The sequence below is a fragment of the Salmo salar genome, chromosome 22 (assembly GCF_965601325.2).
Source record: "Salmo salar chromosome 22, fSalSal1, whole genome shotgun sequence".
In the NCBI taxonomy this organism is placed as follows: domain Eukaryota; kingdom Metazoa; phylum Chordata; class Actinopteri; order Salmoniformes; family Salmonidae; genus Salmo; species Salmo salar.
The window spans coordinates 57929996-58001631 of record NC_138312.1 but is presented as its reverse complement, the minus strand read 5'-3'; the positions used below and the strand labels follow the sequence as shown (position 1 = coordinate 58001631).

General features: G+C 42.1%; 4 protein-coding genes and 1 long non-coding RNA gene across 5 annotated transcripts; 4 read left to right on the top strand and 1 right to left on the bottom strand.

Annotated features, from left to right (window-relative positions):
• Positions 1 to 10153: 10153 nt before the first annotated feature.
• Positions 10154 to 13186, top strand: LOC123729678 (L-rhamnose-binding lectin CSL3-like). Its single transcript, XM_082967713.1, has 9 exons — positions 10154 to 10219; positions 10518 to 10553; positions 10634 to 10678; positions 10819 to 10954; positions 11097 to 11215; positions 12472 to 12516; positions 12627 to 12762; positions 12840 to 12947; positions 13019 to 13186. The coding sequence occupies exons 1-8, from the start codon at positions 10189 to 10191 to the stop codon at positions 12943 to 12945; spliced, it is 654 nt and encodes a 217-aa protein (XP_082823839.1). The 5' UTR covers positions 10154 to 10188; the 3' UTR covers positions 12946 to 12947; positions 13019 to 13186.
• An 11022-nt stretch (positions 13187 to 24208) lies between these two features.
• On the top strand, positions 24209 to 27265 carry LOC106598903 (L-rhamnose-binding lectin CSL3-like). Its single transcript, XM_082967710.1, has 9 exons — positions 24209 to 24276; positions 24588 to 24623; positions 24707 to 24751; positions 24870 to 25005; positions 25133 to 25251; positions 26549 to 26593; positions 26704 to 26839; positions 26917 to 27024; positions 27096 to 27265. The coding sequence occupies exons 1-8, from the start codon at positions 24246 to 24248 to the stop codon at positions 27020 to 27022; spliced, it is 654 nt and encodes a 217-aa protein (XP_082823836.1). The 5' UTR covers positions 24209 to 24245; the 3' UTR covers positions 27023 to 27024; positions 27096 to 27265.
• Positions 27266 to 32978: 5713 nt separating this feature from the next.
• Positions 32979 to 43685, bottom strand: LOC145862655 (uncharacterized). The gene is made up of 3 exons (XR_014382224.1): positions 43604 to 43685; positions 43425 to 43493; positions 32979 to 33060 (listed from the first exon to the last, which is right to left on the bottom strand). It is a non-coding gene; the product is annotated as an uncharacterized LOC145862655 (long non-coding RNA).
• A 587-nt stretch (positions 43686 to 44272) lies between these two features.
• On the top strand, positions 44273 to 47329 carry LOC145862653 (L-rhamnose-binding lectin CSL3-like). Its single transcript, XM_082967711.1, has 9 exons — positions 44273 to 44340; positions 44652 to 44687; positions 44771 to 44815; positions 44934 to 45069; positions 45197 to 45315; positions 46613 to 46657; positions 46768 to 46903; positions 46981 to 47088; positions 47160 to 47329. Exons 1-8 carry the CDS (start codon positions 44310 to 44312, stop codon positions 47084 to 47086), a joined length of 654 nt encoding a protein of 217 aa, XP_082823837.1. The 5' UTR covers positions 44273 to 44309; the 3' UTR covers positions 47087 to 47088; positions 47160 to 47329.
• A 15408-nt stretch (positions 47330 to 62737) lies between these two features.
• LOC106583763 (L-rhamnose-binding lectin CSL3-like) lies at positions 62738 to 65750 on the top strand. The gene is made up of 9 exons (XM_082967716.1): positions 62738 to 62803; positions 63102 to 63137; positions 63218 to 63262; positions 63403 to 63538; positions 63681 to 63799; positions 65056 to 65100; positions 65211 to 65346; positions 65424 to 65531; positions 65603 to 65750. The coding sequence occupies exons 1-8, from the start codon at positions 62773 to 62775 to the stop codon at positions 65527 to 65529; spliced, it is 654 nt and encodes a 217-aa protein (XP_082823842.1). The 5' UTR covers positions 62738 to 62772; the 3' UTR covers positions 65530 to 65531; positions 65603 to 65750.
• The last annotated feature ends 5886 nt before the right edge of the window (positions 65751 to 71636 follow it).

Sequence of the window (71636 nt, the reverse complement as noted above, 5' to 3'; positions counted from 1 at the left end):
TGGATTATTTTGGACCAAACCAACATTTGTTATTGAAGTAGCAGTCCTGGGAGTGCATTCTGACGAAGACAACAAAGGTAATCAAACTTTTGTAATAGTAAATCGGAGTTTGGTCAGGGCTAAACTTGGTCGGTGTCTAAATGGCTAGCCGTGATGGCTGGGCTATCTACTGAGAATATTGCAAAATGTGCTTTCACCGAAAAGCTATTTTAAAATCGGACATATCGAGTGCATAGAGGAGTTCTGTATCTATAATTCTTAAAATAATTGTTATGTTTTTTGTGAACGTTTATCGTGAGTAATTTAGTAAATTCACCGGATGTTTGCGGGGGGTATGCTAGTTCTGAACGTCACATGCTAATGTAAAAAAGCTGGTTTTTGATATAAATATGAACTTGATTGAACAAAACATGCATGCATTGTATATCATAATGTCCTAGGGTTGTCATCTGATGAAGATCATCAAATGTTAGTGCTGCATTTAGCTGTGGTTTTGTTTTTTGTGACATTATATGCTAGCTTGAAAAATGGGTGTCTGATTATTTCTGGCTGGGTACTCTGCTGACATAATCTAATGTTTTGCTTTCGCAGTTTGTATTTCGCGCCACGCCCATCATTGGATATTGGAGCAGGTGTTCCGCTAGCGGAACGTCTAGATGTAAGAGGTTAAATCGGGTACGTTTTTCATCCGGCCGTGAAAATACTGCTCCCTAGCACAGACAGGTTAATGGAATTTATATGATTAAGGTTTTGACTAAATGATTCCACTCCGAAAATGTATAACTAAATGATTAGAAGACTAATTCTATAAACGTGTGTGCGTAGGACAAGCGAAGACTTTACTATTTGGCAATGGAAGTAAGACATTCAAGGAAAAGGGGAAATGTTAACTTCTCGGGGCTGCGTGGGACACTACCGTCCCACCCACAGTTCACACTATTCAACAGCCAGTGAAATATCAGGGCGCCAAATTCAAAACAACTATTTTAAACCATTTGAAAGATAAACCTCTCCTTAATCCAACCACATTGTCCGATTTCAAAAAGGCTTTACGGAGAAAGCACATTGTACTCAGAATATTGAACAGAGCTCGGCCATCAATGCAAGCTATACAGTTAGCCGTCAAGCCACAGCGTCGTCAAAACTCTAAAATACTGTTATATATATTTTCTTACCTTTGCTGATCTTCGCCGGAATGCACCCGGAAGGACTCCCACTTCCACAAGAAATTTTCATTTGTTCGATAAAGTCCATCATTTATGTCCAAATAAATCAATTTTGTTCGTGCGTCCAGATCACTATTCCAAAAGGCATGATGCGCGTACATCCATCATAGTCGAAAAGTTATAAAGTTCCCTTAGCGTTTGTAGAAACATGTCAAACCATGTTTCTACAAACCAAGCCTGGCCTGTTGAGGAGTGACGGACTCCATCCTAGCTGGAGGGGTGCTCTCATCTTATCTACGAACATAGACAGGGCTCTAACTCCTCTAGCTCCACAATGAAATAGGGTGCAGGCCAGGCAGCAGGCTGTTAGCCAGCCTGCCAGCTTAGTGGAGTCTGCCACTAGCACAGTCAGCGTAGTCAGCTCAGCTTTCCCCATTGAGACCGTGTCTGTGCCTCGATCTAGGTTGGGCAAAATTAAAAATGGCGGTGTTCGCTTTAGTAATCTCACTAGTATAAAGACCTCCTCCATTCCTGCCATTATTGAAAGAGATTGTGATACCTCACATCTCAAAATTGGGTTACTTAATGTTAGATCCCTCACTTCCAAGGCAGTTATAGTCAATGAACTAATCACTGATAATAATCTTGATGTGATTGGCCTGACTGAAACATGGCTTAAGCCTGATGAATTTACTGTGTTAAATGAGGCCTCACCCCCAGGTTACATTAGTGACCATACCCCCCGTGCATCCGGCAAAGGCGGAGGTGTTGCTAACATTTACGATAGCAAATTTCAATTTACAAAAAAAAAAACAACAATGACGTTTTCGTCTTTTGAGCTTCTAGTCATGAAATCTATGCAGCCTACTCACTCACTTTTTATAGCTACTGTTTATAGGCCTCCTGGGCCATATGCAGTGTTCCTCACTGAGTTCCCTGAATTCCTATCGGATCTTGTAGTCATAGCAGATAATATTCTAATTTTTGTTGACTTTAACATTCACATGGAAAAGTCCACAGACCCACTCCAAAAGGCTTTCGGAGCCATCATCGACTCAGTGGGTTTTGTCCAACATGTCTCTGGACCTACTCACTGCCACAGTCATACTCTGGACCTAGTTTTGTCCCATGGAATAAATGTTGTGGATCTAAATGTTTTTCCTCATAATCCTGGACTATCGGACCACCATTTTATTACGTTTGCAATTGCAACAAATAATCTGCTCAGACCCCAACCAAGGAGCATTAAAAGTCGTGCTATAAATTCTCAGACAACCCAAAGATTCCTTGATGCCCTTCCAGACTGCCTCTGCCTACCCAAGGACGTCAGAGGACAAAAATCAGTTAGCCACCTAACCGAGGAACTCAATTTAACCTTGCGCAATACCCTAGATGCAGTTGCACCCCTAAAAACTAAAAACATCTGTCATAAGAAACTAGCTCCCTGGTATACAGAAAATACACGAGCTCTGAAGCAAGCTTCCAGAAAATTGGAACGGAAATGGCGCCACACCAAACTGGAAGTCTTCCGACTAGCTTGGAAAGACAGTACCGTGCAGTATCGAAGAGCCCTTACTGCTGCTCGATCATCCTATTTTTCCAACTTAATTGAGGAAAATAAGAACAATCCGAAATTTCTTTTTGATACTGTCGCAAAGCTAACTAAAAAGCAGCCTTCGCAAATGGAGGATGGCTTTCACTTCAGCAGTAATAAATTTATGAACTTCTTTGAGGAAAAGATCATGATCATTAGAAAGCAAATTACAGACTCCTCTTTAAATCTGGGTATTCCTCCAAAGCTCCATTGTCCTGAGTCTGCACAACTCTGCCAGGACCTAGGATCAAGGGAGATACTAAAGTGTTTTAGTACTATATCTCTTGACGCAATGATGAAAATAATCATGGCCTCCAAACCCTCAAGCTGCATACTGGACCCTATTCCAACTAAACTACTGAAAGAGCTGCTTCCTGTGCTTGGCCCTCCTATGTTGAACATAATAAACGGCTCTCTATCCACCGGATGTGTACCAAGCTCACTAAAAGTGGCAGTAATAAAGCCTCTCTTGAAAAAGCCGAATCTTGATCCAGAAATTATAAAAAACTATCGGCCTATATCGAATCTTCCATTCCTCTCCAAAATTTTAGAAAAAGCTGTTGCACAGCAACTGACTGCCTTCCTGAAGACAAACAATGTATACGAAACGCTTCAGTCTGGTTTTAGACCCCATCATAGCACTGAGACTGCACTTGTGAAGGTGGTAAATGACCTTTTAATGACGTCAGACCGAGGCTCTGCATCTGTCCTCGTGCTCCTAGATCTTAGTGCCGCTTTTGATACCATCGATCACCACATTCTTTTGGAGAGATTGGAAACCCAAATTGGTCTACATGGACAAGTTCTGGCCTGGTTTAGATCTTATCTGTCGGAAAGATATCAGTTTGTCTCTGTGAATGGTTTGTCCTCTGACAAATCAATTGTAAATTTCGGTGTTCCTCAAGGTTCCGTTTTAGGACCACTATTGTTTTCACTATATATTTTACCTCTTGGGGATGTCATTCGAAAACATAATGTTAAATTTCACTGCTATGCGGACGACACACAGCTGTACATTTCAATGAAACATGGTGAAGCCCCAAAATTGCCCTCGCTAGAAGCCTGTGTTTCAGACATAAAGAAGTGGATGGCTGCAAACTTTCTACTTTTAAACTCGGACAAAACAGAGATGCTTGTTCTAGGTCCCAAGAAACAAAGAGATCTTCTGTTGAATCTGACAATTACTGTGAGTATAACAGAACTCATATGGCAGGCAAAAACCTGAGAAGAATCTTTACAGGAAGTGCCCTCTCTGACAAGATCTTGTTCTTCTTGTCTCTGTTTATTGAAGACTGAGGATCTTTTCTGTAACGTGACACTTCCTACGGCTCCCATAGGCTCTCAGAGCCCGGGAAAAAGCTGAATGATATCGAGGCAGCCCCAGGCTGAAACACATTTGCGCTTTTGGCAAGTGGCCGATCAGAGGACAATGGGCTTAGGCGCGTGCACGAGTCGACCCCGTGCTTTATTTTCATTCGTCTTTTTAGCTAAATGCAGATTCCCGGTCGGAATATTATCGCTTTTTTACGATAAAAATGGCATAAAAATTGATTGTAAACAGTGGTTGACATGCTTCGAAGTACGGTAATGGAATATTTAGAATTTTCTGGTCACGAAATGCGTCGTGCTCGTCACCCTTCTTTTCGGATAGTGTCTTGAACGCACGAACAAAACGCCACTGTTTGGATATAACTATGGATTATTTGGGACCAAACCAACATTTGTTATTGAAGTAGAAGTCCTGGGAGTGCATTCTGACGAAGAACACCAAAAGTAATCAAACTTTTCTAATAGTAAATCGGAGGTTGGTGAAGGCTAAACTTGCAGGGTGTCTAAATAGCTAGCCCTGTGATGCCGGGCTATCTACTTAGAATATTGCAAAATGTGCTTTCACCGAAAAGCTATTTTAAAATCGGACATATCGAGTGCATAGAGGAGTTCTGTATCTATAATTCTTAAAATAATTGTTATGCATTTTGTCAACGTTTATGATTAGTAATTTAGTAAATTCATCAGAAGTTTTCGGTGGGTATGCTAGTTCGGAGCATACACAGCGATTCCACTGGCTGTTGAATAGAGTGGGACGCTAAAGTAATTTAGTAAATTGTTTGTAAATTCACCGGAAGTTTGCGGGGGTATGCTTGTTCTGAACGTCACATGCTAATGTAAAAAGCTGGTTTTTGATATAAATATGAACTTGATTGAACAAAACATGCATGTATTGTATAACATAATGTACTAGGGTTGTCATCTGATGAAGGTCATCAAAGGTTAGTGCTGCATTTAGCTGTCTTCTGGGTTTTTGTGACATTATATGCTAGCTTGAAAAATGGGTGTCTGATTATTTCTGGCTGGGTACTCTGCTGACATAATCTAATGTTTTGCTTTCGTTGTAAAGCCTTTTTGAAATCGGACAGTGTGGTTAGATTAACGAGAGTCTTGTCTTTAAAATGCTAGCATATAATGTCACAAAAACCTAGAAGACAGCTAAATGCAACACTAACTTTTGATGATCTTCATCAGATGACAACCCTAGGACATTATGTTATACAATACATGCATGTTTTGTTCAATCAAGTTCATATTTATATCAAAAACCAGCTTTTTACATTAGCATGTGACATTCAGAACTAGCATACCCCCCGCAAACTTCCGGGGAATTCGCTAACATTTTACTAAATTACTCACGATAAACGTTCACAAAAAGCATAACAATTATTTTAAGAATTATAGATACAGACCTCCTCTATGCACTCGATATGTCCGATTTTAAAATAGCTTTTTGGTGAAAGCACATTTTGCAATATTCTAAGTACATAGCCCAGGCATCACGGGCTAGCTATTTAGACACCCGGCAAGTTTAGCACTCACCAATATCAGCTTTACTATTATAAAAGTTTCATTACCTTTTGTTGTCTTCGTCAGAATGCACTCCCAGGACTGCTACTTCAATAACAAATGTTGGTTTGGTCCAAAATAATCCATCGTTATATCCGAATAGCGGCGTTTTATTCGTGCGTCCCAGACACTATCTGAAATGGTAAATCAGGGTCGTGCACGTGGCGCAATTCGTGACAAAAAAAATAGAAATATTCCATTACCGTACTTCGAAGCATGTCAACCGCTGTTTAAAATCCATTTTTATGCCATAATAATGCGATAATATTCCGACCGGGAATCTCCTTTTAGCTAAACAGAGGAAAGAAAACAAAGCATTCGGTCGACGCGGGCACGCGCCTGAGTCTCACAGTACTGTAACCAGCCACTACCCAAACACGCTACTTTGTTTCAGCCAGAGCCTGCAAAGCCACGATTCAGCTTTTTACCGCCTTCTGAGACCCTATGGCAGCCGTAGGAAGTGTCACGGGACAGCTAAGATCCTCACTCTTCAATAAACAGAGACAAGAAGAACGACACCTTGTCAGACAGCCCACTTCCTGCCTGAAACCTTGTCAGGTTTTTGCCTGCCAAATGAGTTCTGTTATACTCACAGACACCATTCAAACAGTTTTAGAAACTTTAGGGTGTTTTCTATCCATATGTAATACGTATATGCATATTCTAGTTACTGGGTAGGAGTGGTAACCAGATTAAATCGGGCACGTTTTTTATCCAGCCGTGAAAATACTGCCCCCTAGCCATAACAGGTTAAGCATATCCCAGTATAGGTCACCTAACAGCACGAGCTCTGAAGATAGATGGGGGGCAATCAGTTCACATATGGTGTCCAGGGCACAGAAGGTGGTCTATAGCAAGTGGCAATGGCGAGAGATTTGTTTCTGGAAAGGTTGACTTTTAAAAGTACAAGGTCAAATTCTTTGACCTGGATAGTAAGACAGACCTCTGCAGGCTAATGCTGCAGTTGATTGCAACTCCGCCTCCTTTGGCAGTTCTATCTTGTCGGAAAATGTTATAGTTAGATGAATGAAATAAGGCAATAATTACTAACCAAAACAGCAATGGACGAGGCACATTGACATTATGGAGAGGCATGCGTAGCCGAGTGATCATCATTGGGTCCAGTGAGTAGCCTGGCGAGCTGGAGACACGACGATTCAGACAGCTAGCGGGCCGGGGCTAGCAGGCTAGCAGATGTGCATTCGAGGGATGTCGCAACGGAAGAAGTCAGTTGTAGCCCCTTCGTGCTGTTACGTCGGCAGATCAGTCGTGATGGATTATTTGGGCTCCGTGTAGTAAAAGGGTCCAGGCCAATTTGCAAAATAGGTATAGTAGCCCCAAAAGAATTGGCTGATGGACTTCTTCAGCCAACAGTCCGGTGTGCTCTAGACAGCTAGCGGGCTGAATCTAGAAGGCTAGTAGATGGGCATTCGAGGGATGTCGTTACGGGGGAGCCATTGAAAAGCCCCTCGGGCGGATTACATCGGTAGTCCAGTCGGGAAGGATCGTCGGGGCTCCATATCGGCAATAAAAGGGGTCTAGGCCAATTGGCAAAATAGGTATTGAAGCCTAAGGAGTGGCTGATGGACTTCTTTAGCTAGCTGGGAGATGGGCCTAGCATGAAATAGCTCCAGGCTAATAGGTGCTTGCTTCGGGACAGAGATGTTAGCCAGGAGAAGCCAATCGGATAGCAGCTAGCTGCGATGATCCAGTTGAAAGGGTTTAGAGCTTGAAGTGGGAATTAGGAGATATGGAGAAAAATAAGTCAGATTTGCTCTGGTTTGATTCGTGCTGTGCAAACTGGCAAGAGTATTCTGGGCTAAAGGTAGCTGGTGACCGCTAGCAGTGGCTAGCTGACTGCTAGCTAGTAGCTAGTTAGCTGGCTAGCTTCTGTTGGGGTTTCTGGTTCAAAAACGAAAGAAAATAGCAATCATACCACATCACTAAGCTTAGGCCCTTGGTCTCAACCCCGCCCTGTGCAGCTGGGCCGACGGGCCGACCTCAGGTGTGAAGGTAGGCAACAACACCTCCGCCAGGCTGATCCTCAAGACTGGGGCCCCACAAAGGTGTGTGCTCAGCCTCCTCCTGTACTCCCTGTTCACCCATGACTGTGTGGCAACTCAATCATCAAGTTTGCTGACAACAGTGGTAGGCTTGATTACCAACAATGTCGAGACGGCCTACAGTGAGGAGTTGAGGGCCCTGACGGAATGATGCCAGGAAAATAACCTCTCCCTCAATGTCAACAAAACAAATGAGATGATCGTGGACAACAGTAGACAGCAGAGAGCTAGTCCCCATCCACGTCTACGGGGCCGCACTGGAGAGGATGAAAAGCTTTAAGTTACTCGGAGCCATGGCCTGTTCACCCCGCTACCATCTAGAAGGAGGTGAAAGTACAGGTGCATCAAAGCTGTGACCAAGAGACTGAGAAACTGGAGATAGAAGTTTTCTATCTCCAAAATATCGATGTTTTGTTCGCCGAGCCACTTAGTTATCACTTTTGCCTTATGGTAAGGTGCTCCATCATGCTGGAAAAGGCATTGTTCTTCACCAAACTGTTCCTGGATGGTTGGGAGAAGTTGCTCTCGGAAGATGTGTTGGTTCCATTCTTTATTCATGGCTGTGTTCTTAGGCAAAATTGTGTGTGAGCCCACTCCTTTGGCTGAGAAGCAACCCCACACATGGATGGTCTCAGGATGCTTTACTGTTGGCATGGCACAGGACTGATGGTGGCGCTCACCTTGTCTTCTCTGGACAAGCTTTTTTCCATATGCCCCAAACAATCGGAAACGGGATTCATCAGAGAAAATGACTTTACCCCAGATGCACTCACACCTGCCTGCTGCCATTCCTGAGCAAGCTTTGTACTGATGGTGCCCCGATCCAGCAGCTGAATCAACTTTAGGAGACGGTCCTGGTGCTTGCTGAACTTTCTTGGGCGCCCGGAAGCCTTCTTCACAACATTTGAACCGCTCTCCTTGAAGTTCTTGATGATCCGATAAATGGTTGATTTAGGTGCAATCTTACTGGCAGCAATATCCTTGCCTGTGAAGCCCTTTTTGTGCAAAGCACTGATGACGGCACATGTTTCCTTGCAGGTAAGCATGGTTGACAGAGGAAGAACAATGATTCCAAGCACCACCCTCCTTTTGAAGCTTCCAGTCTGTTATGCGAACTCAATCAGCATGAAAGAGTGATCTCCAGCCTTATCCTCGTCAACACTCACACGTGTGTTAACGAGATAATCACTGACATGATATCAGCTGGTCCTTTTGTGGCAGGGCTGAAATGCAGTGAAAATGTTTTGGGGGGATTCAGTTCATTTGCATGGCAAAGAGGGACTTTGCAATTAATTGCAATTCATCTGATCTGGAGTATATGCAAATTGCAATCATACAAAACTTTTGGCCACGACTGTACATAGTCATTCAACACGGTTCACTTTAATAATGTTCACAGTAGAGTACCTGTACTGTGGGTTCTGTGGTCACCAAACTGCCTTCAAGCTCAGTGGTCTCCCTTCACAGGAGTGGCAACTGGGAACATATAAATGCACAAAATCACTGGGACCAGCATTTCCGGACCGCGGCGGTGAAGCCTGATAAGTTTAACACCCAAAGGGCTCGCACGTTGAAGGGCAAGGCACCTGTCCAGCAGCCCTGAGAATCGAAAGTTGAGAGGAGGAGGACACATAGCCACTAGAACAACACATCATGGAGAAATTGACCATAGAGAATGATGGACACAGGATATCATCTTTATTTGTGTCATATTATGGCGTTCGTGAGCGCTCGGACATCAATCAAATAACAAATGTAATTACATTTGAGACAATAGAGGCAATATTCATTTTATTAAAGTAGTCAATTTTCTTCTATAATTTCTATGAGTTGGCAAACAATCTAAAAAAAGGCTGCACACCACCACAGAGTGTGTTGTTTGAAAAGGTACTATTTGAAGGCAAAGCTGGCAATTTACTGCCACCTACAGTTATGCAATGTTTGCTCAAGAGTATAATTAATTGGCTGATCCCTCCTGATGACCCGGATTGAATAATAGGGTGCGTTCAGCAGGATGCAACGTTTTGGAAGGTTCAGATAAAAATATGCTATGTTGAACAAATATGTCTCCGACATTTAGAATAAGGAAATACGTTGTCTCTATTCATGACATGGAAATCTGCAATGCTCGAAGGTTTTGCGACTGAACGTGGCCCGTGTGATTCTTCCTTAACGAAGAAGCTCCACCTAGATGGCTACTTTAAAATGTTCCGCCCTCAATGGCAATGTTAATGCCAAAATGTCTTTTTATCCATCCAGAGTCCTCTATCTAACTCCATGAGACTGAACAAATAGCCAGGTATAGACCAGCAAACACCGGCCCCTAATTGCAATGAGGTGCACCTGGAGACAAATAGATACACCTGGGTTAATTAAGACATGTGCCATAACATAAATACCAGGTGTATTGTGTCTAATTAGCATCAGTTGCATTTTCTCTGTTACTACCACTCCTGTACCTGGCATCATGCAAATGGTCAGACTGACAGTGGTTGCATGTGAGTATACAAAATCTGTATCTGATGCAGATTAGAATTTAAATATAAATGACCAAATGTTTGTATTTGAGAGTAATGGAAGTACGTGTCATATATGACCTGAGGGACATTCAATTTCTATTGTTATAAACAAATTTGTCTAACAAATTGTGACATTGCATGCATGGTATAAGAGACTAAATTCTGAACTTGATGACTACAGTACAATAAGTATAACTCAAATGCTGGAGTATACCTTCATGGCCCAAGTGCATATGATGTGGAATGTTGCTGAACTAGCTGTGTGATGTTGTTTCAGTGCTGGCTGCAGCTTGCTGTACAATAACAGATGGAGGTACTGTATGTAATAATGATGATACTACTCAACCAAGCTACTGTGAGTGGTGTGTAATTCCTGTTTATTTGTCCTGGCAGCAATCAGCATCACGTGTGAAGGCCATGATGCTTTCTTGCAATGTGGTAAGCTACTCAACACTACTGTATAGTCACCTATGATATTTTCTACTGTAGATTAGCGTCACTGGCCCACACCAGTCTTAGCTCTCCTTCATCCCTCACCTTTCTCCTTTTCTTTGTCTCTCTTCCCCCATCTCCCTCAGATGGAGGTAAGATTCAAATCAAGCGTGCCAACTATGGTCGTCGTAAACACGATGTGTGTTCCATTGGGCGCCCCGATAACCAACTCACCGACACCAACTGCCTCAGCCAATCCTCCACCAGCAAGATGGCAGAAAGGTACTAGAACCAGTGGTGTTTACCTGTAGGAACTCCTTGGCCGTAGTGGTAACAACCACCAGCAAGATGGTAAAAAGATACTAGAACCTGAAGTGTTTACCTGTGGGAACTCATGACCTCTACCTGTCTCTGAAACACCCAGGTGCGATGGAAAGAGCCAGTGTGTTGTCCCGGCATCCAATTTGGTTTTTGGGGACCCCTGTGTTGGGACTTACAAGTACCTGGACACCAAATACTCCTGTGTCCAACAGCACAAAACAAGTAAGTCTCTGAATGTGTGCTAGTAATAGTTAGTGGTGGGCACCAATAGCCATAATTTAATTCAACGTACTATCAGTATGACTCCTACCCATTTTACTCTTTTGTAAAAGCGTGCACTCTGCTGATGAATAGAATGGGTTGGTTCCCCTATGGTACCAGCTTTGTTATTAAATTCTGTTTTATGGCCACAACGTGTTAAATGCATGCATTTATTTCTCCATGTTTAAGCCACCCTCACCTGCTAACTAACCCTAGCACACAAGCTGTGGTTATGGAACAATGTAGCCGGCAACAACTTTAGTTAGCGTAGCCTATAGGGAGGTCGGAGACCTGGCAGTGTGGTGCCAAGACGACAAAGGAACTGATTGTGGACTACAGGAAACGGAGGGCCGAGCCCCTCCCTGCCAGGAGGCTAAAAGGATTTGCTATCAGCCTTCCGCTGCTCAATTCTACAGCTGCACCATTGAGAGCTTTTTGACTGGCTGCATTACCACTAGGTATGTAGCACGTTGCGGTCATATGCCAGAGGGTAGTGCGTACGGCCCAGTAAATCACTGAGGCCGCGCTCCCTGCCATCAGCATCTCGACACCACACATGTCGGAAAGCCCTACATTGTCAATGACACTGGCCACTGACAAATGGTACGGATGCACCAAGTCTGGAACCTGAACAGCTTCTACTTCCCCCAAGCCATAAAACTCCTGAATGACTACCCCCGACTATCTGCATTGACCCTTTTTGACTTGTCTCATATGCTGTTCCTTTTTAGATGTACATATCAAGCTCAATTAGCCAGCAAGAACACGGACGGGAAGTGGCTTAAGCTTATTTGATGCTTGTGCGCACTTAATCTGGTTTAAGACTGACTATGTTTCAGTGAACGGTAACTAGCTAGCGCTACTCCCACAGATTTGTAGGGTATACAGCTAATCTGACACATAGCATGGCATAGAAATGCAGATTTGGTGTAGCAGTTTGACTTTATTTTTCACCAGTTTCAGTCTAGCCAGCCCGTTTGCTTAACATATTAGCCTTTTGAGACCTGCTCATAAGGAAGTGGAACTACAAGGTAACGGTGAAAGATGACGCGCATAGCCCTTTATACTTTAGTACATGCCGACAAGTTTAAAATGACTTAAAAAATGCACCTGAAATCAACATTCCCTGTTAGTGCCCATCCCTAACACTTCACCAGGCTAATGTATGTCTTAATTTGTCTGGCCAGTGTGGTGTAACTCCTGTGTTGTCCTTGCAGTAAGCAGCATCGTATGTGAAGGCTCTGATTCCCAACTACTATGTGGTAAGCTGGTTAGCACTATCGTACGGTATAATCATGTGGTGACGTATATTAGTCACTAGCCCACACAAACACCCAGATTTGGCCATCCTTTTCTTCTTTCTCTTCCTCAGATCGGGGTGAGATCCATATTCAGCGTGCCAACTATGGTCGTCGTCAACACGATGTGTGTTCCATTGGGCGCCCACAGGAACAACTCAAAAACACCAACTGCCTCAGCCAATCCAGCACCAGCACAATGGCAGAAAGGTAGTGAAACCTTCAGTGTGCATTTACCTGTAGGCACTCATTGGCTGTGGTGTTAACCTGTACCTGTTGACACGCAGGTGTGACGGAGAGCGCCAGTGTATTGTCGAGGTATCCAACTCCGTGTTCGGCGACCCCTGTGTTGGAACTTATAAGTACTTGGATGTGGCTTACACCTGTGACTGAATGTGAGTTTTACATATGTGCATGCACACATGACTGGGAACTAGAATGCTGGTGCTGACAGTATGCCTTGCAGGATATCTTCCTGTGGAACATGAAGATGTACAAGGCTTCTGGGATATCTTCATCAGGTCGTGCTGTTTTCCTCCAACTTCAATGACCATTGTAAACCTGTGTATTTTGTGTTGAAGCATTTCTGAACTGTGGTTGGTCTGAATTAAATGAAGTGTCAGAAAGACAAGAATGGTTGCCTCTTGTATGTTACTAAATGTCACACGAATATTTCTGAACGTGTGTCCTTTATTCTCGCCTTTCACCGGACTAATTTGTACCTGGCGCTAACGTGCCTTTGTCTGTATTCTGTGCCCACCTTTAGGCAGTTGTAAAATACTCATTGTGCTCTGGATGGTCAAACAATTTAAATCAATTGTACCTGCCCCTCAAATCACTGACGGGTAGTACTTATGACATCAGCAGGCTTACTTGTCCAAGTCACCAGGTAATCTGTTCTCAAAGCAGACCTGGACGGTTAAGACATTACATACGATGTGTAGACCCTACAAACCCTGATCATTAAGTGATTGGCTCTTATTGATCAGATCATAAGCCAAATGTTACCGTGATGTGGAAATTAAGCTAGAGGCTATTTCTTAAACATATACATGCAGTGATGCTGCCCAACTACACCACAGTCATCTAACAGCCTCTTATCCAGAGGCAAACGGGGTCAACGCCCTGCTGAAGGGCACGTAGACAGATCTCCCACCGATGCTGCCCCTCAACCATCAGATTCCACCCTGAGAAAGAAAATCAATCCATGCCCTGCCACATGAACCACCAATGAATGAAAACCATCATGGACAATATAACAGCAAGGCCAACAATGTTTGAGTGCATGTATGGCACCATGTCCATCTTGGTGCATTTGTACAAACACCTGCATGGCATCAACCTCAACTGTATCAACACAGCCCGTCAATGTATTTACCTTTTATATGGAATTTATTTTACATCTGTCATTCTATCCTTTGCCCAGCAACTCCGCTCCCACTTGTCTCCAATTCCACATCCCAACCCTTAGCCCATCCCACCTGTCTCTGCTGGCCACCCTTTTGGGATTTCTACGCAGCATACGATGTTGTGATTAACATACAATTTCTGTCAAATAGAATCTACATACTGAGTTGCAATACATTGACTGACCCGGTCTCTCCAGCTCTCCAACAGTACTATTTCTAGGGTCAGTTTTAGATCGATACCAAAATAAATGGACAATTGATTCTGGATCCTCAAATCTGCAGAGCTTCAATGGTTGTATGCCCCATAGTCAGCATTAGCTAAATGAAAACCCATGAACTAATAGTAAAGGTAAATAGCAATAAAAACAATACTACAGAGATACAAAACAAGAACTTGAGGAACTTATTCAAGAACGATCTAATGTAATATATTATGAATATGAATTGGGTGGGTTGAGATTATTAAATATAAAGCACTAAACCTCTCAAATCTTCACTTATTCATTTCACATTTACATTTTAGTCATTTAGCAGAAGCTTAAATCCAGAGCGACTTACAGTAGTGAAAGCATACATTTCATGCATTTTTTTTTTTTCATACAGGCCCCCCCGTGGGAATCGAACCCACCATGCTGGCGTTGCAAACACCATGCTCTACCAACTGAGCCACAGGGAAGACTAATTCAAGAGTTTTACTTGAACCCTAAATGTTTCAAGTAGATTACTAAGAAAAGCTCATCCATTGTTTAAAAATGGCCTTTTTGCCTTTGTGCAGAGATGCCATGTCTCATTTTCGATGAATTGCAAATGATACTTTCAAAGTATCTCTCTTTCAAACAAGCATTGCAGAGCTGGATACAATTTAATCCACCTGAAAAGATAAAACAAATATTACAAAAAATACTATGGCTGAACTCTAATGTGCTGGTTGATAAAAGACCAGTATTTGTGCACAAGATTTTTGATAAGGGTATTTTGTTCTTAAATGATATTGTCAATTGGAATGGTAGAGTTATGTCCTTCATGGTGTTATCAGAATTATATGGAAAGGTCTGCTCAATCCAAGAGTACAACCAATTGATTACAGCATTGCCCCAAAAACGTAGGAGGCGAGTGGCAGCGGGAGGAGGTAGGGAACTGGTCTGTCTGCCCAATATAAAGGATCAAAACTGGCAGAGGAATAAAAATAGCATAAATGGGAAAGTTTACCAGTTTCATTTGAGGACCAGGATGTTGACAACTCTGCCATACAGATGGCAAAATAGTTGGGAAGAGATTTTTGATGTACCGATTCCATTGTACAGGGTGTATGAGTTGATATATAAAACAACGCAAAATTCAAGACTTCGTGCTTTTCAGTTAAGATTAAAATATAGAATTCTTGCCACCAACAAAATACTGAATATTTGGGGCATAAAATCATCGAACCTCTGCAGATTTTGTTGTGAGGACACAGAATGAATAGACCATCTATTTTGGTATTGCCCTCCGGTAGCCTCTTTCTGGTCTCAGGTTCAGGAATGGCTGAAAATGCATAGCATTGATCTAATATTGACCCCAGGAGATCTGGAGACCCTTAGGAGATCTGGAGAGACCGGGTCAGTCAATTACTAATATACTAATACTCTTAGTAAAAGTATTTATCTTCAACTCGCAATCTGTGGATTCTATTCGATTAGATTGAAATTGTTCGTTAAACATCACAGCGTAGTTGAAAGATATGTGTTAAAGTAGAAACCCGAAGTGGCCTGCAGAGATAGATGGGATGGGCTGAGGGAAGCTGAGGGTTGGTATGTGGAATTGGAGACAAGTGGGAGTGGAGATGCTGTATGAGAGACCCTGGATGCTTCTGTGTGTAACAGAACTCATATGGCAGGCAAAAACCTGAGAGAAAGTCAACCAGGAAGTGAAGGATCTGAGAAATGTAGTTCTTCTTTCTAGTCCCTTTCGAATCTACAGTATCTGTGGGGTTACGTTGCACTTTCTAAGGCTTCCATTGGCTCTCTAAAGCCTTCAGAAAGTGGATTGAGCCTTCTCCTGTCACTTGGCAGAGTATAGGAGCTCAGTTACTGAGTGGCCTGCCTGGGGACAAAGAGATTGGATATGTGCAGTCACGCGAGAACGCTGTTCCTTCTTTTTCTTCTTGAATGAATACGCTATTGTCCAGTTGGAATATTATTGCATTTATACAAGAAAAATACCATAAAGATTGATTTTAAACAGTGCTTGACATGCTTCTAAGTGCGGTAATGGAACATTTTGACTTTTTGTGTCTCGAACTGCGCCCGCGCGTTAGCCTTTGGATAGTGACCTGAACGCACGAACAAAACGGAGGTATTTGGACATAAAAATGTATTATTTCGAACAAAAACAACATTTCTTGTGGAAGTAGCAGTCCTGGGAGTGCATTCTGACGAAGATCAGCAAAGGTAATACAATATTTCTAATACTAATTTTGAGTTTAGGTGGCCCCGAACTTGGCGGGTGTCTGAATAGCTGGCTGTGATGGCTGAGCTATGTACTCAGAATATTGAAAAATGTGCTTTCTCCGTAAAGCTATTTTAGGAGTAGTCTATCTATAATTCTTAAAATACTTGTTATGTATTTTGTCAACGTTTATGATGAGTATTTTTGTAAATTCACCGGAGGTTTTGGTTGGAAATACATTTTCTGAACATCAAACGCCAATGTAAAAAGGGGTTTTTGGATATAAATATGAACTTTATCGAACAAAACATACATGTATTGTGTAACATAATGTCCTAGGAGTGTCATCTGATGAAGATCGTCAAAGGTTAGTGCATAATTTAGCTGTGTTTTCGGTTTCTGTGACATAGTTCCCTGCTTGGAAAATGGCTGTGTGACTATTTGTGTCTATATACTCTCCTAACATAATCTAATGTTTTTTTGAAAATTCAGACAATGTGGTTACATCAAGGAGAAGTGTATCTTTAAAATGGTGTAAAATAGTTGATTGTTTGAGAAAATTGAATTGTGGTATTTTTGTTGTTTTTGTATTTCGCTCCATGCGATCCCATTGGCTGTTTGTTAGGGGTCCCGCTGGCGGAACCGGGTTCCGCTAGCGGAACGCCTAGATGTAAGAAGTTAACCTCATTGAGCATTCTGCGCTGTGCTCTTGCAGTCATCTTTGCAGGACGGCCACTCCTAGGGAGAGTAGCAACAGTGCTGAACTTTCTCTATTTATAGACAATTTGTCTTACCGTGGACTGATGAACATCAAGCCTTTAAGACATACTTGTGTAACCCTTTCCAGCTTGTGCAAGTCATCAGTTCTTCATCTCCAATCTCGTCTCAATGATTGTAATCCAAGTTAGCTGACTCCTGACTCCAATTAGCTTTTGGAGAAGTCATTAGCCTAGGTGTTGACATACTTTTTCCAACCTACAACGATGTATTCAATATAGACAAGAAAAATACAATTTGTGTGTTATTAGATGAAGCACACTATGTTTGTCTGTTGACAAAGAGCATCTGGATGTTCCACAGCGTTCCACAGTGACTTACATGAAGTTCAGATCTAATTTTATGACCAATTTATGCAGAAATCCAGATAATTCCAAAGGGTTCATATAGTGTTTTAATTACAGTGGCAAGAAAAAGTATCTTAACATTATTAAAGTGACCAGTGTTCAATGACTTTGTACCAGAGGCAGTTCCTGCCATTTAAGATGAGGGAGGACACGTTTTATTTTCATGAGCATGCCTTTTTTCTATTAACACATATTCATATTCCTTTCACCCAGTTGTTAACTTCTATGGGCTAGGTAGGACTCCCACTCTATTCAACAGCCAGTGGAATCGCTGTTGATGTTCAGAACTAGCATACCCATCAAAAACTTCCGGTGAATTTACTAAATTACTCATCATTAACGTTGACAAAATACATAACAATTCTTTTAAGAATTATAGATACAGAACTCCTTTATGCAATCGTTATGTCAGATTTTAAAATAGCTTTTCGGCGAAAGCACATTTTGCAATATTCTGAGTACATAGCTCAGCCATCACGGCTAGCTAATTTGACACCCGCCAAGTTTTGGGCAACCTAAACTCAGAATTACTATTAGAAAAATTGGATTACCTTTTCTGTTCTTCGTCAGAATGCACTCCCAGGACTGCTACTTCCACAACAAATGTTGTTTTTGTTCCAAATAATCCATAGTTATGTGTAAATATCCCCGTTTTGTTCGTGCGTTCAGGTCACTATCCAAAGGGTAACGCGCGAGCTCATTTCGAGAACCAAAATTTCAAAATGTTCCTTTACCGTACTTAGAAGCATGTCAAACGCTGTTTAAAATACATTTTTATGGTGTTTTTCTTGAAAAATAGCAATAATGTTCCAACCAGACAATGCTGTATTCATTCAAAAAGGAAGAGAAAAAATAGCGAGGTTTCGTGAACATGCATTCCCATCTCTTAGCCACCAGCCACCACTGACAAACTGTGCTCCTGTTATCTGCCCGGAGACAGGAGACGCGTCAATCCTCTTTCTGAATGCTTTAGAGAGCCAATGGAAGCCTTAGAAAGTGCAACATAACTAAAGTGCCCGTGGGGTTTCGATAGAGAAGGAAAGGGAGAACTACAAAATTGCAGACAGACCACTTCCTGCTTTTAATTTTCTCAGGTTTTTGCCTGCCATATGAGTTCTGTTATACTCACAGACACCATTCAAACAGTTTTAGAAACTTCAGTGTTTTCTATCCAAATCTACTAATAATATGCATATTCTCGTTTCTGGGAAAGAGTAGTAACCAGTTTAACCTGTTATGGCTAGGGGGCAGTATTTTCACAGAAGGATAAAAAACGTACCCGATTTAATCTGATTATTACTCCTGCCCAGAAACTAGAATATGCATATAATTATTAGCTTTGGATAGAAAACACCCCAAAGGTTCTAAAACTGTTTGAATGTTGTCTGTGAGTATAACAGAACTCATTTGGCAGGCCAAAACCTGAGAAGATTCCAAACAGGAAACGCCCTGTCTGACAATTTCTTGCCCTTCTTGATTATCTCTATCCATTACAGAGGATCTCTGCTGTTACGTGACACTTCCTACGGCTCCCATGGGCTCTCAGAAGGCGGCAAAAAGCTGAATCGTGGCTTTGCAGGCTCTGGCTGAAAAAAAGTAGTGCGTTTGGATAGTGGCTGGTTACAGTACTGTGAGACTCAGGCGCGTGCCGACGTCGAACCCCTGCTATGTTTTCTTTCGTCTGTTTACCTAAACGCAGATTCCTGGTCGGAATATTATCGCTTTTTTACGAGAAAAATGGCATAAAAATTTATTTTAAACAGCGGTTGACATGCTTCGAAGTACGGTAATGGAATATTTAGAAATCTTTTGTCACGAATTGCGCCATGCTCGTGACCCTTATTTACATTTCGGATAGTGTCTTGAACGCACGAACAAAACGCCGCTATTTGGATATAACGATGGATTATTTTGGACCAAACCAACATTTGTTATTGAAGTAGCAGTCCTGGGAGTGCATTCTGACAAAGACAACAAAGGTAATGAAACTTTTGTAATAGTAAATCGGAGTTTGGTCAGGGCTAAACTTGGTCGGTGTCTAAATGGCTAGCCGTGATGGCTGGGCTATCTACTGAGAATATTGCAAAATGTGCTTTCACCGAAAAGCTATTTTAAAATCGGACATATCGAGTGCATAGAGGAGTTCTGTATCTATAATTCTTAAAATAATTGTTATGTTTTTTGTGAACGTTTATCGTGAGTAATTTAGTAAATTCACCGGATGTTTGCGGGGGGTATGCTAGTTCTGAACGTCACATGCTAATGTAAAAAAGCTGGTTTTTGATATAAATATGAACTTGATTGAACAAAACATGCGTGCATTGTATAACATAATGTCCTAGGGTTGTAATCTGATGAAGATCATCAAAGGTTAGTGCTGCATTTAGCTGTGGTTTTGTTTTTTGTGACATTATATGCTAGCTTGAAAAATGGGTGTCTGATTATTTCTGGCTGGGTACTCTGCTGACATAATCTAATGTTTTGCTTTCGCTGTAAAGCCTTTTTGAAATCGGACAGTGTGGTTAGATTAACGAGAGTCTTGTCTTTAAATAGCTGTAAAATAGTCATATGTTTGAGAAATTGAAGTAATAGGATTTTTAAGGTTTTGAAAATCGCGCCACAGGCTTCAAGTGGCTGTTACGTAGGTGGGACGAATTCGTCCCGCCTAGCCCATAGAGGTTAATGAATAACCAGGCATCCTCTATTGTCGGAATGAGGTCAAAATCCTTCCAGGATACCCGGGCCTGGTCGATTAGAATGGTTTGCTCGCTGAAGTGTTTTAGGAAGCATTTGAACATGATGAGAGGTGGTTGTTTGACCGCAGACCCATTACGGACGCAGGCAATTTGGCAGTGATCGCTGACATCCTGGTTGAAGACTGCAGAGGTGTATTTGGAGGGCACGTTGGTTAGGATGATATATATGAGGTGCCCGTGTTTACGGATTTGGGGTTGTACCTGGTAGGTTCATTGATAATTTGTGTGAGATTGAGGGCATCAATCTTAGATTGTAGGATGGCTGGGGTGTTAAGCATATCCCAGTATAGGTCACCTAACAGCACGAGCTCTGAAGATAGATGGGGGGCAATCAGTTCACATATGGTGTCCAGGGCACAGAAGGTGGTCTATAGCAAGTGGCAACGGCCAGAGATTTGTTTCTGGAAAGGTTGATTTTTAAAAGTACAAGGTCAAATTCTTTGACCTGGATAGTAAGACAGATCTCTGCAGGCTAACGCTGCAGTAGATTGCAACTCCGCCTCCTTTGGCAGTTCTATCTTGTCGGAAAATGTTATAGTTAGGAATGTAAATTTCAGGGGTTTTGGTGGTCCTCCTAAACCAGGATTCAGACACGGCTAGGACAACCGGATTGGCAGAGTGTGCTAAAGAAGTGAATAAAATAAACTTAGGGAGGGGGCTTCTAATGTTAACATGCATGAAACCAAGGCTTTTACGGTTAGAGAAGTCAACAAATGAGAGCGCCTGGGGAATGGGAGTGGAGCTAGGCACTGCAGGGCCTGGTGTAACCTCTACATCAACAGAGGAACAGATTAGAAGTAGGATATGTGTACAGCTAAAGGCTATAACAACTGGTCGTCTAGTACGTTCGGAACAGAGAGTAAAAGGAGCAGGTTTCTGGGCACGGTAGAATAGATTTAAGGCATAATGTACAGACAAAGGTATGGTAGGATGTGAATACAGTGGAGGTAAACCTATGCATTGAGTGACGATGACAGAGATATTGTCTCTAGAAACATCATTTCAACCAGGTGAGGTCACCGCATGTTTGGAAGGTGGAACTAAAGGGTTAGCTAAGGCGTATTGAGCAGGGCTAGAGACTCTACAATGAAATAAGGCAATAATTACTAACCAAAACAGCAATGGACGAGGCACATTGACATTAGGGAGAGGCATGCGTAGCCGAGTGATCATCATTGGCTGCAGTGAGTAGCTTGGCGAGCTGGACACACAGATGGGCCTAGCATGAAATAGGTCCAGGCTAATAGGTGCTTGCTTCGGGACAGAGACGTTAGCCAGGAGAAGCCAATCGGATAGCAGCTAGCTGCGATGATCCAGTTGTAAAGGTTTAGAGCTTGAAGTGGGAATTAGGAGATATGGAGAAAAATAAGTCAGATTTGCTCTGGTTTGATTCGTGCTGTGCAAACTGGCAAGAGTATTCTGGGCTAAAGGTAGCTGGTGACCGCTAGCAGTGGCTAGCTGACTGCTAGCTTGTAGCTAGTTAGCTGGCTAGCTTCTGTTGGGGGTTCTGGTTCAAAAACAAAAGAAAATAGCAATCATGCCACATCACTAAGCTTGGGCCCTTGGTCTCAACCCCGCCCGGTGCAGCTGGGCCGACGGGCCGACCTCAGGTGTGAAGGTAGGCAACAACACCTCCGCCACGCTGATCCTCAAGACTGGGGCCCCACAAGGGTGTGTGCTCAGCCTCCTCCTGTACTCCCTGTTCACCCATGACTGTGTGGCAACTCAATCATCAAGTTTGCTGACAACAGTGGTATGCCTGATTACCAACAATGTCGAGACGGCCTACAGTGAGGAGTTGAGGGCCCTGACGGAATGATGCCAGGAAAATAACCTCTCCCTCAATGTCAACAAAACAAATGAGATGATCGTGGACTACAGTAGACAGCAGAGAGCTAGTCCCCATCCACGTCTATGGGGCCGCATTGGAAAGGATGAAAATCTTTAACTTACTCGGAGCCATGGCCTGTTCTTCCCGCTACCATCTAGAAGGAGGTGAAAGTACAGGAGCATCAAAGCTGTGACCAAGAGACTGAGAAACTGGAGATAGAAGTTTTCTATCTCCAAAATATCGATGATTTGTTCGCCGAGCCACTTAGTTATCACTTTTGCCTTATGGTAAGGTGCTCCATCATGCTGGAAAAGGCATTGTTCTTCACCAAACTGTTCCTGGATGGTTGGGAGAAGTTGCTCTCGGAAGATGTGTTGGTTCCATTCTTTATTCATGGCTGCGTTCTTATGCAAAATTGTGAGTGAGCCCACTCCTTTGGCTGAGAAGCAACCCCACACATGGATGGTCTCAGGATGCTTTACTGTTGGCATGACACAGGACTGATGGTGGCGCTCACCTTGTCTTCTCTGGACAAGCTTTTTTCCATATGCCCCAAACAATCGGAAACGGGATTCATCAGAGAAAATGACTTTACCCCAGATGCACTCACACCTGCCTGCTGCCATTCCTGAGCAAGCTCTGTACTGATGGTGCCCTGAGTCAGGAGCTGAATCAACTTTAGGAGACGGTCCTGGTGCTTGCTGAACTTTCTTGGGCGCCCTGAAGCCTTCTTCACAACAATTGAACCGCTCTCCTTGAAGTTCTTGATGATTTGATAAATGGTTGATTTAGGTTCAATCTTACTGGCAGCAATATCCTTGGCTATGAAGCCCTTTTTGTGCAAAGCTATGATGACAATACATGTTTCCTTTACAGGTAAGCATGGTTGACAGAGGAAGAACAATGATTCCAAGCACCACCCTCCTTTTGAAGCTTCCAGTCTGTTATTCGAACTCAATCAGCATGAAAGAGTGATCTCCAGCCTTATCCTCGTCAACACTCACACCTGTGTTAACAAGAGAATCACTGACATGATATCAGCTGGTCCTTTTGTGGCAGGGCTGAAATGCAGTGGACATTTTTTGGGGGGATTCAGTTCATTTGCATGGCAAAGAGGGTCTTTGCAATTAATTGCAATTCATCTGATCACTCTTCATAACATTCTAGAGTATATGCAAATTGCCATCATACAAAACCTTTGGCCACGACTGTACATAGTCATTCAACACGGTTCACTTTAATAATATTTACAGTAGAGTACCTGTATTGTGGGTTCTGTGGTCACCAAACTGCCTTCAAGCTCAGTGGTCTCCCTTCACAGGAGTGGCAACTGGGAACATATAAATGCACAAAATCACTCGGACCAGCCTTTCCGTACCGCGGCGGTGAAGCCTGATAAGTGCAACACCCAAAGGGCTCGCAAGTTGAAGGACAAGGCACCTGTTCAGCAGCCCTGAGAATGGAAAGGTGAGAGGAAGAGGACACATATTCAGCCACCAGAACAACACATCATGGGGATCTGACCATAGAGAATGATGGACACAGGATATCATCTTTATATGTGTTCCATTATGGTGTCCGTGAGCGCACGGACATGCAAATCAAATAACAAATGTAATTACATTTGAGACAACAGAGGCAATATTCATTTTATTAAAGTAGATTGAATAATAGGGTGCGATCAGCAGGATGCAACGTTTTGGAAAGGTTCAGATAAAAATATGCTATGTTGAACAAATATGTCTCTCCGACATGTAGAATAAGGAAATACGTTGTCTCTATTCATGAAATGGAAACCTGCAACGCTCGAAGGTTTTGCGACTGAACGTGGCCCGTGTGATTCTTCCTTAACGAAGAAGCCCCACCTAGATGGCTACTTTAAAATGTTGGAAGCCCTCAATGGCAATGTTAATGTCAAAATTGATTTTATCCATCTAGAGTCCTCTATCTAACTCCATGAGACTGAACCAATAGCGAGGTATAGACCAGCAAACGCCGGCCCCTAATTGCAATGAGGTGCACCTGGAGACAAATAGATACACCTGGGTTAATTAAGACATGTCACATAACATAAATACCAGGTGTATTGGGTCTAATTAGCATCAGTTGCATTTTCTCTATTACTACCACTCCTGTACCCGGCATCATGCACATGGTCAGACTGACGGTGGTCACATGTGAGTATATAAAATCTGTATCTGATGCAGATTAGAATATAAATATATATGACCAAATGTTTGTATTTGAGAGTAATGGAAGTACATATCATATGACTTGCGGGACATTACATTTCTATTGTTCAAAACAAAGTTGTCTAACAAACTGTCACATTGCATGCATGGAATAAGAGACAATTCTGAACTTGATGACTACAGTACACTTAGTATAACTCAAATGCTGGAGTATAGAGTCAAATGCTAAATTCTAGCTTCATGGTCCAAGTGCATATGATGTGGAATGTTGCTGAATTAGCTGTGTGTTGTTTCAGTGCTGGCTGCAGCTTGCTGTACACTAACAGATGGAGGTACTGTATGTAGTAATGATGATGATACTACTTAACCAAGCTAATGTGAGTGGTGTGTAATTCCTGTTTATTTGTCCTGGCAGCAATCAGCATCACGTGTGAAGGCTCTGATGCTTTACTGCAATGTGGTAAGCTAGTCACCGACCACCTATGATATTTTCTACTGTAGATTAGCGTCACTGGCCCACAGTCTTTGCTCTCCTTCGTCCCTCACCTTTCTCCTTTTCTTTGTCTCTCTTCCCTCAGATGGAGGTAAGATTCAAATCAAGCGTGCCAACTATGGTCGTTGTAAACACGATGTGTGTTCCATTGGGCGCCCCGATAACCAACTCACCGACACCAACTGCCTCAGCCAATCCACCACCAGCAAGATGGCAGAAAGGTACTAGAACCTGTGGTGTTTACCTGTAGGAACTCCTTGGCTGTGGTGTTAACAACCACCAGCAGCAAGAACCTGTAGTGTTTACCTGTGGGAACTCATGACCTCTACCTGTCTTTGAAACACCCAGGTGCGATGGAAAGAGCCAGTGTGTTGTCCCGGCATCCAATTTGGTTTTTGGGGACCCCTGTGTTGGGACTTACAAGTACCTGGACACCAAATACTCCTGTGTCCAACAGCCCGAAACAAGTAAGTCTCAATGTGTGCTAGTAATAGTTAGTGGTGGGCACCAATAGCCATAATTTAATTCAATGTACTATCGGTATGACTGTGGCATGTTGGGATATTGTTTAATACTCCTACCCATTTGACTCTTTTGTAAAAGCGTGCACTCTGCTGATAGCTAGAAAAGGAATAGAATGGGTTGGTTCCCCTATGGTACCAGCTTGTTAATTTTGTTTTATTAAATGCTGCCTTATGGCCACAACGTGTTTCATACATGCATTTGTTTCTCCAAGTGTAAACCACCCTCACCTGCTAACTAACACAAGCTGTGCTTATGGAGCAATGTATCCGGCAACAACTTTAGTTAGCGTAGCCTGTAGGGAGGTCGGAGACCTGGCAGTGTGGTGCCAAGATGGACAAAGGAACTGACTGTGGACTACAGGTATTGGAGGGCCAAGCCCCTCCCTACCAGGAGGCTAAAAATATTTATCAGCCCTCCGATCCTCAATTCTACAGCTGCACTATTGAGCGCTTTTTGACTGGCTGCATCACCACTAGGTATGGCATCTGTCCGCAAGGTGCTAGAGAGTAGTGCGTACGGCCCAGTACATTACTGAGGCCGCGCTCCCTGCCATCAGGACCTCGACACCACGTGTGTCGGAAGGCCCTACATTGTCAATGCCTCAAGCCACCCAAGTCATACTGTCCTGTTACTCCATGACAAATGGTACGGCTGCACCAAGTCAGTAACCAACAGGACCCTGAACGGCTTCTACTTCCCCCAAGCCATAACTGCTGAATGACTACCCCTGACTATCTGCATAGCTTTTTTTTTTGCAAATACTTTTTTGACATATGCTGTTCCTTGTTATATGTACATATCTAGCTCAATTAGCAAGCAAGAACATTGCAGGAAAGTGGCTGAAGCTTGCTTGTGCGTACTTAATCTGGTTTTAAGACTGAATGGTAACTACCTAGCGCTACTCCCACAGATTTGTAGTGTATACGGCATAGAAATACAGATGTGGTGTAGTGGGTCGACCTAATTTTTCACCAGCTTAGATCTAGCCAGCCAGTTTACTTAAAATGTTAGCATTTTGAGGACTGCTCATAAGGAAGTGGAACTACAAGGGAACGGTGGAAGATGACGTGTCAAACTGTTTTATACTTTAGTTCACGCCAACACATTTTATAATGACTTTAAACAAATGAGCCTGAAATCAACATTCCCTGTTAGTTCCCATCCCTAACACTTCACCAGGCTAACGTATGTCTTAATTTGTCTGGCCAGTGTGGTGTAACTCCTGTGTTGTCCTTGCAGTAAGCAGCATCATATGTGAAGGCTCTGATTCCCAACTACTATGTGGTAAGCTGGTTAGCACTCCCGTACGGTATAATCATGTGGTGATATATATTAGTCACTAGCCCACACAAACACCCAGATTTGGCCATCCTTTTCTTCTTTCTCTTCCTCAGATCGGGGTGAGATCCATATTCTGCGTGCCAACTATGGTCGTCGTCAACACGATGTGTGTTCCATTGGGCGCCCACGCAAACAACTCAAAAACACCAACTGCATCAACCAATCCACCACCAGCACAATGGCAGAAAGGTACTGAAACCTTCAGTGTGCATTTACCTGTAGGCACTCATTGGCTGTGGTGTTAACCTCTACCTGTTGACACACAGGTGTGACGGAGAGCGCCAGTGTATCGTCAAGGTATCCAACTACGTGTTCGGCGACCCCTGTGTTGGAACTTATAAGTACTTGGATGTGGCTTACACCTGTGACTAAATGTGAGTTTTATATATGTGCATGCACGCCTGACTGGGAACTAGAATGCTGGTGCTGACGTTTTGTCTTGCAGAATATCTTCCTGTGGAACCTGAAGATGTACAAGGCTTCTGGGATATCTTCATCAGGTTGTGCTGTTTTCTGCCAAATCAACTTCAATGACCATTGTGAACCTGTGTATTTTGTGTGGAAGCATTTCTGAACTGTGGTTGGTCTGAATTAAACGAAGTGTCAAAGACGAGACTGGTTGCCTCTTGTATGTTACTAAATGTCACACCAATATTTCTGAACATGTGTCCTTTATTCTTGCCTTTCACCGGACTCATTTGTACCTGGCGCTAACGTGCCTTTGTCTTGCTGTCTATGTTCTGTGCCCACCTTTAGGCAGTTGTAAAATATTCATTGTTCTCTGGACGGGCAAACTATTAAATCAATTGTACTTGCCTCTCAAATCACTGACCAGTAGTACTTATGACATCAGCAGGCTTACTTGACCTAATGTGTACACAAAGCAGACCTGGACCGTTAAGACATTACAATGTGTAGACCCTACAAACCCTGATCATTAAGTGATTGGCTCAGATCATGAGCCAAACAATACCCTGATGTGGAAATTAAGCTTGAGGCTATTTCTAAGGCTGCTTTTGCTTGTCAGATTTTTAGAGAACAATAGAGCTTGAATGGAGAAATGTATAACGCCCCACAGAATTTTGATGAGTCATAATGCGTCACACGGTTGCTAAGCTAATCATCATGCAATGCCTTCTCAAAGTCGAGAAACCTGCCTATTTTCCTCGCATACATAATGCCACTATTCCCAAGCAATACGATAATATCAAACATCTCGGATTAGTTGTAATTTTGTACTTCACGGAATTCATGCTAAAGTTTTTTTCGTTTTTTTTGAGCTAGTGCCTAATTGGTCCCAGAATGCACTGCGCAGCCCATTAACAACGTATGGGCGTTAATATGATGCCAGTGGAGTTTCACCATCTCAAAGGTATCTCTGGCACTGTCCCACACATTTCGGCGATGCACCAACATTGATCTGTCCCTCATTGAAATCAAGTCTAAGTGGTAGATCTGTAGAGCGCTATTTCTAGTCTGAGGTACATTTTTGTACACCAGTGTCCAACAGCTGAAAATAGTACTTTTGGTGTGAAAAAATATTTTGCAGTTTAGATGGTATAATGATTCAACACTACTTTTGTCGAAATGGTGAACCAGAATTTCAGCAACCAGGAAATGGCAGCGTGATCCGCATAGTGCATTTTTATTTCTATTATACCATCAATATGTCCTGTGGGACTGTCGTTGTGGTACTGCTGTACTCATCCCAAATAAAACCAATGGGCAATAAGAGACAGAATGCGATCGGATCATCTAAATTGGCTTTCACAACTCTTGTAGAATTTCCACGTGGATGGGGATATTGTGTATTTAATCAAAGTCCACTGGAGGACAATTTATTTTTAACTAAGACAATAATTTAACTGAATTTTTCCAGTACAATAGAGGTTCAGTAAATCCCTTTATTGTTTGGGATACCTTTACATGTACCTTCAGAGGTCATTCAATTCAATTTTCAACAACAATGAAAAAGCAGTTTCTGGCTAAAGAGAAGACTAACAAGGGAAATACATTCACTAATAGTACAGGTAGATAGCAATAAAAACGAAACTATAGAGATACAAAATAAGAGGAAAAACAAGATTTAGAGGAACTTATTCAAAAAACAACTAATATAATATATTACAAAATGAAAGTCATCTGTGAGGAAGCTAAATGATCTCAAGATGGCGCAGACAGAGATGGTCGCCTCGCTTCAAGTCCTTAGGAAATTATGCAGTTATTTGTGGACAACATTAGGGCACGAGTTGCCTTCCAGAGAGACATCAGAGATTGTAACATTCTCTGATTCACGGAAACATGGCTCACTCGGGATATGTTATCAAAGTCCATACAACCATCGGGTTTCTTCATGCGTCGCGCCGACAGAATCAAACATCTCTCTGGTAAGTGGAAGGGTAGGGGTTTATGCCTCATGATTAATGACTCATGGTGTAACAATATCAACATACAGTAACTCAAGTCCTTTTGTTCACCTGACTTATATATCGCAAAACTCGTGCAAAACTGAATGCGTGAACCACCGCATTCAACCATGGAAAGAGGTCGGGGAATATAGCTGAATATAAACAGTGTAGTTATTCCCTCCGCAAGGCAATCAAACAAGCAGAATGTCGGTATAGGGAGAAAATGGAGTTGCAATTCAACGGCCAAGACACGAGACGTATGTGGCAGGGTCTACAGGAAATTACGGACTACAAATTTGTTCATAAAATGCCTGGATTTTTACAATTTTGGTGATTCTCTTTTAAAATGGGTAAAAGTACTGTATAGGTGTAAAATAGTAAATAGCGGCTACTTTTCAGAGAGTTTTGAATCGTCAAGAGGACTTAAACAAGGGTGTCCGCTGTCACCATATCTATTCATTATGGCCATCGAAATGCTAGCTACTAAAATCAGATCAAATAACAACATTAGAGGATTAGAAATCCAAGGTTTAAAAACAAAGGTGTCCATGTATGCCGATGACTCAAGTTTTTTATTAAGTCCGCAAGCTAGATCCCTGCAATGTCTCATTGAAGATCTAGATACGTTTTCTGGACTCTCTGGACTAAAACCTGTGTACAATGTTAGGTATTGGATCTTTAAAAAATACAACTTTTACATTAATATGCAGTTTATCTTTAAAATTGTCTGATGGTGAAGTAGACATACTTGGTATTCATATAAAAAAATATTACATGAGCCCTACAAAATTAATTTCAATAGAAAACAGACAAGATCCTGCAACCATGGCGAGGTCAATTCCTGTCTATTTATAGAAAATTTGCCCTGATTAACTCCTTAGTCATATCACAGTTTACTTACTTTCATATGGCGCTGCATACTCCTGATGATTTGTTTTTCAATTCATATGAGCAAAAAATATTTATCTTAATTTGGGACGCTAAACCAGACAAGATACAGTGTGCCTATCTATATTTATGAATGTGTTTATTTTATTTAACCAGGTAAGTTGACTGAGAACACATTCTCATTTACAGCAACAACCTGGGGAATAGTTACAGGGGAGAGGAGGGGAGATGAAGTAGCTAATTGTACACCAGCGATGATTAGGTGGCCATGATGGTAAGAAGGACAATTTGGGAATTTAGCCAGGACACTGGGGTTAACACCCCTACTCTTGCGATCAGTGCCATGGGATCGTTAGTGATCACAGAGAGTCAGGACACCCATTTAACGTCCCATCCAAAAGACGGCACCCTACTGCCCTGGGTCAATGGGATATTTTTTAGACAAGACAGAAGGGTGCCTCCTACTGGCCCTCCAACACCACTTTGAGAAGCATCTGTTCTCCCATCCAAGGACTGACCAGGACCAATCCTGCTTAGCTTAAGAAGCAAAGCAGCAGTAAGATGCAGGGTGGTATGCAGGCCTAGCTCACTATATAATGAATATGAATTGGGTGTGTTGAGATTATTAAATATAAAAGCACTAAACTTCTCTCTAAAAGCTTCACTTATTCAAAAGTTCTACTTGAACCCTAAATGTTTCTCAAGTAGATTACTAAAAAAAGCTAATCCATTGTCTAAAATAGACTTTTTGGCCTGTGTACAGATTTCCATGTCTCATTTTGATTAATTTCAAATGATACTTTTTTCAAAGTATTTCTCTTTTTCAAACAAGCATTGCAGAACTGGCTACAATTTCAATTTCATCCCCCTGAAAGGATAGAACAAATATTACAAATATTATGGCACTACTCAAATGTGACGGTTTATAAAAGACCAATATTTATGGGAAAAAAAGTTTGAGAAGGCTATTTGTTTTTAAATGATATTGTCAATTGGAATGGTAGAATTGTCTTTCATGGAGTTATCAGAATTACATGGAAAGGTCTGCTCAATCCAAGATTATAACCAGTTGATTACATTACCCCAACAACGGAGACAGGTGGCAGCAGGAGGAGGTAGGGAACTGGTCTGTCTGTCCAATATAAAGGACCAAAACTTGCAGAGGAAAAAAAATAGCATAAATAGGAATGTATACCAGTTTCATTTGAGGACCAGGATGTTGACATCTATGCCATACAGACTGCAAAATTGTTGGGAAGAAATTTTTGATTTACCGATTCAATGGTACGGGGTGTACGAGTTGATTCAAGACTTGTGCTTTTCAGCAAAAATTTTATAGATTTCTTGCCAACAAAATGCTAAATATTTGGGGCATACAATCATCAAAGTTCTGCAGATTTTGTGAGGATACAGAATTGACCTTTTATTTTGGTATTGTCTTCAAGCAGCCTGTCAGGAATGGCTGAAAATGCATAGCATAGATCTAAAATGGACCCTAGAAATACTTGAGATCTTGTCAGTCAATTACCAACGCTCATAGTAAAAGTTTAACTCAGTCTAGAGTCTATTCAATTAGATAAACTGTATCGTTGAAAGATATGCTGCATAGAAATCCGAAGGGTTGCCAGCAGAGACAGGCGGGATGGGCTAAGGGAAGCTGAGGACTGTGATGTGGAATTGGAGACAAAGTGGGAGGAGTTGCTGGGCAAAGGATAGAATGACAGATCTAAATTATATATAAAAGGTAAATACATTGACACTGAGGGGCTGTGTTGATATAGTTGAGGCTGATGCCATGCAGGTGTTTGTACAAATGCATACACTCATTCAAATGCACCAAGATGGACATGGTGCCATACATGCACTCAAACATTGGCCTTGCTGTTGTATTGTCCTGGATGTTTTTATGGTTGTTTTGTTTGTGGTGCAGGGAATGGAATTCTATTTATTCTCTGGCTGGAATCTGATGGTTGAAGGGCTGCTCTTGGAACTGTGTTGGACTACGTTTTTGACATTGTGGAGATCTGTCGATGTGCGCTTTAGCAGGGTGTTGACCCTGTTTGCGTGTGTGTGTGTCTCTGGATCAGAGGCTGTTAGATGACTAATGTGATGTAGTTGGGCAGCTTCCCTGCAAGTATGTTTAAGAGAAGAAACAGCCTCTAGATCAATTTACACGTTACGGTAACATTTGGTTCATGATCTGAGCCAATCACTTACTGATGTACATTTGTAGGGTCTACACATTGTATAACCTGTCCAGGTCTGCTTTGTCACCAGATTAGCTGTTGATGCATACAGATTAGGTCAAGTAAGCCTGCTGATGTCATAAGTACTACTTGTCAGTGATTTGAGAGGCAGGTACAATTGATTTAAATATAGTTTGACCATCCAGAGCATTTAACAACTGCCTAACGGTGGGCACAGAATACAGACAGTAAGACAAAGGCACATTAGCGCCAGGTACAAATGAGTCCGGTGAATGGCGAGAATAAAGGACACATGTTCAGAAATATTGGTGTGACATTTAGTAATATACAAGAGGCAACCAGTCTTGTCTTTCTGACACTTCATTTAATTCAGACCAACCACAGTTCAGAAACACTTCCACACAAAATAGACAGGTTTACAATGGTCATTGAAGTTGATTTGGCAGTTGGAGGAAAACAGCACAACCTGATGAAGATATCCCAGAAGCCTTGTACATATTCAGGTTCCACAGGAAGATATTCTGCAAGACAAACCGTCAGCATTCTAGTTCCCAGTCATGTGTGCATGCACATATATAAAACTCACATTCAGTCACAGGTGTAAGCCACATCCAAGTACTTATAAGTTCCAACACAGGGGTCGCCGAACACGGAGTTGGATACCTTGACGATACACTGGCGCTCTCCGTCACACCTGTGTGTCAACAGGTAGAGGTTAACACCACAGCCAATGAGTGCCTACAGGTAAATGCACACTAAAGGTTTCACTACCTTTCTGCCATTGTGCTGGTGCTAGATTGGCTGAGGCAGTTGGTGTTTTTGAGTTGTTCCTGTGGGTGCCTAATGGAACACACATCGTGTTGACGACGACCATAGTTGGCACGCTGAATATGGATCTCACCCCGATCTAAGAGAAAGAAGAAAAGGATGGCCAAATCTGGGTGTTTGTGTGGGCTAGTGACTAATATACGTAAGGCTTCTGGGATATCTTCATCAGGTCGTGCTGTTTTCCTCCAACTTCAATGACCATTGTAAACCTGTGTATTTTGTGTTGAAGCATTTCTGAACTGTGGTTGGTCTGAATTAAATGAAGTGTCAGAAAGACAAGAATGGTTGCCTCTTGTATGTTACTAAATGTCACACGAATATTTCTGAACGTGTGTCCTTTATTCTCGCCTTTCACCGGACTAATTTGTACCTGGCGCTAACGTGCCTTTGTCTGTATTCTGTGCCCACCTTTAGGCAGTTGTAAAATACTCATTGTGCTCTGGATGGTCAAACAATTTAAATCAATTGTACCTGCCCCTCAAATCACTGACGGGTAGTACTTATGACATCAGCAGGCTTACTTGTCCAAGTCACCAGGTAATCTGTTCTCAAAGCAGACCTGGACGGTTAAGACATTACATACGATGTGTAGACCCTACAAACCCTGATCATTAAGTGATTGGCTCTTATTGATCAGATCATAAGCCAAATGTTACCGTGATGTGGAAATTAAGCTAGAGGCTATTTCTTAAACATATACATGCAGTGATGCTGCCCAACTACACCACAGTCATCTAACAGCCTCTTATCCAGAGGCAAACGGGGTCAACGCCCTGCTGAAGGGCACGTAGACAGATCTCCCACCGATGCTGCCCCTCAACCATCAGATTCCACCCTGAGAAAGAAAATCAATCCATGCCCTGCCACATGAACCACCAATGAATGAAAACCATCATGGACAATATAACAGCAAGGCCAACAATGTTTGAGTGCATGTATGGCACCATGTCCATCTTGGTGCATTTGTACAAACACCTGCATGGCATCAACCTCAACTGTATCAACACAGCCCGTCAATGTATTTACCTTTTATATGGAATTTATTTTACATCTGTCATTCTATCCTTTGCCCAGCAACTCCGCTCCCACTTGTCTCCAATTCCACATCCCAACCCTTAGCCCATCCCACCTGTCTCTGCTGGCCACCCTTTTGGGATTTCTACGCAGCATACGATGTTGTGATTAACATACAATTTCTGTCAAATAGAATCTACAGACTGAGTTGCAATACATTGACTGACCCGGTCTCTCCAGCTCTCCAACAGTACTATTTCTAGGGTCAGTTTTAGATCGATACCAAAATAAATGGACAATTGATTCTGGATCCTCAAATCAGCAGAGCTTCAATGGTTGCATGCCCCATAGTCAGCATTAGCTAAAAGAAAACCCATGAACTAATAGTAAAGGTAAATAGCAATAAAAACAATACTACAGAGATACAAAACAAGAACTTGAACTTATTCAAGAACGATCTAATGTAATATATTATGAATATGAATTGGGTGGGTTGAGATTATTAAATATAAAGCACTAAACCTCTCAAATCTTCACTTATTCATTTTACATTTACATTTTAGTCATTTAGCAGAAGCTTAAATCCAGAGCGACTTACAGTAGTGAATGCATACATTTCATGCATTTTTTTTTTTTCATACAGGCCCCCCCGTGGGAATCGAACCCACCATGCTGGCGTTGCAAACACCATGCTCTACCAACTGAGCCACAGGGAAGACTAATTCAAGAGTTTTACTTGAACCCTAAATGGTTCAAGTAGATTACTAAGAAAAGCTCATCCATTGTTTAAAAATGGCCTTTTTGCCTTTGTGCAGAGATGCCATGTCTCATTTTCGATGAATTGCAAATGATACTTTCAAAGTATCTCTCTTTCAAACAAGCATTGCAGAGCTGGATACAATTTAATCCACCTGAAAAGATAAAACAAATATTACAAAAAATACTATGGCTGAACTCTAATGTGCTGGTTGATAAAAGACCAGTATTTGTGCACAAGATTTTTGATAAGGGTATTTTGTTCTTAAATGATATTGTCAATTGGAATGGTAGAGTTATGTCCTTCATGGTGTTATCAGAATTATATGGAAAGGTCTGCTCAATCCAAGAGTACAACCAATTGATTACAGCATTGCCCCAAAAACGTAGGAGGCGAGTGGCAGCGGGAGGAGGTAGGGAACTGGTCTGTCTGCCCAATATAAAGGATCAAAACTGGCAGAGGAATAAAAATAGCATAAATGGGAAAGTTTACCAGTTTCATTTGAGGACCAGGATGTTGACAACTCTGCCATACAGATGGCAAAATAGTTGGGAAGAGATTTTTGATGTACCGATTCCATTGTACAGGGTGTATGAGTTGATATATAAAACAACGCAAAATTCAAGACTTCGTGCTTTTCAGTTAAGATTAAAATATAGAATTCTTGCCACCAACAAAATACTGAATATTTGGGGCATAAAATCATCGAACCTCTGCAGATTTTGTTGTGAGGACACAGAATGAATAGACCATCTATTTTGGTATTGCCCTCCGGTAGCCTCTTTCTGGTCTCAGGTTCAGGAATGGCTGAAAATGCATAGCATTGATCTAATATTGACCCCAGGAGATCTGGAGACCCTTAGGAGATCTGGAGAGACCGGGTCAGTCAATTACTAATATACTAATACTCTTAGTAAAAGTATTTATCTTCAACTCGCAATCTGTGGATTCTATTCGATTAGATTGAAATTGTTCGTTAAACATCACAGCGTAGTTGAAAGATATGTGTTAAAGTAGAAACCCGAAGTGGCCTGCAGAGATAGATGGGATGGGCTGAGGGAAGCTGAGGGTTGGTATGTGGAATTGGAGACAAGTGGGAGTGGAGATGCTGTATGAGAGACCCTGGATGCTTCTGTGTGTAACAGAACTCATATGGCAGGCAAAAACCTGAGAGAAAGTCAACCAGGAAGTGAAGGATCTGAGAAATGTAGTTCTTCTTTCTAGTCCCTTTCGAATCTACAGTATCTGTGGGGTTACGTTGCACTTTCTAAGGCTTCCATTGGCTCTCTAAAGCCTTCAGAAAGTGGATTGAGCCTTCTCCTGTCACTTGGCAGAGTATAGGAGCTCAGTTACTGAGTGGCCTGCCTGGGGACAAAGAGATTGGATATGTGCAGTCACGCGAGAACGCTGTTCCTTCTTTTTCTTCTAAAATGAATACGCTATTGTCCAGTTGGAATATTATTGCATTTATACAAGAAAAATACCATAAAGATTGATTTTAAACAGTGCTTGACATGCTTCTAAGTGCGGTAATGGAACATTTTGACTTTTTGTGTCTCGAACTGCGCCCGCGCGTTAGCCTTTGGATAGTGACCTGAACGCACGAACAAAACGGAGGTATTTGGACATAAAAATGTATTATTTCGAACAAAAACAACATTTCTTGTGGAAGTAGCAGTCCTGGGAGTGCATTATGACGAAGATCAGCAAAGGTAATACAATATTTCTAATACTAATTTTGAGTTTAGGTGGCCCCGAACTTGGCGGGTGTCTGAATAGCTGGCTGTGATGGCTGAGCTATGTACTCAGAATATTGAAAAATGTGCTTTCTCCGTAAAGCTATTTTAGGAGTAGTCTATCTATAATTCTTAAAATACTTGTTATGTATTTTGTCAACGTTTATGATGAGTATTTTTGTAAATTCACCGGAGGTTTTGGTTGGAAATACATTTTCTGAACATCAAACGCCAATGTAAAAAGGGGTTTTTGGATATAAATATGAACTTTATCGAACAAAACATACATGTATTGTGTAACATAATGTCCTAGGAGTGTCATCTGATGAAGATCGTCAAAGGTTAGTGCATAATTTAGCTGTGTTTTCGGTTTCTGTGACATAGTTCCCTGCTTGGAAAATGGCTGTGTGACTATTTGTGTCTATATACTCTCCTAACATAATCTAATGTTTTTTTGAAAATTCAGACAATGTGGTTACATCAAGGAGAAGTGTATCTTTAAAATGGTGTAAAATAGTTGATTGTTTGAGAAAATTGAATTGTGGTATTTTTGTTGTTTTTGTATTTCGCTCCATGCGATCCCATTGGCTGTTTGTTAGGGGTCCCGCTGGCGGAACCGGGTTCCGCTAGCGGAACGCCTAGATGTAAGAAGTTAACCTCATTGAGCATTCTGCGCTGTGCTCTTGCAGTCATCTTTGCAGGACGGCCACTCCTAGGGAGAGTAGCAACAGTGCTGAACTTTCTCTATTTATAGACAATTTGTCTTACCGTGGACTGATGAACATCAAGCCTTTAAGACATACTTGTGTAACCCTTTCCAGCTTGTGCAAGTCATCAGTTCTTCATCTCCAATCTCGTCTCAATGATTGTAATCCAAGTTAGCTGACTCCTGACTCCAATTAGCTTTTGGAGAAGTCATTAGCCTAGGTGTTGACATACTTTTTCCAACCTACAACGATGTATTCAATATAGACAAGAAAAATACAATTTGTGTGTTATTAGATGAAGCACACTATGTTTGTCTGTTGACAAAGAGCATCTGGATGTTCCACAGCGTTCCACAGTGACTTACATGAAGTTCAGATCTAATTTTATGACCAATTTATGCAGAAATCCAGATAATTCCAAAGGGTTCATATAGTGTTTTAATTACAGTGGCAAGAAAAAGTATCTTAACATTATTAAAGTGACCAGTGTTCAATGACTTTGTACCAGAGGCAGTTCCTGCCATTTAAGATGAGGGAGGACACGTTTTATTTTCATGAGCATGCCTTTTTTCTATTAACACATATTCATATTCCTTTCACCCAGTTGTTAACTTCTATGGGCTAGGTAGGACTCCCACTCTATTCAACAGCCAGTGGAATCGCTGTTGATGTTCAGAACTAGCATACCCATCAAAAACTTCCGGTGAATTTACTAAATTACTCATCATTAACGTTGACAAAATACATAACAATTCTTTTAAGAATTATAGATACAGAACTCCTTTATGCAATCGTTATGTCAGATTTTAAAATAGCTTTTCGGCGAAAGCACATTTTGCAATATTCTGAGTACATAGCTCAGCCATCACGGCTAGCTAATTTGACACCCGCCAAGTTTTGGGCAACCTAAACTCAGAATTACTATTAGAAAAATTGGATTACCTTTTCTGTTCTTCGTCAGAATGCACTCCCAGGACTGCTACTTCCACAACAAATGTTGTTTTTGTTCCAAATAATCCATAGTTATGTGTAAATATCCCCGTTTTGTTCGTGCGTTCAGGTCACTATCCAAAGGGTAACGCGCGAGCTCATTTCGAGAACCAAAATTTCAAAATGTTCCTTTACCGTACTTAGAAGCATGTCAAACGCTGTTTAAAATACATTTTTATGGTGTTTTTCTTGAAAAATAGCAATAATGTTCCAACCAGACAATGCTGTATTCATTCAAAAAGGAAGAGAAAAAATAGCGAGGTTTCGTGAACATGCATTCCCATCTCTTAGCCACCAGCCACCACTGACAAACTGTGCTCCTGTTATCTGCCCGGAGACAGGAGACGCGTCAATCCTCTTTCTGAATGCTTTAGAGAGCCAATGGAAGCCTTAGAAAGTGCAACATAACTAAAGTGCCCGTGGGGTTTCGATAGAGAAGGAAAGGGAGAACTACAAAATTGCAGACAGACCACTTCCTGCTTTTAATTTTCTCAGGTTTTTGCCTGCCATATGAGTTCTGTTATACTCACAGACACCATTCAAACAGTTTTAGAAACTTCAGTGTTTTCTATCCAAATCTACTAATAATATGCATATTCTCGTTTCTGGGAAAGAGTAGTAACCAGTTTAACCTGTTATGGCTAGGGGGCAGTATTTTCACAGAAGGATAAAAAACGTACCCGATTTAATCTGATTATTACTCCTGCCCAGAAACTAGAATATGCATATAATTATTAGCTTTGGATAGAAAACACCCCAAAGGTTCTAAAACTGTTTGAATGTTGTCTGTGAGTATAACAGAACTCATTTGGCAGGCCAAAACCTGAGAAGATTCCAAACAGGAAACGCCCTGTCTGACAATTTCTTGCCCTTCTTGATTATCTCTATCCATTACAGAGGATCTCTGCTGTTACGTGACACTTCCTACGGCTCCCATGGGCTCTCAGAAGGCGGCAAAAAGCTGAATCGTGGCTTTGCAGGCTCTGGCTGAAAAAAAGTAGTGCGTTTGGATAGTGGCTGGTTACAGTACTGTGAGACTCAGGCGCGTGCCGACGTCGAACCCCTGCTATGTTTTCTTTCGTCTGTTTACCTAAACGCAGATTCCTGGTCGGAATATTATCGCTTTTTTACGAGAAAAATGGCATAAAAATTTATTTTAAACAGCGGTTGACATGCTTCGAAGTACGGTAATGGAATATTTAGAAATCTTTTGTCATGAATTGCGCCATGCTCGTGACCCTTATTTACATTTCGGATAGTGTCTTGAACGCACGAACAAAACGCCGCTATTTGGATATAACGATGGATTATTTTGGACCAAACCAACATTTGTTATTGAAGTAGCAGTCCTGGGAGTGCATTCTGACAAAGACAACAAAGGTAATGAAACTTTTGTAATAGTAAATCGGAGTTTGGTCAGGGCTAAACTTGGTCGGTGTCTAAATGGCTAGCCGTGATGGCTGGGCTATCTACTGAGAATATTGCAAAATGTGCTTTCACCGAAAAGCTATTTTAAAATCGGACATATCGAGTGCATAGAGGAGTTCTGTATCTATAATTCTTAAAATAATTGTTATGTTTTTTGTGAACGTTTATCGTGAGTAATTTAGTAAATTCACCGGATGTTTGCGGGGGGTATGCTAGTTCTGAACGTCACATGCTAATGTAAAAAAGCTGGTTTTTGATATAAATATGAACTTGATTGAACAAAACATGCGTGCATTGTATAACATAATGTCCTAGGGTTGTAATCTGATGAAGATCATCAAAGGTTAGTGCTGCATTTAGCTGTGGTTTTGTTTTTTGTGACATTATATGCTAGCTTGAAAAATGGGTGTCTGATTATTTCTGGCTGGGTACTCTGCTGACATAATCTAATGTTTTGCTTTCGCTGTAAAGCCTTTTTGAAATCGGACAGTGTGGTTAGATTAACGAGAGTCTTGTCTTTAAATAGCTGTAAAATAGTCATATGTTTGAGAAATTGAAGTAATAGGATTTTTAAGGTTTTGAAAATCGCGCCACAGGCTTCAAGTGGCTGTTACGTAGGTGGGACGAATTCGTCCCGCCTAGCCCATAGAGGTTAATGAATAACCAGGCATCCTCTATTGTCGGAATGAGGTCAAAATCCTTCCAGGATACCCGGGCCTGGTCGATTAGAACGGTTTGCTCGCTGAAGTGTTTTAGGAAGCATTTGAACATGATGAGAGGTGGTTGTTTGACCGCAGACCCATTACGGACGCAGGCAATTTGGCAGTGATCGCTGACATCCTGGTTGAAGACTGCAGAGGTGTATTTGGAGGGCACGTTGGTTAGGATGATATATATGAGGTGCCCGTGTTTACGGATTTGGGGTTGTACCTGGTAGGTTCATTGATAATTTGTGTGAGATTGAGGGCATCAATCTTAGATTGTAGGATGGCTGGGGTGTTAAGCATATCCCAGTATAGGTCACCTAACAGCACGAGCTCTGAAGATAGATGGGGGGCAATCAGTTCACATATGGTGTCCAGGGCACAGAAGGTGGTCTATAGCAAGTGGCAACGGCCAGAGATTTGTTTCTGGAAAGGTTGATTTTTAAAAGTACAAGGTCAAATTCTTTGACCTGGATAGTAAGACAGATCACTGCAGGCTAACGCTGCAGTAGATTGCAACTCCGCCTCCTTTGGCAGTTCTATCTTGTCGGAAAATGTTATAGTTAGGAATGGACATTTCAGGGGTTTTGGTGGTCCTCCTAAACCAGGATTCAGACACGGCTAGGACAACCGGGTTGGCAGAGTGTGCTAAAGCAGTGAATAAAATAAACTTAGGGAGGGGGCTTCTAATGTTAACATGCATGAAACCAAGGCTTTTACGGTTAGAGAAGTCAACAAATGAGAGCGCCTGGGGAATGGGAGTGGAGCTAGGCACTGCAGGGCCTGGTGTAACCTCTACATCAACAGAGGAACAGATTAGAAGTAGGATATGTGTACGGCTAAAGGCTATAACAACTGGTCGTCTAGTACGTTCGGAACAGAGAGTAAAAGGAGCAGGTTTCTGGGCACGGTAGAATAGATTTAAGGCATAATGTACAGACAAAGGTATGGTAGGATGTAAATACAGTGGAGGTAAACCTATGCATTGAGTGACGATGACAGAGATATTGTCTCTAGAAACATCATTTCAACCAGGTGAGGTCACCGCATGTTTGGAAGGTGGAACTAAAGGGTTAGCTAAGGCGTATTGAGCAGGGCTAGAGACTCTACAATGAAATAAGGCAATAATTACTAACCAAAACAGCAATGGACGAGGCACATTGACATTAGGGAGAGGCATGCGTAGCCGAGTGATCATCATTGGCTGCAGTGAGTAGCTTGGCGAGCTGGACACACAGATGGGCCTAGCATGAAATAGGTCCAGGCTAATAGGTGCTTGCTTCGGGACAGAGACGTTAGCCAGGAGAAGCCAATCGGATAGCAGCTAGCTGCGATGATCCAGTTGTAAAGGTTTAGAGCTTGAAGTGGGAATTAGGAGATATGGAGAAAAATAAGTCAGATTTGCTCTGGTTTGATTCGTGCTGTGCAAACTGGCAAGAGTATTCTGGGCTAAAGGTAGCTGGTGACCGCTAGCAGTGGCTAGCTGACTGCTAGCTTGTAGCTAGTTAGCTGGCTAGCTTCTGTTGGGGGTTCTGGTTCAAAAACGAAAGAAAATAGCAATCATGCCACATCACTAAGCTTGGGCCCTTGGTCTCAACCCCGCCCGGTGCAGCTGGGCCGACGGGCCGACCTCAGGTGTGAAGGTAGGCAACAACACCTCCGCCACGCTGATCCTCAAGACTGGGGCCCCACAAGGGTGTGTGCTCAGCCTCCTCCTGTACTCCCTGTTCACCCATGACTGTGTGGCAACTCAATCATCAAGTTTGCTGACAACAGTGGTATGCCTGATTACCAACAATGTCGAGACGGCCTACAGTGAGGAGTTGAGGGCCCTGACGGAATGATGCCAGGAAAATAACCTCTCCCTCAATGTCAACAAAACAAATGAGATGATCGTGGACTACAGTAGACAGCAGAGAGCTAGTCCCCATCCACGTCTATGGGGCCGCATTGGAAAGGATGAAAATCTTTAACTTACTCGGAGCCATGGCCTGTTCTTCCCGCTACCATCTAGAAGGAGGTGAAAGTACAGGAGCATCAAAGCTGTGACCAAGAGACTGAGAAACTGGAGATAGAAGTTTTCTATCTCCAAAATATCGATGATTTGTTCGCCGAGCCACTTAGTTATCACTTTTGCCTTATGGTAAGGTGCTCCATCATGCTGGAAAAGGCATTGTTCTTCACCAAACTGTTCCTGGATGGTTGGGAGAAGTTGCTCTCGGAAGATGTGTTGGTTCCATTCTTTATTCATGGCTGCGTTCTTATGCAAAATTGTGAGTGAGCCCACTCCTTTGGCTGAGAAGCAACCCCACACATGGATGGTCTCAGGATGCTTTACTGTTGGCATGACACAGGACTGATGGTGGCGCTCACCTTGTCTTCTCTGGACAAGCTTTTTTCCATATGCCCCAAACAATCGGAAACGGGATTCATCAGAGAAAATGACTTTACCCCAGATGCACTCACACCTGCCTGCTGCCATTCCTGAGCAAGCTCTGTACTGATGGTGCCCCGATCCAGCAGCTGAATCAACTTTAGGAGACGGTCCTGGTGCTTGCTGAACTTTCTTGGGCGCCCTGAAGCCTTCTTCACAACAATTGAACCGCTCTCCTTGAAGTTCTTGATGATTTGATAAATGGTTGATTTAGGTTCAATCTTACTGGCAGCAATATCCTTGGCTATGAAGCCCTTTTTGTGCAAAGCTATGATGACAATACATGTTTCCTTTACAGGTAAGCATGGTTGACAGAGGAAGAACAATGATTCCAAGCACCACCCTCCTTTTGAAGCTTCCAGTCTGTTATTCGAACTCAATCAGCATGAAAGAGTGATCTCCAGCCTTATCCTCGTCAACACTCACACCTGTGTTAACAAGAGAATCACTGACATGATATCAGCTGGTCCTTTTGTGGCAGGGCTGAAATGCAGTGGACATTTTTTGGGGGGATTCAGTTCATTTGCATGGCAAAGAGGGTCTTTGCAATTAATCTGATCACTCTTCATAACATTCTAGAGTATATGCAAATTACCATCATACAAAACCTTTGGCCACGACTGTACATAGTCATTCAACACGGTTCACTTTAATAATATTTACAGTAGAGTACCTGTATTGTGGGTTCTGTGGTCACCAAACTGCCTTCAAGCTCAGTGGTCTCCCTTCACAGGAGTGGCAACTGGGAACATATAAATGCACAAAATCACTCGGACCAGCCTTTCCGTACCGCGGCGGTGAAGCCTGATAAGTGCAACACCCAAAGGGCTCGCAAGTTGAAGGACAAGGCACCTGTTCAGCAGCCCTGAGAATGGAAAGGTGAGAGGAAGAGGACACATATTCAGCCACCAGAACAACACATCATGGGGATCTGACCATAGAGAATGATGGACACAGGATATCATCTTTATATGTGTTCCATTATGGTGTCCGTGAGCGCACGGACATGCAAATCAAATAACAAATGTAATTACATTTGAGACAACAGAGGCAATATTCATTTTATTAAAGTAGATTGAATAATAGGGTGCGATCAGCAGGATGCAACGTTTTGGAAAGGTTCAGATAAAAATATGCTATGTTGAACAAATATGTCTCTCCGACATGTAGAATAAGGAAATACGTTGTCTCTATTCATGAAATGGAAACCTGCAACGCTCGAAGGTTTTGCGACTGAACGTGGCCCGTGTGATTCTTCCTTAACGAAGAAGCCCCACCTAGATGGCTACTTTAAAATGTTGGAAGCCCTCAATGGCAATGTTAATGTCAAAATTGATTTTATCCATCTAGAGTCCTCTATCTAACTCCATGAGACTGAACCAATAGCGAGGTATAGACCAGCAAACGCCGGCCCCTAATTGCAATGAGGTGCACCTGGAGACAAATAGATACACCTGGGTTAATTAAGACATGTCACATAACATAAATACCAGGTGTATTGGGTCTAATTAGCATCAGTTGCATTTTCTCTATTACTACCACTCCTGTACCCGGCATCATGCACATGGTCAGACTGACGGTGGTCACATGTGAGTATATAAAATCTGTATCTGATGCAGATTAGAATATAAATATATATGACCAAATGTTTGTATTTGAGAGTAATGGAAGTACATATCATATGACTTGCGGGACATTACATTTCTATTGTTCAAAACAAAGTTGTCTAACAAACTGTCACATTGCATGCATGGAATAAGAGACAATTCTGAACTTGATGACTACAGTACACTTAGTATAACTCAAATGCTGGAGTATAGAGTCAAATGCTAAATTCTAGCTTCATGGTCCAAGTGCATATGATGTGGAATGTTGCTGAATTAGCTGTGTGTTGTTTCAGTGCTGGCTGCAGCTTGCTGTACACTAACAGATGGAGGTACTGTATGTAGTAATGATGATGATACTACTTAACCAAGCTAATGTGAGTGGTGTGTAATTCCTGTTTATTTGTCCTGGCAGCAATCAGCATCACGTGTGAAGGCTCTGATGCTTTACTGCAATGTGGTAAGCTAGTCACCGACCACCTATGATATTTTCTACTGTAGATTAGCGTCACTGGCCCACAGTCTTTGCTCTCCTTCGTCCCTCACCTTTCTCCTTTTCTTTGTCTCTCTTCCCTCAGATGGAGGTAAGATTCAAATCAAGCGTGCCAACTATGGTCGTTGTAAACACGATGTGTGTTCCATTGGGCGCCCCGATAACCAACTCACCGACACCAACTGCCTCAGCCAATCCACCACCAGCAAGATGGCAGAAAGGTACTAGAACCTGTGGTGTTTACCTGTAGGAACTCCTTGGCTGTGGTGTTAACAACCACCAGCAGCAAGAACCTGTAGTGTTTACCTGTGGGAACTCATGACCTCTACCTGTCTTTGAAACACCCAGGTGCGATGGAAAGAGCCAGTGTGTTGTCCCGGCATCCAATTTGGTTTTTGGGGACCCCTGTGTTGGGACTTACAAGTACCTGGACACCAAATACTCCTGTGTCCAACAGCCCGAAACAAGTAAGTCTCAATGTGTGCTAGTAATAGTTAGTGGTGGGCACCAATAGCCATAATTTAATTCAATGTACTATCGGTATGACTGTGGCATGTTGGGATATTGTTTAATACTCCTACCCATTTGACTCTTTTGTAAAAGCGTGCACTCTGCTGATAGCTAGAAAAGGAATAGAATGGGTTGGTTCCCCTATGGTACCAGCTTGTTAATTTTGTTTTATTAAATGCTGCCTTATGGCCACAACGTGTTTCATACATGCATTTGTTTCTCCAAGTGTAAACCACCCTCACCTGCTAACTAACACAAGCTGTGCTTATGGAGCAATGTATCCGGCAACAACTTTAGTTAGCGTAGCCTGTAGGGAGGTCGGAGACCTGGCAGTGTGGTGCCAAGATGGACAAAGGAACTGACTGTGGACTACAGGTATTGGAGGGCCAAGCCCCTCCCTACCAGGAGGCTAAAAATATTTATCAGCCCTCCGATCCTCAATTCTACAGCTGCACTATTGAGCGCTTTTTGACTGGCTGCATCACCACTAGGTATGGCATCTGTCCGCAAGGTGCTAGAGAGTAGTGCGTACGGCCCAGTACATTACTGAGGCCGCGCTCCCTGCCATCAGGACCTCGACACCACGTGTGTCGGAAGGCCCTACATTGTCAATGCCTCAAGCCACCCAAGTCATACTGTCCTGTTACTCCATGACAAATGGTACGGCTGCACCAAGTCAGTAACCAACAGGACCCTGAACGGCTTCTACTTCCCCCAAGCCATAACTGCTGAATGACTACCCCTGACTATCTGCATAGCTTTTTTTTTTTGCAAATACTTTTTTGACATATGCTGTTCCTTGTTATATGTACATATCTAGCTCAATTAGCAAGCAAGAACATTGCAGGAAAGTGGCTGAAGCTTGCTTGTGCGTACTTAATCTGGTTTTAAGACTGAATGGTAACTACCTAGCGCTACTCCCACAGATTTGTAGTGTATACGGCATAGAAATACAGATGTGGTGTAGTGGGTCGACCTAATTTTTCACCAGCTTAGATCTAGCCAGCCAGTTTACTTAAAATGTTAGCATTTTGAGGACTGCTCATAAGGAAGTGGAACTACAAGGGAACGGTGGAAGATGACGTGTCAAACTGTTTATACTTTAGTTCACGCCAACACATTTTATAATGACTTTAAACAAATGAGCCTGAAATCAACATTCCCTGTTAGTTCCCATCCCTAACACTTCACCAGGCTAACGTATGTCTTAATTTGTCTGGCCAGTGTGGTGTAACTCCTGTGTTGTCCTTGCAGTAAGCAGCATCATATGTGAAGGCTCTGATTCCCAACTACTATGTGGTAAGCTGGTTAGCACTCCCGTACGGTATAATCATGTGGTGATATATATTAGTCACTAGCCCACACAAACACCCAGATTTGGCCATCCTTTTCTTCTTTCTCTTCCTCAGATCGGGGTGAGATCCATATTCTGCGTGCCAACTATGGTCGTCGTCAACACGATGTGTGTTCCATTGGGCGCCCACGCAAACAACTCAAAAACACCAACTGCATCAACCAATCCACCACCAGCACAATGGCAGAAAGGTACTGAAACCTTCAGTGTGCATTTACCTGTAGGCACTCATTGGCTGTGGTGTTAACCTCTACCTGTTGACACACAGGTGTGACGGAGAGCGCCAGTGTATCGTCAAGGTATCCAACTACGTGTTCGGCGACCCCTGTGTTGGAACTTATAAGTACTTGGATGTGGCTTACACCTGTGACTAAATGTGAGTTTTATATATGTGCATGCACGCCTGACTGGGAACTAGAATGCTGGTGCTGACGTTTTGTCTTGCAGAATATCTTCCTGTGGAACCTGAAGATGTACAAGGCTTCTGGGATATCTTCATCAGGTTGTGCTGTTTTCTGCCAAATCAACTTCAATGACCATTGTGAACCTGTGTATTTTGTGTGGAAGCATTTCTGAACTGTGGTTGGTCTGAATTAAACGAAGTGTCAAAGACGAGACTGGTTGCCTCTTGTATGTTACTAAATGTCACACCAATATTTCTGAACATGTGTCCTTTATTCTTGCCTTTCACCGGACTCATTTGTACCTGGCGCTAACGTGCCTTTGTCTTGCTGTCTATGTTCTGTGCCCACCTTTAGGCAGTTGTAAAATATTCATTGTTCTCTGGACGGGCAAACTATTAAATCAATTGTACTTGCCTCTCAAATCACTGACCAGTAGTACTTATGACATCAGCAGGCTTACTTGACCTAATGTGTACACAAAGCAGACCTGGACCGTTAAGACATTACAATGTGTAGACCCTACAAACCCTGATCATTAAGTGATTGGCTCAGATCATGAGCCAAACAATACCCTGATGTGGAAATTAAGCTTGAGGCTATTTCTAAGGCTGCTTTTGCTTGTCAGATTTTTAGAGAACAATAGAGCTTGAATGGAGAAATGTATAACGCCCCACAGAATTTTGATGCGTCACACGGTTGCTAAGCTAATCATCATGCAATGCCTTCTCAAAGTCGAGAAACCTGCCTATTTTCCTCGCATACATAATGCCACTATTCCCAAGCAATACGATAATATCAAACATCTCGGATTAGTTGTAATTTTGTACTTCACGGAATTCATGCTAAAGTTTTTTTCGTTTTTTTTGAGCTAGTGCCTAATTGGTCCCAGAATGCACTGCGCAGCCCATTAACAACGTATGGGCGTTAATATGATGCCAGTGGAGTTTCACCATCTCAAAGGTATCTCTGGCACTGTCCCACACATTTCGGCGATGCACCAACATTGATCTGTCCCTCATTGAAATCAAGTCTAAGTGGTAGATCTGTAGAGCGCTATTTCTAGTCTGAGGTACATTTTTGTACACCAGTGTCCAACAGCTGAAAATAGTACTTTTGGTGTGAAAAAATATTTTGCAGTTTAGATGGTATAATGATTCAACACTACTTTTGTCGAAATGGTGAACCAGAATTTCAGCAACCAGGAAATGGCAGCGTGATCCGCATAGTGCATTTTTATTTCTATTATACCATCAATATGTCCTGTGGGACTGTCGTTGTGGTACTGCTGTACTCATCCCAAATAAAACCAATGGGCAATAAGAGACAGAATGCGATCGGATCATCTAAATTGGCTTTCACAACTCTTGTAGAATTTCCACGTGGATGGGGATATTGTGTATTTAATCAAAGTCCACTGGAGGACAATTTATTTTTAACTAAGACAATAATTTAACTGAATTTTTCCAGTACAATAGAGGTTCAGTAAATCCCTTTATTGTTTGGGATACCTTTACATGTACCTTCAGAGGTCATTCAATTCAATTTTCAACAACAATGAAAAAGCAGTTTCTGGCTAAAGAGAAGACTAACAAGGGAAATACATTCACTAATAGTACAGGTAGATAGCAATAAAAACGAAACTATAGAGATACAAAATAAGAGGAAAAACAAGATTTAGAGGAACTTATTCAAAAAACAACTAATATAATATATTACAAAATGAAAGTCATCTGTGAGGAAGCTAAATGATCTCAAGATGGCGCAGACAGAGATGGTCGCCTCGCTTCAAGTCCTTAGGAAATTATGCAGTTATTTGTGGACAACATTAGGGCACGAGTTGCCTTCCAGAGAGACATCAGAGATTGTAACATTCTCTGATTCACGGAAACATGGCTCACTCGGGATATGTTATCAAAGTCCATACAACCATCGGGTTTCTTCATGCGTCGCGCCGACAGAATCAAACATCTCTCTGGTAAGTGGAAGGGTAGGGGTTTATGCCTCATGATTAATGACTCATGGTGTAACAATATCAACATACAGTAACTCAAGTCCTTTTGTTCACCTGACTTATATATCGCAAAACTCGTGCAAAACTGAATGCGTGAACCACCGCATTCAACCATGGAAAGAGGTCGGGGAATATAGCTGAATATAAACAGTGTAGTTATTCCCTCCGCAAGGCAATCAAACAAGCAGAATGTCGGTATAGGGAGAAAATGGAGTTGCAATTCAACGGCCAAGACACGAGACGTATGTGGCAGGGTCTACAGGAAATTACGGACTACAAATTTGTTCATAAAATGCCTGGATTTTTACAATTTTGGTGATTCTCTTTTAAAATGGGTAAAAGTACTGTATAGGTGTAAAATAGTAAATAGCGGCTACTTTTCAGAGAGTTTTGAATCGTCAAGAGGACTTAAACAAGGGTGTCCGCTGTCACCATATCTATTCATTATGGCCATCGAAATGCTAGCTACTAAAATCAGATCAAATAACAACATTAGAGGATTAGAAATCCAAGGTTTAAAAACAAAGGTGTCCATGTATGCCGATGACTCAAGTTTTTTATTAAGTCCGCAAGCTAGATCCCTGCAATGTCTCATTGAAGATCTAGATACGTTTTCTGGACTCTCTGGACTAAAACCTGTGTACAATGTTAGGTATTGGATCTTTAAAAAATACAACTTTTACATTAATATGCAGTTTATCTTTAAAATTGTCTGATGGTGAAGTAGACATACTTGGTATTCATATAAAAAAATATTACATGAGCCCTACAAAATTAATTTCAATAGAAAACAGACAAGATCCTGCAACCATGGCGAGGTCAATTCCTGTCTATTTATAGAAAATTTGCCCTGATTAACTCCTTAGTCATATCACAGTTTACTTACTTTCATATGGCGCTGCATACTCCTGATGATTTGTTTTTCAATTCATATGAGCAAAAAATATTTATCTTAATTTGGGACGCTAAACCAGACAAGATACAGTGTGCCTATCTATATTTATGAATGTGTTTATTTTATTTAACCAGGTAAGTTGACTGAGAACACATTCTCATTTACAGCAACAACCTGGGGAATAGTTACAGGGGAGAGGAGGGGAGATGAAGTAGCTAATTGTACACCAGCGATGATTAGGTGGCCATGATGGTAAGAAGGACAATTTGGGAATTTAGCCAGGACACTGGGGTTAACACCCCTACTCTTGCGATCAGTGCCATGGGATCGTTAGTGATCACAGAGAGTCAGGACACCCATTTAACGTCCCATCCAAAAGACGGCACCCTACTGCCCTGGGTCAATGGGATATTTTTTAGACAAGACAGAAGGGTGCCTCCTACTGGCCCTCCAACACCACTTTGAGAAGCATCTGTTCTCCCATCCAAGGACTGACCAGGACCAATCCTGCTTAGCTTAAGAAGCAAAGCAGCAGTAAGATGCAGGGTGGTATGCAGGCCTAGCTCGCTATATAATGAATATGAATTGGGTGTGTTGAGATTATTAAATATAAAAGCACTAAACTTCTCTCTAAAAGCTTCACTTATTCAAAAGTTCTACTTGAACCCTAAATGTTTCTCAAGTAGATTACTAAAAAAAGCTAATCCATTGTCTAAAATAGACTTTTTGGCCTGTGTACAGATTTCCATGTCTCATTTTGATTAATTTCAAATGATACTTTTTTCAAAGTATTTCTCTTTTTCAAACAAGCATTGCAGAACTGGCTACAATTTCAATTTCATCCCCCTGAAAGGATAGAACAAATATTACAAATATTATGGCACTACTCAAATGTGACGGTTTATAAAAGACCAATATTTATGGGAAAAAAAGTTTGAGAAGGCTATTTGTTTTTAAATGATATTGTCAATTGGAATGGTAGAATTGTCTTTCATGGAGTTATCAGAATTACATGGAAAGGTCTGCTCAATCCAAGATTATAACCAGTTGATTACATTACCCCAACAACGGAGACAGGTGGCAGCAGGAGGAGGTAGGGAACTGGTCTGTCTGTCCAATATAAAGGACCAAAACTTGCAGAGGAAAAAAAATAGCATAAATAGGAATGTATACCAGTTTCATTTGAGGACCAGGATGTTGACATCTATGCCATACAGACTGCAAAATTGTTGGGAAGAAATTTTTGATTTACCGATTCAATGGTACGGGGTGTACGAGTTGATTCAAGACTTGTGCTTTTCAGCAAAAATTTTATAGATTTCTTGCCAACAAAATGCTAAATATTTGGGGCATACAATCATCAAAGTTCTGCAGATTTTGTGAGGATACAGAATTGACCTTTTATTTTGGTATTGTCTTCAAGCAGCCTGTCAGGAATGGCTGAAAATGCATAGCATAGATCTAAAATGGACCCTAGAAATACTTGAGATCTTGTCAGTCAATTACCAACGCTCATAGTAAAAGTTTAACTCAGTCTAGAGTCTATTCAATTAGATAAACTGTATCGTTGAAAGATATGCTGCATAGAAATCCGAAGGGTTGCCAGCAGAGACAGGCGGGATGGGCTAAGGGAAGCTGAGGACTGTGATGTGGAATTGGAGACAAAGTGGGAGGAGTTGCTGGGCAAAGGATAGAATGACAGATCTAAATTATATATAAAAGGTAAATACATTGACACTGAGGGGCTGTGTTGATATAGTTGAGGCTGATGCCATGCAGGTGTTTGTACAAATGCATACACTCATTCAAATGCACCAAGATGGACATGGTGCCATACATGCACTCAAACATTGGCCTTGCTGTTGTATTGTCCTGGATGTTTTTATGGTTGTTTTGTTTGTGGTGCAGGGAATGGAATTCTATTTATTCTCTGGCTGGAATCTGATGGTTGAAGGGCTGCTCTTGGAACTGTGTTGGACTACGTTTTTGACATTGTGGAGATCTGTCGATGTGCGCTTTAGCAGGGCGTTGACCCTGTTTGCGTGTGTGTGTGTCTCTGGATCAGAGGCTGTTAGATGACTAATGTGATGTAGTTGGGCAGCTTCCCTGCAAGTATGTTTAACCTCTTGGGGCTAGGTGGGACGCTAGCGTGCCACCCGTGGTGCACTCCATCAACAGCAGGTGCATTTCAAGAGCGGCAAATTTGAATCCAAATAAATGTCAAAATTCAAATTTTTCAAAAATACAACTATGTTACACCATTTGAAAGATAAACATCTCCTTAATCTAACCACGTTTTACGATTTCAAAAAGGTTTTACGGCGAAAGCATACATTTAGAGTATGTTAGGACAGTACATTTACAAGAGTTGTGTGTAATGTTTTGTCAAGTCAAAGACAGGGTCAACAAAACCATAAAACCAGCTAAAATGATACACTAACCTTTTACAATCTCCATCAGATGACACTCCTAGGACATTGTGTTAGACAATGCATGCATTTTTAGTTCTATCAAGTTCATATTTATATCCAAAAACAGCGTTTTACTGTGGCGTTGATGTTCAGGAAATCGTTTCCCTCCAATAACCGGCATTCAAGTCAGCACCACAAATTAAATAATTAAAATGAGAAAACATTGGTAAAATATTATATTGTCATTTAAAGAATTATAGATTTACATCTCTTGAACGCAATCAACTTGCCAGATTTAAAAATAACCTTACTGGGAAATCACACTTTGCAATAATCTGAGCACTGCGCCCAGAAAAATACGCGTTGCGATACAGACTAGCCGCCATGTTGGGAGATCTAAAATCGAAAATACTATGTAAATAATCCATTACCTTTGATTCTCTTCATCAGATGTCACTTCCAGGTATCACAGGTCCATAACGAATGTAGTTTTGTTCAAAAAAGCTCATCATTTATGTCCAAAAATCTCCGTCTTGTTAGCACATGATCTAAGCCCGCCGGACTTCACTTCATGAACGAGGGGAAAAAATATATTTACGTTCGTTCAAACATGTCAAACGTTGTATAGCATAAATCATTATGGCCTTTTTTAACCAGAACATGAATAATATTCAAGGTGGACGAATGCATTCTCTTTTATAACGTATTGGAACGAGGGTACCCAACATGAACTCGCGCGCCAGGTGTCTAATGGGCCATCATCGTTCCATGGCTCTTGTTCGGTCAGATCTTCCTCCAGAAGACTCAAAACACTTTGTAAAGGCTGGTGACATCTAGTGGAAGCAATAGGAAGTGCCAAAATATTCCTCAGCCCCTGTGTTTTTCAATGGCATAGGTTTAAAGGTAATACAACACATCAGATATCCACTTCCTGTCAGAATCTGTCTCAGGGTTTTGCCTGCCAAATGAGTTCTGTTATACTCACAGACACCATTCAAACAGTTTTAGAAACTTTAGGGTGTTTTCTATCCATATATAATAAGTATATGCATATTCTAGTTACTGGGTAGGATTAGTAACCAGATTAAATCGGGTAAATCTTTTTATCCAGCCGTGCAAATACTGCCCCTTAGCCCTAACAGGTTAACACGTGATGCTGATTGCTGCCAGGACAAATAAACAGGAATTACACACCACTCACATTAGCTTGGTTAAGTAGTATCATCATTATTACATACAGTACCTCCATCTGTTAGTGTACAGCAAGCTGCAGCCAGCACTGAAACATCACACAGCTAATTCAGCAACATTCCACATCATATGCACTTGGACCATGAAGCTAGAATTTAGCATTTGACTCTATACTCCAGCATTTGAGTTATACTAAGTGTACTGTAGTCATCAAGTTCAGAATTTGGTCTCTTATTCCATGCATGCAATGTGGCAGTTTGTTAGACAACTTTGTTTTGAACAATATAAATGTAATGTCCCGCAAGTCATACATGACACATAATTCCATTACTCTCAAATACAAACATTTGGTCATATATATTTAAATTCTAATCTGCATCAGATACAGATTTTGTATACGCACATGTGACCACCGTCAGTCTGAACATGCGCATGATGCCGGGTACAGGAGTGGCAGTAACAGAGAAAATGCAACTGATGCTAAGTAGACCCAATACACCTGGTATTTATGTTATGTGACATGTCTTAATTAACCCAGGTGTATCTATTTGTCTCCAGGTACACCTCATTGCAATTAGGGGCCAGCGTTTGCTGGTCTATTCCTGGCTATTGGTTCAGTCTCATCTCATGGAGTTAGATAGAGGACTCTAGATGGATAAAATCAATTTTGACATTAACATTAGCATTGAGGGCTTTCAACATTTTAAAGTAGCCATCTAGGTGGGGCTTCTTCGTTAAGGAAGAATCACACGGGCCACGATCAGTCTTAAAACCTTTGAGTGTTGCAGATTTGCCATATGAGTTCTGTTATACTCACAGACACCATTCAAACAGTTTTATAAACTTCAGAGTGTTTTCTATCCAAATCTACTAATAATATGCATATTATCGTTTCTGGGAAAGAGTAGTAACCAGTTTAAATCGGGTACGTTTTTTATCCGGCCGTGACAATACTGCCCCCTAGCCCAGACAGGTTAATAGAATTTATATGATTAAGGTTTTGACTAAATGATTCACTCCTAAAATGTATAACTGAATGATTAGAAGACTAATTCTATAAATGTGTGTGCATAGGACAAGCTAAGACTTTACTATTTGGCAATGGAAGTAAGACATTCAAGGAAAAGGGGAACTGTTAACTTCTCGGGGCTGCGTGGTACGCTACCGTCCCACCCACAGTTCACACTATTCAACAGCCAGTGAAATATCAGGGCGCCAAATTCAAAACAACTATTTTACACCATTTGAAAGATAACCCTCTCCTTAATCCAACCACATTGTCCGATTTCAAAAAGGCTTTACGGAGAAAGCACATTGGTCAATATTCTGAGTACAGAGCTCGGCCATCAATGCAAGCTATACAGTTAGCCGTCAAGCCACGGCGTCGTCAAAACTCTAAAATACTGTTATAAATATTTTCTTACTTTTGCTGATCTTTGCCGGAATGCACCCGGAAGGACTCCCACTTCCACAAGAAATGTTCATTTGTTCGATAAAGTCCATCATTTATGTCCAAATAAATCAATTTTGTTCGGGCGTCCAGATCACTATTCCAAAAGGCATGATGCGCGTACATCCATCATAGACGAAAAGTTATAAAGTTCCCTTAGCGTTTGTAGAAACATGTCAAACCATGTTCACAATCAATCTTTATGGTGTTTTTAACATAAAACTTTGATAATATTCCAACCGGACATTAGTGTATTCATTACAGAAGAAAAATAAAAATGGCTAGCCCTGCGTGACCGCGCATGAGGTAACTAAGCGACCCCAGCCAGACCACTTATTGTTCCGGTTGTTATTCAATCAAATTGCATAGTAGAAGCCTCAAACAAGGTTCTAATGACTGTTGACATCTAGTGGAAGCCTTAGGAAGTGCAATATGACATCACAGACACTAGTTTGGATAGACAATCATTTCAAAAGACTACAAGCCTCAGAGTTCCCACTTCCTGGTTGGATACCTCTTAGGTTTTTGCCTGCCATATGAGTTCTGTTATATTCACAGACATCATTCAAAAAGTTTTTGAAACTTTAAAGTGTTTTCTATTCAAATCTACTAATGATATGCAAATATTTGACTCTGGGCCCGAGTATTAGGCAGTTTACTCTGGGCACGCTTTTCATCCAAAAGGGAAAATACTGCCCCCTATACCTGAACAGGTTAACAGACAGCAGACAACTTGTGACCACTGTGAAACTGATAACAGGAAGAAGGTCTCCCAACCTTTAGGCTTGCAGTAGATTATGTAACATGGGGCAGGATATGATAAGCAATGTATGTGATGGAGAAGACTTGTAAATAAGCATTGACAGTCTTGGGGCTAGGTGGGACGCTAGCGTGCCACCCGTGGTGCACTCCATCAACAGCAGGTGGATTTCAAGAGCGGCAAATTTGAATCCAAATAAATGTCAAAATTCAAATTTTTCAAAAATACAACTATGTTACACCATTTGAAAGATAAACATCTCCTTAATCTAACCACGTTTTACGATTTCAAAAAGGTTTTACGGCGAAAGCATAAATTTAGAGTATGTTAGGACAGTACATTTACAAGAGTTGTGTGTAATGTTTTGTCAAGTCAAAGACAGGGTCACCAAAACCATAAAACCAGCTAAAATGATGCACTAACCTTTTACAATCTCCATCAGATGACACTCCTAGGACATTATGTTAGACAATGCATGCATTTTTAGTTCTATCAAGTTCATATTTATATCCAAAAACAGCGTTTTACTATGGCATTGATGTTGAGGAAATCGTTTCCCTCCAATAACCGGCAGTCAAGTCAGCGTCAGAAATTAAATAATTAAAATTAGAAAACATTGGTAAAATATTATATTGTCATTTAAAGAATTATAGATTTACATCTCTTGAACGCAATCAACTTGCCAGATTTAAAAATAACCTTACTGGGAAATCACACTTTGCAATAATCTGAGCACTGCGCCCAGAAAAATACGCGTTGCGATACAGACTAGACGTCATGTTGGGGAGATCTAAAATCGAAAATACTATGTAAATAATCCATTACCTTTGATTCTCTTCATCAGATGTCACTTCCAGGTATCACAGGTCCATAACGAATGTAGTTTTGTTCAAAAAAGCTCATCATTTATGTCCAAAAATCTCCGTCTCGTTAGCACATGATGTAAGCCAGCCGGACTTCTCGTCATGAACGAGGGGAAAAAATATATTTCCGTTCGTTCAAACATGTCAAACGTTGTATAGCATAAATCATTAGGGCCTTTTTTAACCAGAACATGAATAATATTCAAGGTGGACGAATGCATACTCTTTTATAACGTATTGGAACGAGGGTACCCAACATGAACTAGCGCGCCAGGTGTCTAATGGGACATCACCGTTCCATGGCTCTTGTTCGGTCAGATCTCCCTCCAGAAGACTCAAAACACTTTGTAAAGGCTGGTGACATCTAGTGGAAGCAATAGGAAGTGCCAAAATATTCCTAAACCCCTGTGTTTTTCAATGGGATAGGTTTAAAGTCAATACAACACATCAGGTATCCACTTCCTGTCAGAAAATGTCTCAGGGTTTTGCCTGCCAAATGAGTTCTGTTATACTCACAGACACCATTCAAACAGTTTTGGAAACTTTAGAGTGTTTTCTATCCATATATAATAAGTATATGCATATTCTAGTTACTGGGTAGGATTAGTAACCAGATTAAATCGGGTACATTTTTTTTATCCAGACGTGCAAATGCTGCCCCCTAGACCCAACAGGTTAAAGAAGAGGAGGGGCATTTGTAAGGGGTATGACATATGGTATGACCAAAGGTTAGGTATAAAAGGCTGTGTACATTGTATGATATTCAGAGCCCTCATGAATAAACATTGTTGACTATTGTAGGCTGGGCCTCCGTCTGTGTCATTGAACCAGAATCTTACAAACTCTGAGTGCTCTGAGTGCAGGCTGAGTTGTTTAATTGAAGTTCAGTTTATGTACATCGGGAACAAAATTCTCATAACACCAGTTCAATGTAACAGTGATTGGTTTAGCCTTCAACACCATAGTGCCCTCCAATCTCATCACTTTTTACATTTTTTACATTTTTTATTTCACCGTTACTTAACCAGGTAGGCCAGTTGAGAACAAGTTCTCATTTACAACTGCGACCTGGCCAAGATAAAGCAAAGCAGTGCGACACAAACAACAACACAGAGTTAAACATGGAATAAACAAACATGCAGTCAATAATACAATATACTGCATGTTCAAACGAGGTAGAATAAGGGAGGTAAGGCAATAAATAGGCCATAGTGGCTAAATAATTACAGTACAGCAAATAAACACTAGAGTAATAGATGTGCATATGATGAGTGTGCAAGTAGAGATACTGGGGTGCAAAGGAGCAAAATAAATAAAATAAATTACTGGCACTTTACCTAGCAAAGACTTATAGATGACCTGGTTTGGCGACGAATATGAAGCGAGGGCCAGCCAACGAGAGCATGCAGGTCGCAGTGGGGGTAGTATATGGGGCTTTGGTGACAAAACGGATGGCACTGCGATAGACTGCAATAAATTTGTTGAGTAGAGTGTTGGAGGCTATTTTGTAAATGACATCGCCGATTTCAAGGATAGGTAGGATTGTCAGTTTTACGTGGGTATGTTTGGCAGCATGAGTGAAGGATGCTTTGTTGCGAAATAGGAAGCCGATTCTAGGTTTAATTTTGCATTGGAGAGGCTTAATGTGAGTCTGGAAGGAGAGTTTACAGTCTAACCAGACACCTAGGTATTTGTAGTTGTCCACATATTCTAATTCAGAACCGTCCATACTAGTGATGCTGTACAGGTGTGGGCAGCGATCGGTTGAAGAGCATAAACTTAGTTTTACTTGCATTTAAGAGCAGTTGGAGGCCACGGAAGGAGAGTTGTATGGCATTGAAGCTCGTCTGGAGGTTAGTTAACACAGTGTCCAAAGAAGGGCCAGAAGTAAACAAAATGGTGTCATCTGCGTAGAGGTGGATCAGAGAATCACCAGCAGCAAGAGCAACATCATTGATGTATACAGAGAAAAGAGTCGGCCCGAGAATTGAACCCTGTGGCACCCCCATAGAGACTGCCAGAGGTCCGGACAACAGGCCCTCCGATTTGACCCACTGAACTCTGTCTGAGAAGAAGTTGGTGAACCAGGCTAGGCAGTCATTTGAGAAACCAAGGTTGTTGAGTCTGCCGATAAGAATGTGGTGATTGACAGAGTCGAAAGCCTTGGCCAGGTCGATGAATACAGCTGCACAGTATTGTCTCTAATCGATGGCGGTTATGATATATTTTAGGAACTTGAGCGTGGCTGAGGTACACCCACGACCAACTAGGAAACCAGATTGCATAGCGGAGAAATTACGGTGGGATTCGAAACGGTCAGTGATCTGTTTGTTAACTTGGCTTTCAAAGACCTTAGAAAGGCAGGGTAGGATAGATATAGATCTGTAGCAATTTGGGTCTAGAGTGTCTCCCCCTTTGAAGAGGGTGATGACCTTGAAGAGGGGGATGACAGCTTTCCAATCTTTGGGGATCTCAGACAATGCGAAAGAGGGGTTGAACAGGCTAATAATAGGGGTTTCAACAATTTCGGCTGATAATTTTAGAAAGAGACGGTCCAGATTGTCTAGCCAGGCTGAGTTGTAGGGGTCCAGGTTTTGCAGCACTATTAGAACATCAGCAATCTGTATTTGGGTGAAGGATGGGGAGGCTTTGGCATGTTGATGTGGGGGGTGCAGGGCTGTTGACCTGGGTAGGGGTAGCCAGGTGGAAAGCACAGCCAGCCATAGAAAAATGCTTATTGAAATTCTCAGTTATCATGGATTTATCGGTGGTGACAGTGTCCCAGAACTTTTTGGAGTTCGTGTTGCAGGATGAAAATTTCCGTTTGAAAAAGCTAGCCTTTGCTTTCCTAACTTCCCTGAAAAGTTGCGTATCACGGGGGCTATTCAATGCTAATGCAGTGCGCCACAGGATGTTTTTGTGCTGGTCAAGAGCAGTCAGGTCTGGAGTGAACCAAGGTCCATATCTGTTCCTGGTTCTACATTTTTTGAATGGGGCATGCTTATTTAAGATGGTGAGGAAAGCACTTTTAATGAATAACCAGGCATCCTCTATTGTCGGAATGAGGTCAAAATCCTTCCAGGATACCCGGGCCTGGTCGATTAGAACGGTTTGCTCGCTGAAGTGTTTTAGGAAGCATTTGAACATGATGAGAGGTGGTTGTTTGACCGCAGACCCATTACGGACGCAGGCAATTTGGCAGTGATCGCTGACATCCTGGTTGAAGACTGCAGAGGTGTATTTGGAGGGCACGTTGGTTAGGATGATATATATGAGGTGCCCGTGTTTACGGATTTGGGGTTGTACCTGGTAGGTTCATTGATAATTTGTGTGAGATTGAGGGCATCAATCTTAGATTGTATGATGGCTGGGGTGTTAAGCATATCCCAGTATAGGTCACCTAACAGCACGAGCTCTGAAGATAGATGGGGGGCAATCAGTTCACATATGGTGTCCAGGGCACAGAAGGTGGTCTATAGCAAGTGGCAACGGCCAGAGATTTGTTTCTGGAAAGGTTGATTTTTAAAAGTACAAGGTCAAATTCTTTGACCTGGATAGTAAGACAGAACTCTGCAGGCTAACGCTGCAGTAGATTGCAACTCCGCCTCCTTTGGCAGTTCTATCTTGTCGGAAAATGTTATAGTTAGGAATGGACATTTCAGGGGTTTTGGTGGTCCTCCTAAACCAGGATTCAGACACGGCTAGGACAACCGGGTTGGCAGAGTGTGCTAAAGCAGTGAATAAAATAAACTTAGGGAGGGGGCTTCTAATGTTAACATGCATGAAACCAAGGCTTTTACGGTTAGAGAAGTCAACAAATGAGAGCGCCTGGGGAATGGGAGTGGAGCTAGGCACTGCAGGGCCTGGTGTAGCCTCTACATCAACAGAGGAACAGATTAGAAGTAGGATATGTGTACTGCTAAAGGCTATAACAACTGGTCATCTAGTACGTTCGGAACAGAGAGTAAAAGGAGCAGGTTTCTGGGCACGGTAGAATAGATTCAAGGCATAATGTACAGACAAAGGTATGGTAGGATGTGAATACAGTGGAGGTAAACCTATGCATTGAGTGACGATGACAGAGATATTGTCTCTAGAAACATCATTTCAAGCAGGTGAGGTCACCGCATGTTTGGAAGGTGGAACTAAAGGGTTAGCTAAGGCGTATTGAGCAGGGCTAGAGACTCTACAATGAAATAAGGCAATAATTACTAACCAAAACAGCAATGGACGAGGCACATTGACATTATGGAGAGGCATGCGTAACCGAGTGATCATCATTGGGTCCAGTGAGTAGCCTGTCGAGCTGGAGACACGACGATTCAGACAGGTAGCGGGCTGCTGAGGAAAATGACAGTCCAATCCCTGTACCTTTTTCAGAATATCAGTCTGTCCCTGATGTTTTTCCTGGTGAGAAGCGGCTTCTTTGCTGCCCTTCTTGACACCAGGCCATCCTCCAAAAGTCTTCGCCTCATTGTGCGTGCAGATGCACTCACACCTGCCTGCTGCCATTCATGAGCAAGCTCTGTACTGATGGTGCCCTGAGTCAGGAGCTGAATCAACTTTAGGAGACGGTCCTGGTGCTTGAGGAACTCTCTTGGGCGCCCTGAAGCCTTCTTCACAACAATTGAAGCGCTCTCCTTGAAGTTCTTGATGATCCGATAAATGGTTGATTTAGGTGCAATCTTACTGGCAGCAATATCCTTGCCTGTGAAGCCCTTTTTGTGCAAAGCACTGATGACGGCACATGTTTCCTTGCAGGTAAGCATGGTTGACAGAGGAAGAACAATGATTCCAAGCACCACCCTCCTTTTGAAGCTTCCAGTCTGTTATGCGAACTCAATCAGCATGAAAGAGTGATCTCCAGCCTTATCCTCGTCAACACTCACACGTGTGTTAACGAGATAATCACTGACATGATATCAGCTGGTCCTTTTGTGGCAGGGCTGAAATGCAGTGAAAATGTTTTGGGGGGATTCAGTTCATTTGCATGGCAAAGAGGGACTTTGCAATTAATTGCAATTCATCTGATCTGGAGTATATGCAAATTGCAATCATACAAAACTTTTGGCCACGACTGTACATAGTCATTCAACACGGTTCACTTTAATAATGTTCACAGTAGAGTACCTGTACTGTGGGTTCTGTGGTCACCAAACTGCCTTCAAGCTCAGTGGTCTCCCTTCACAGGAGTGGCAACTGGGAACATATAAATGCACAAAATCACTGGGACCAGCATTTCCGGACCGCGGCGGTGAAGCCTGATAAGTTTAACACCCAAAGGGCTCGCACGTTGAAGGGCAAGGCACCTGTCCAGCAGCCCTGAGAATCGAAAGTTGAGAGGAGGAGGACACATAGCCACCAGAACAATTACATTTGAGACAATAGAGGCAATATTCATTTTATTAAAGTAGTCAATTTTCTTCTATAATTTCTATGAGTTGGCAAACAATCTAAAAGGCTGCACACCACCACAGAGTGTGTTGTTTGAAAAGGTACTATTTGAAGGCAAAGCTGGCAATTTACTGCCACCTACAGTTATGCAATGGTTGCTCAAGAGTATAATTAATTGGCTGATCCCTCCTGATGACCCGGATTGAATAATAGGGTGCGTTCAGCAGGATGCAACGTTTTGGAAGGTTCAGATAAAAATATGCTATGTTGAACAAATATGTCTCCGACATTTAGAATAAGGAAATACGTTGTCTCTATTCATGACATGGAAATCTGCAATGCTCGAAGGTTTTGCGACTGAACGTGGCCCGTGTGATTCTTCCTTAACGAAGAAGCTCCACCTAGATGGCTACTTTAAAATGTTCCGCCCTCAATGGCAATGTTAATGCCAAAATGTCTTTTTATCCATCCAGAGTCCTCTATCTAACTCCATGAGACTGAACAAATAGCCAGGTATAGACCAGCAAACACCGGCCCCTAATTGCAATGAGGTGCACCTGGAGACAAATAGATACACCTGGGTTAATTAAGACATGTCCCATAACATAAATACCAGGTGTATTGTGTCTAATTAGCATCAGTTGCATTTTCTCTGTTACTACCACTCCTGTACCTGGCATCATGCAAATGGTCAGACTGACAGTGGTTGCATGTGAGTATACAAAATCTGTATCTGATGCAGATTAGAATTTAAATATAAATGACCAAATGTTTGTATTTGAGAGTAATGGAAGTACGTGTCATATATGACCTGAGGGACATTCAATTTCTATTGTTATAAACAAATTTGTCTAACAAATTGTGACATTGCATGCATGGTATAAGAGACTAAATTCTGAACTTGATGACTACAGTACAATAAGTATAACTCAAATGCTGGAGTATACCTTCATGGCCCAAGTGCATATGATGTGGAATGTTGCTGAACTAGCTGTGTGATGTTGTTTCAGTGCTGGCTGCAGCTTGCTGTACAATAACAGATGGAGGTACTGTATGTAATAATGATGATACTACTCAACCAAGCTACTGTGAGTGGTGTGTAATTCCTGTTTATTTGTCCTGGCAGCAATCAGCATCACGTGTGAAGGCCATGATGCTTTCTTGCAATGTGGTAAGCTACTCAACACTACTGTATAGTCACCTATGATATTTTCTACTGTAGATTAGCGTCACTGGCCCACACCAGTCTTAGCTCTCCTTCATCCCTCACCTTTCTCCTTTTCTTTGTCTCTCTTCCCCCATCTCCCTCAGATGGAGGTAAGATTCAAATCAAGCGTGCCAACTATGGTCGTCGTAAACACGATGTGTGTTCCATTGGGCGCCCCGATAACCAACTCACCGACACCAACTGCCTCAGCCAATCCTCCACCAGCAAGATGGCAGAAAGGTACTAGAACCAGTGGTGTTTACCTGTAGGAACTCCTTGGCCGTAGTGGTAACAACCACCAGCAAGATGGTAAAAAGATACTAGAACCTGAAGTGTTTACCTGTGGGAACTCATGACCTCTACCTGTCTCTGAAACACCCAGGTGCGATGGAAAGAGCCAGTGTGTTGTCCCGGCATCCAATTTGGTTTTTGGGGACCCCTGTGTTGGGACTTACAAGTACCTGGACACCAAATACTCCTGTGTCCAACAGCACAAAACAAGTAAGTCTCTGAATGTGTGCTAGTAATAGTTAGTGGTGGGCACCAATAGCCATAATTTAATTCAACGTACTATCAGTATGACTCCTACCCATTTTACTCTTTTGTAAAAGCGTGCACTCTGCTGATGAATAGAATGGGTTGGTTCCCCTATGGTACCAGCTTTGTTATTAAATTCTGTTTTATGGCCACAACGTGTTAAATACATGCATTTATTTCTCCATGTTTAAGCCACCCTCACCTGCTAACTAACCCTAGCACACAAGCTGTGGTTATGGAACAATGTAGCCGGCAACAACTTTAGTTAGCGTAGCCTATAGGGAGGTCGGAGACCTGGCAGTGTGGTGCCAAGACGACAAAGGAACTGATTGTGGACTACAGGAAACGGAGGGCCGAGCCCCTCCCTGCCAGGAGGCTAAAAGGATTTGCTATCAGCCTTCCGCTGCTCAATTCTACAGCTGCACCATTGAGAGCTTTTTGACTGGCTGCATTACCACTAGGTATGTAGCACGTTGCGGTCATATGCCAGAGGGTAGTGCGTACGGCCCAGTAAATCACTGAGGCCGCGCTCCCTGCCATCAGCATCTCGACACCACACATGTCGGAAAGCCCTACATTGTCAATGACACTGGCCACTGACAAATGGTACGGATGCACCAAGTCTGGAACCTGAACAGCTTCTACTTCCCCCAAGCCATAAAACTCCTGAATGACTACCCCCGACTATCTGCATTGACCCTTTTTGACTTGTCTCATATGCTGTTCCTTTTTAGATGTACATATCAAGCTCAATTAGCCAGCAAGAACACGGACGGGAAGTGGCTTAAGCTTATTTGATGCTTGTGCGCACTTAATCTGGTTTAAGACTGACTATGTTTCAGTGAACGGTAACTAGCTAGCGCTACTCCCACAGATTTGTAGGGTATACAGCTAATCTGACGCATAGCATGGCATAGAAATGCAGATTTGGTGTAGCAGTTTGACTTTATTTTTCACCAGTTTCAGTCTAGCCAGCCCGTTTGCTTAACATATTAGCCTTTTGAGACCTGCTCATAAGGAAGTGGAACTACAAGGTAACGGTGAAAGATGACGCGCATAGCCCTTTATACTTTAGTACATGCCGACAAGTTTAAAATGACTTAAAAAATGCACCTGAAATCAACATTCCCTGTTAGTGCCCATCCCTAACACTTCACCAGGCTAATGTATGTCTTAATTTGTCTGGCCAGTGTGGTGTAACTCCTGTGTTGTCCTTGCAGTAAGCAGCATCGTATGTGAAGGCTCTGATACCCAACTACTATGTGGTAAGCTGGTTAGCACTATCGTACGGTATAATCATGTGGTGACGTATATTAGTCACTAGCCCACACAAACACCCAGATTTGGCCATCCTTTTCTTCTTTCTCTTCCTCAGATCGGGGTGAGATCCATATTCAGCGTGCCAACTATGGTCGTCGTCAACACGATGTGTGTTCCATTGGGCGCCCACAGGAACAACTCAAAAACACCAACTGCCTCAGCCAATCCAGCACCAGCACAATGGCAGAAAGGTAGTGAAACCTTCAGTGTGCATTTACCTGTAGGCACTCATTGGCTGTGGTGTTAACCTGTACCTGTTGACACGCAGGTGTGACGGAGAGCGCCAGTGTATTGTCGAGGTATCCAACTCCGTTTTCGGCGACCCCTGTGTTGGAACTTATAAGTACTTGGATGTGGCTTACACCTGTGACTGAATGTGAGTTTTACATATGTGCATGCACACATGACTGGGAACTAGAATGCTGGTGCTGACAGTATGCCTTGCAGGATATCTTCCTGTGGAACATGAAGATGTACAAGGCTTCTGGGATATCTTCATCAGGTCGTGCTGTTTTCCTCCAACTTCAATGACCATTGTAAACCTGTGTATTTTGTGTTGAAGCATTTCTGAACTGTGGTTGGTCTGAATTAAATGAAGTGTCAGAAAGACAAGAATGGTTGCCTCTTGTATGTTACTAAATGTCACACGAATATTTCTGAACGTGTGTCCTTTATTCTCGCCTTTCACCGGACTAATTTGTACCTGGCGCTAACGTGCCTTTGTCTGTATTCTGTGCCCACCTTTAGGCAGTTGTAAAATACTCATTGTGCTCTGGATGGTCAAACAATTTAAATCAATTGTACCTGCCCCTCAAATCACTGACGGGTAGTACTTATGACATCAGCAGGCTTACTTGTCCAAGTCACCAGGTAATCTGTTCTCAAAGCAGACCTGGACGGTTAAGACATTACATACGATGTGTAGACCCTACAAACCCTGATCATTAAGTGATTGGCTCTTATTGATCAGATCATAAGCCAAATGTTACCGTGATGTGGAAATTAAGCTAGAGGCTATTTCTTAAACATATACATGCAGTGATGCTGCCCAACTACACCACAGTCATCTAACAGCCTCTTATCCAGAGGCAAACGGGGTCAACGCCCTGCTGAAGGGCACGTAGACAGATCTCCCACCGATGCTGCCCCTCAACCATCAGATTCCACCCTGAGAAAGAAAATCAATCCATGCCCTGCCACATGAACCACCAATGAATGAAAACCATCATGGACAATATAACAGCAAGGCCAACAATGTTTGAGTGCATGTATGGCACCATGTCCATCTTGGTGCATTTGTACAAACACCTGCATGGCATCAACCTCAACTGTATCAACACAGCCCGTCAATGTATTTACCTTTTATATGGAATTTATTTTACATCTGTCATTCTATCCTTTGCCCAGCAACTCCGCTCCCACTTGTCTCCAATTCCACATCCCAACCCTTAGCCCATCCCACCTGTCTCTGCTGGCCACCCTTTTGGGATTTCTACGCAGCATACGATGTTGTGATTAACATACAATTTCTGTCAAATAGAATCTACAGACTGAGTTGCAATACATTGACTGACCCGGTCTCTCCAGCTCTCCAACAGTACTATTTCTAGGGTCAGTTTTAGATCGATACCAAAATAAATGGACAATTGATTCTGGATCCTCAAATCTGCAGAGCTTCAATGGTTGTATGCCCCATAGTCAGCATTAGCTAAATGAAAACCCATGAACTAATAGTAAAGGTAAATAGCAATAAAAACAATACTACAGAGATACAAAACAAGAACTTGAGGAACTTATTCAAGAACGATCTAATGTAATATATTATGAATATGAATTGGGTGGGTTGAGATTATTAAATATAAAGCACTAAACCTCTCAAATCTTCACTTATTCATTTCACATTTACATTTTAGTCATTTAGCAGAAGCTTAAATCCAGAGCGACTTACAGTAGTGAAAGCATACATTTCATGCATTTTTTTTTTTTCATACAGGCCCCCCCGTGGGAATCGAACCCACCATGCTGGCGTTGCAAACACCATGCTCTACCAACTGAGCCACAGGGAAGACTAATTCAAGAGTTTTACTTGAACCCTAAATGGTTCAAGTAGATTACTAAGAAAAGCTCATCCATTGTTTAACCTGTTAGGGCTAGGGGGCAGTATTGACACGGCTGGATAAAAAACATACCCGATTTAATCTGGTTACCACTCCTACCCAGTAACTAGAATATGCATATACTTATTACATATGGATAGAAAACACCCAAAATTTTCTAAAACTGTTTGAATGGTGTCTGTGAGTATAACAGAACTCAAATGGCAGGTCAAAACCTGGGAGATTCCTTTACAGGAAGTGGCCTGTCTGACCATTTCTTGAACTTCTTTTCCCTCTCTATCATTTACTAAGGATCTCTGCTCTAACGTGACACTTCCTACGTCGTCCATAGGCGCTCAGAGCCCGGGAAAAAACAGAATGTCGTCATTCCAGCCCCAGGCTGAAACACATTATCGCCTTTCTCAAGTGGCCGATCAAGGGACACTGGGCTTAGGCGCATGACCCCGACCGCCCCCGCCTTTGGGATTTTTTCCTCTGTTTGCCGAAAAGGAGATTCCCTGTCGGAATATTATCGCTTTTCTACGAGAAAAATGTCGTAAAAATTGATTTTAAACAGCGGTTGACATGCTTCGAAGTACGGTAATGGAATATTTAGAATTTTATTGTCACGAATTGCGCCATGCGCGCGACACTTCTTTACTATTTCGGATAGTGTCTGGAACGCACGAACGAAACGCCGCTATTCGGATATAACGATGGATTATTTTGGACCAAACCAACATTTGTTATTGAAGTAGCAGTCCTGGGTGTGCATTCTGACGAAGACAACAAAAGGTAATCAAACTTTTAAGTATTTTCACAGCCGGATAAAAAACGTACCCGATTTAATCTGATTATTACTCCTGCCCAGAAACTCTGTGAGTATAACAGAACTCATATAGCAGGCAAAAACCTGAGAAGAATCTTTACAGGAAGTGCCCTCTCTGACAAGATCTTGTTCTTCTTGTCTCTGTTTATTGAAGACTGAGGATCTTTTCTGTAACGTGACACTTCCTACGGCTCCCATAGGCTCTCAGAGCCCGGGAAAAAGCTGAATGATATCGAGGCAGCCCCAGGCTGAAACACATTTGCGCTTTTGGCAAGTGGCCGATCAGAGGACAATGGGCTTAGGCGCGTGCACGAGTCGACCCCGTGCTTTATTTTCATTCGTCTTTTTAGCTAAATGCAGATTCCCGGTCGGAATATTATCGCTTTTTTACGATAAAAATGGCATAAAAATTGATTGTAAACAGTGGTTGACATGCTTCGAAGTACGGTAATGGAATATTTAGAATTTTCTGGTCACGAAATGCGTCGTGCTCGTCACCCTTCTTTTCGGATAGTGTCTTGAACGCACGAACAAAACGCCACTGTTTGGATATAACTATGGATTATTTGGGACCAAACCAACATTTGTTATTGAAGTAGAAGTCCTGGGAGTGCATTCTGACAAAGAACACCAAAAGTAATCAAACTTTTCTAATAGTAAATCGGAGGTTGGTGAAGGCTAAACTTGCAGGGTGTCTAAATAGCTAGCCCTGTGATGCCGGGCTATCTACTTAGAATATTGCAAAATGTGCTTTCACCGAAAAGCTATTTTAAAATCGGACATATCGAGTGCATAGAGGAGTTCTGTATCTATAATTCTTAAAATAATTGTTATGCATTTTGTCAACGTTTATGATTAGTAATTTAGTAAATTCATCAGAAGTTTTCGGTGGGTATGCTAGTTCGGAACATACACAGCGATTCCACTGGCTGTTGAATAGAGTGGGACGCTAACGTAATTTAGTAAATTGTTTGTAAATTCACCGGAAGTTTGCGGGGGTATGCTTGTTCTGAACGTCACATGCTAATGTAAAAAGCTGGTTTTTGATATAAATATGAACTTGATTGAACAAAACATGCAAGTATTGTATAACATAATGTACTAGGGTTGTCATCTGATGAAGGTCATCAAAGGTTAGTGCTGCATTTAGCTGTCTTCTGGGTTTTTGTGACATTATATGCTAGCTTGAAAAATGGGTGTCTGATTATTTCTGGCTGGGTACTCTGCTGACATAATCTAATGTTTTGCTTTCGTTGTAAAGCCTTTTTGAAATCGGACAGTGTGGTTAGATTAACGAGAGTCTTGTCTTTAAAATGCTAGCATATAATGTCACAAAAACCTAGAAGACAGCTAAATGCAACACTAACTTTTGATGATCTTCATCAGATGACAACCCTAGGACATTATGTTATACAATACATGCATGTTTTGTTCAATCAAGTTCATATTTATATCAAAAACGAGCTTTTTACATTAGCATGTGACATTCAGAACTAGCATACCCCCCGCAAACTTCCGGGGAATTCGCTAACATTTTACTAAATTACTCACGATAAACGTTCACAAAAAGCATAACAATTATTTTAAGAATTATAGATACAGACCTCCTCTATGCACTCGATATGTCCGATTTTAAAATAGCTTTTTGGTGAAAGCACATTTTGCAATATTCTAAGTACATAGCCCAGGCATCACGGGCTAGCTATTTAGACACCCGGCAAGTTTAGCACTCACCAATATCAGCTTTACTATTATAAAAGTTTCATTACCTTTTGTTGTCTTCGTCAGAATGCACTCCCAGGACTGCTACTTCAATAACAAATGTTGGTTTGGTCCAAAATAATCCATCGTTATATCCGAATAGCGGCGTTTTATTCGTGCGTCCCAGACACTATCTGAAATGGTAAATCAGGGTCGTGCGCGTGGCGCAATTCGTGACAAAAAAAATCGAAATATTCCATTACCGTACTTCGAAGCATGTCAACCGCTGTTTAAAATCCATTTTTATGCCATAATAATGCGATAATATTCCGACCGGGAATCTCCTTTTAGCTAAACAGAGGAAAGAAAACAAAGCATTCGGTCGACGCGGGCACGCGCCTGAGTCTCACAGTACTGTAACCAGCCACTACCCAAACACGCTACTTTGTTTCAGCCAGAGCCTGCAAAGCCACGATTCAGCTTTTTACCGCCTTCTGAGACCCTATGGCAGCCGTAGGAAGTGTCACGGGACAGCTAAGATCCTCACTCTTCAATAAACAGAGACAAGAAGAACGACACCTTGTCAGACAGCCCACTTCCTGCCTGAAACCTTGTCAGGTTTTTGCCTGCCAAATGAGTTCTGTTATACTCACAGACACCATTCAAACAGTTTTAGAAACTTTAGGGTGTTTTCTATCCATATGTAATACGTATATGCATATTCTAGTTACTGGGTAGGAGTGGTAACCAGATTAAATCGGGCACGTTTTTTATCCAGCCGTGAAAATACTGCCCCCTAGCCATAACAGGTTAAGCATATCCCAGTATAGGTCACCTAACAGCACGAGCTCTGAAGATAGATGGGGGGCAATCAGTTCACAGATGGTGTCCAGGGCACAGAAGGTGGTCTATAGCAAGTGGCAATGGCGAGAGATTTGTTTCTGGAAAGGTTGACTTTTAAAAGTACAAGGTCAAATTCTTTGACCTGGATAGTAAGACAGACCTCTGCAGGCTAATGCTGCAGTTGATTGCAACTCCGCCTCCTTTGGCAGTTCTATCTTGTCGGAAAATGTTATAGTTAGATGAATGAAATAAGGCAATAATTACTAACCAAAACAGCAATGGACGAGGCACATTGACATTATGGAGAGGCATGCGTAGCCGAGTGATCATCATTGGGTCCAGTGAGTAGCCTGGCGAGCTGGAGACACGACGATTCAGACAGCTAGCGGGCCGGGGCTAGCAGGCTAGCAGATGTGCATTCGAGGGATGTCGCAACGGAAGAAGTCAGTTGTAGCCCCTTCGTGCTGTTACGTCGGCAGATCAGTCGTGATGGATTATTTGGGCTCCGTGTAGTAAAAGGGTCCAGGCCAATTTGCAAAATAGGTATAGTAGCCCCAAAAGAATTGGCTGATGGACTTCTTCAGCCAACAGTCCGGTGTGCTCTAGACAGCTAGCGGGCTGAATCTAGAAGGCTAGTAGATGGGCATTCGAGGGATGTCGTTACGGGGGAGCCAGTTGAAAAGCCCCTCGGGCGGATTACATCGGTAGTCCAGTCGGGAAGGATCGTCGGGGCTCCATATCGGCAATAAAAGGGGTCTAGGCCAATTGGCAAAATAGGTATTGAAGCCTAAGGAGTGGCTGATGGACTTCTTTAGCTAGCTGGGAGATGGGCCTAGCATGAAATAGCTCCAGGCTAATAGGTGCTTGCTTCGGGACAGAGATGTTAGCCAGGAGAAGCCAATCGGATAGCAGCTAGCTGCGATGATCCAGTTGAAAGGGTTTAGAGCTTGAAGTGGGAATTAGGAGATATGGAGAAAAATAAGTCAGATTTGCTCTGGTTTGATTCGTGCTG

Excerpts from the sequence above, each read along its gene's own strand:
- LOC123729678 (XM_082967713.1), top strand. The coding sequence starts at position 10,189 with ATGCAAATGGTCAGACTGACAGTGGTTGCAT. Across the intron at positions 10,220-10,517 it reads CAGACTGACAGTGGTTGCAT|TGCTGGCTGCAGCTTGCTGT; the intron begins GTGAGTATACAA and ends ATGTTGTTTCAG. Across the intron at positions 10,955-11,096 it reads ACCAGCAAGATGGCAGAAAG|GTGCGATGGAAAGAGCCAGT; the intron begins GTACTAGAACCA and ends TGAAACACCCAG.
- LOC106598903 (XM_082967710.1), top strand. The coding sequence starts at position 24,246 with ATGCACATGGTCAGACTGACGGTGGTCACAT. Across the intron at positions 25,252-26,548 it reads TGTCCAACAGCCCGAAACAA|TAAGCAGCATCATATGTGAA; the intron begins GTAAGTCTCAAT and ends TTGTCCTTGCAG. Across the intron at positions 26,594-26,703 it reads TGATTCCCAACTACTATGTG|ATCGGGGTGAGATCCATATT; the intron begins GTAAGCTGGTTA and ends TCTCTTCCTCAG.
- LOC145862653 (XM_082967711.1), top strand. The coding sequence starts at position 44,310 with ATGCACATGGTCAGACTGACGGTGGTCACAT. Across the intron at positions 44,688-44,770 it reads CTGTACACTAACAGATGGAG|CAATCAGCATCACGTGTGAA; the intron begins GTACTGTATGTA and ends TTGTCCTGGCAG. Across the intron at positions 46,658-46,767 it reads TGATTCCCAACTACTATGTG|ATCGGGGTGAGATCCATATT; the intron begins GTAAGCTGGTTA and ends TCTCTTCCTCAG.
- LOC106583763 (XM_082967716.1), top strand. The coding sequence starts at position 62,773 with ATGCAAATGGTCAGACTGACAGTGGTTGCAT. Across the intron at positions 62,804-63,101 it reads CAGACTGACAGTGGTTGCAT|TGCTGGCTGCAGCTTGCTGT; the intron begins GTGAGTATACAA and ends ATGTTGTTTCAG. Across the intron at positions 63,263-63,402 it reads TGATGCTTTCTTGCAATGTG|ATGGAGGTAAGATTCAAATC; the intron begins GTAAGCTACTCA and ends CATCTCCCTCAG.